The sequence below is a fragment of the Rutidosis leptorrhynchoides genome, chromosome 11, assembly GCF_046630445.1.
Source record: "Rutidosis leptorrhynchoides isolate AG116_Rl617_1_P2 chromosome 11, CSIRO_AGI_Rlap_v1, whole genome shotgun sequence".
Classification (NCBI taxonomy): Eukaryota; Viridiplantae; Streptophyta; class Magnoliopsida; order Asterales; family Asteraceae; genus Rutidosis; species Rutidosis leptorrhynchoides.
In genome coordinates, this window is record NC_092343.1 from 68,325,504 (window position 1) to 68,397,592 (window position 72,089).

At 34.6% G+C, this 72,089-nt stretch overlaps 2 protein-coding genes and 1 long non-coding RNA gene across 3 annotated transcripts; 1 reads left to right on the forward strand and 2 right to left on the reverse strand.

The window, feature by feature from the left end:
* The first annotated feature begins 45,626 nt into the window (after positions 1 to 45,626).
* On the forward strand, positions 45,627 to 46,907 carry LOC139877575 (uncharacterized). Its single transcript, XM_071865012.1, has 2 exons — positions 45,627 to 46,248; positions 46,556 to 46,907. The coding sequence occupies exons 1-2, from the start codon at positions 45,792 to 45,794 to the stop codon at positions 46,606 to 46,608; spliced, it is 510 nt and encodes a 169-aa protein (XP_071721113.1). The 5' UTR covers positions 45,627 to 45,791; the 3' UTR covers positions 46,609 to 46,907.
* A 2,711-nt stretch (positions 46,908 to 49,618) lies between these two features.
* LOC139874657 (uncharacterized) lies at positions 49,619 to 54,562 on the reverse strand. Its single transcript, XM_071862062.1, has 5 exons — positions 54,532 to 54,562; positions 53,188 to 53,202; positions 53,043 to 53,095; positions 49,935 to 51,067; positions 49,619 to 49,796 (listed from the first exon to the last, which is right to left on the reverse strand). The coding sequence occupies exons 1-5, from the start codon at positions 54,560 to 54,562 to the stop codon at positions 49,619 to 49,621; spliced, it is 1,410 nt and encodes a 469-aa protein (XP_071718163.1).
* An 11,150-nt stretch (positions 54,563 to 65,712) lies between these two features.
* On the reverse strand, positions 65,713 to 68,452 carry LOC139877347 (uncharacterized). The gene is made up of 3 exons (XR_011768546.1): positions 68,332 to 68,452; positions 67,406 to 67,500; positions 65,713 to 66,087 (listed from the first exon to the last, which is right to left on the reverse strand). It is a non-coding gene; the product is annotated as an uncharacterized lncRNA (long non-coding RNA).
* Between the last annotated feature and the right edge of the window lie 3,637 nt (positions 68,453 to 72,089).

The following is a 72,089-nucleotide window of genomic DNA, read 5'->3' on the forward strand; positions in this document are numbered from 1 at the left end:
ACTAAAAATTTTTTTTTTTTTTTATATTAGCGTTGCGCTTCCGGCTTTTAAGATAGTTCCCCGGCAGCGGCGCCAAAAATACTTGATGTGAAGCGAGGTGTATATAAAATAGTTATTAATTTTAGCAGAAAACACTATTAAATACGATACAATTTTACACAAGATATTTATTTATTTATAGAATGGATATACTTAAACCTTGCTACAACACTTATAGGCAGTGTACCTAATCGTACAGTAGTGTAGTTTTTAGTAAGTCCGGTTCGTTCCACAGGGAAATCTTTAAACAAAGCTCAACGCTATATTAGTTTATTTTTATAAAAATACAAACATATATATAAGTAATATTATTATTATAAAGGGGGGTTTTTACCGTTTAATGACCGGTTTGTCGATTTTAAGATTTTAGTCGCAGTTAAAACCTAATGTAAAATATAAAATAAATACAAAACTTAAATTAAAGCGTAAAGTAAATAACGATAATGAAATTGCGAATAATAAAAATGCGAGAAAATAAAATTGCGATAATTAAAAAGTACGATAATTAAAAGTGCGATTAAATAACAATAAATAAAAATGCGATAATTAGAAGTGCAATTAAATATAAAATAAAGGAAATTAAATATGAAATAAAAGAATTATGCTTATTTAAACTTCCGTAATCATGATGTTTGACGTGTTGATTTTAGTTTTATGCCCATGGGTTAATTGTTCTTTGTCCTGGATTATTCAATATGTCCGTCTGGTTTTTGTCCATAACAGTCCATCAGTCATAAATATAAATTGCAAGTGTCCTTGTCAAATTATTATTATACCCGAAGTTAAATATTCCAACTAATTGGGGATTCGAATTGTAACAAGGTTTTAATACTTTGTTTAATGAATACACCAGGTTATCGACTGCATGTAAACCAAGGTTTTACTACTTTGTTAACAATTACACCAATTACCCTTGAATGTAATTTCACCCCTGTTTTAATTATTCTAGTGGCTATTAATCCATTCCCGTGTCCGGTTAAATGAACGATTATTCGTACATATAAATACCCCGCCCATCGTGTCCGATCGAGTGTATATGGTAATTTATAGGGACGCCCAATTGTAAATCTTTATATTAACATTAACAAACTTTCATTTAGTTAAACAAATATAAAACCCATTAATAGCCCATAGTCTAGTTTCCACAAGTGTCGTTCTTTTATCCAAACCCCAATTATGGTACAAAGCCCAATTACCCAATTTTAGTAATTAGCCCAACATCATGATTACTTCGTTTTAAATAAGCATAATAATAACTTAGCTACGAGACATTAATATAAAAAGGTTGAACATAACTTACAATGATTAAAAATAGCGTAGCGTTACACGGACAGAATTTCGACTTACACCCTTACAACATTTGCTAACATACCCTTATTATTAGAATTATAATTAAAATTAAAAATATAAATTATATATATATATATATATCGTATATATTGAGAGAGATTAAAATTATGTGTGTAAAACTCGGCAGAAAACTGGCTTTATATAGGACCTGACCAACATTTTCACTCCATGCGACTCGCATGGATTTTGTGCTTCTGGCCATGCGAGTCGCATGGCCACCCTGGATCCAGCCAAATTGCTTTGTTTTCTTCTTGCCGACGTAATATAATATATATAATAATAATATCTAATATAATATATAATTATATATAATTATATATATATATTATATTATATTCTTGTGCATAGTAGACTAGATATTTTTGGTCCGTTGCGTCGGGCGTTTCTTCTTGGCTCAGGTCCCGGTTCCGGATTTTCGGACGTCTTCGCGTATTATTTTATATCGTGTACTTTGCGTCTTGTAACTTGTACTCTTGTCATTTTGAGACGTTCCTCATCAATATTTTGAACCTTTTTAGTTGTATCTTGTACTTTTTAGCTCTTTGGACCTTTTTGTCTTCAATTTGTCGAATCTGCCTTTTGTCTTCACTTTTTAATATTTAAACGAATATTGCTTGTAAATCGAACAATACCAACTAAAATCTTGTCTTTCTTGGGGAATAATGCTATGAAATATATGTTCGTTTTTAGCATTATCAATTATGTAATCTTGAGATACCATAGACACGTATACAATGTTTCGACCTATCATGTCGACACATCTATATATATTTCGGAACAACCATAGACACTCTATATGTGAATGTTGGAGTTAGCTATACAGGGTTGAGGTTGATTCCAAAATATATATAGTTTGAGTTGTGATCAATATTGAGATACGTATACACTGGGTCGTGGATTGATTCAAGATAATATTTATCGATTTATTTCTGTACATCTAACTGTGGACAACTAGTTGTAGGTTACTAACGAGGACAGCTGACTTAATAAACTTAAAACATCAAAATATATTAAAAGTGTTGTAAATATATTTTGAACATACTTTGATATATATATGTATATATTGTTATAGGTTCATGAATCAACCAGTGGCCAAGTCTTACTTCCCGACGAAGTAAAAATCTGTGAAAGTGAGTTTTCATTTGCTCCCTTTTTAAATGCTTTTGCAATATATATTTTTGGGACTGAGAATACATGCGCTGTTTTTATAACTGTTTTACGAAATAGACACAAGTAATTGAAACTACATTCTATGGTTGAATTATTAAACCGAATATGCCCCTTTTTAGTCTGGTAATCTAAGAATTAGGGAACAGACACCCTAATTGACGCGAATCCTAAAGATAGATCTATTGGGCCTAACAAACCCCATCCAAAGTACCGGATGCTTTAGTACTTCGAAATTTATATCATATCCGAAGGGTGTCCCGGAATGATGGGGATATTCTTATATATGCATCTTGTTAATGTCGGTTACCAGGTGTTCACCATATGAATGACTTTTATCTCTATGTATGGGATGTGTATTGAAATATGAAATCTTGTGGTCTATTGTTACGATTTGATATATATAGGTTAAACCTATAACTCACCAACATTTTTGTTGACGTTTAAAGCATGTTTATTCTCAGGTGAATATTAAGAGCTTCCGCTGTTGCATACTAAAATAAGGACAAGATTTGGAGTCCATGTTTGTATCATATTGTGTAAAAACTGCATTCAAGAAACTGATTTCGATGTAACATATTTGTATTGTAAACCATTATGTAATGGTCGTGTGTAAACAGGATATTTTAGATTATCATTATTTGATAATCTACGTAAAGCTTTTTAAACCTTTATTTATGAAATAAAGGTTATGGTTTGTTTTAAAAATGAATGCAGTCTTTGAAAAACGTCTCATATAGAGGTCAAAACCTCGCAACGAAATCAATTAATATGGAACGTTTTTAATCAATAAGAACGGGACATTTCAGTTGGTATCCGAGCGTTGGTCTTAGAGAACCAGAATTTTGCATTTGTGTGTCTTATCGAGTTTTTTAGGATGCATTAGTGAGTCTGGACTTCGACCGTGTTTACTTGAAAAATGATTGCTTAACAAATTTTGTTGGAAACTATATATTTTTAACATGTGAATATTATGTTCTTAACGCGTTTGATATTATGTGATAGATGTCTACCTCTAGAACAAGTCCCATTGACTCACCTAATAATAATGAAGAGGCAAATGTAAATTGGAATGATTCGTGGACTGATTCACAAGTTCCCGAAGAGGAACCGGAAGAAGAGTCGGAACCAGAAGAAGAATCGGAACCGGAAGAAGAATCGGAACCGGATGAAGAAATAGAACCGGTGGGGGAAATAATAAAACGGTTAAGTAAAAGAAAATCCTCAACCAACCGACCAAGGTTAATTATGGTCAATGGTGTTTCCGCCAAGGAAGCAAAATATTGGGAGGATTACCAATTCTCCGATGAATCGGATTCCGACGAGAATTCCGATGATGTTATAGAAATTACCCCAACTGAATTTAAAAAGGCAAAAGAAAATAATAAGGGAAAGGGCATAAAAATAGAGAAATCTAATTCCAACCCCGATGAACTTTATATGTATCGTCAACCCCCGAAGTCTTTAAGTTGTAACAATGACCCGGGAACCTCTAAACCACCAGGTTTTTCTAAACCAATGTGGAAAATTACGGCTCGTATTAGGGGAACATCATATATCCCTAGAAACTTGGCAAAACGAACCAAAATCGAAGAAGAAGAAACAAGCGAGTCTGAATAAGATAGTTGTATTCGTGTGGTGTAATATATGTAATATAGTGTGCTTATGCTTTATGATATATATAAAAATTGCTTGTATTAATAAGTATTTTTTTATGAATCTAACTCTTGTCTATTTTACAGTATAAAAACACAAAATGGATAGACAACCCAATATTTTAAGAGACCTACCCGGAGACATGATTGATGAAATCTTATCTAGAGTCGGTCAGAATTCTTCGGCACAACTATTTAAGGCGAGATCAGTTTGTAAGACATTCGAAGAACGTTCCAAGAATGCCTTGGTTTATAAAAGGCTTTCGTTCGAAAGATGGGGGATATCACATTGGGAAATCCATAAGTTACGATGTGTTTACTTTGACGCATATATTGCGGGGAACCCAAATGCTATTTTACGCAATGGGTTAAGAAATTATTTTGACTCAATATATCCGAATATTGGACTTCGTGATTTAGAAAAAGCGGTTAACATGCAACATAAAGAAGCATGTTATGCTTACGGATTAGTAATGTTCGCTTCTCACCAAAGTGAGAACAAGAACATCGGCCTACAACTATTAAACAAAACGTTCCCACAAGTGACGGAGTCGGTAATTGGGGTAAGAAATGAGGTTTTTAGATTGTTACGGGACTGTTGGACATTACGTAACCCTCTTCCCTTTGACGATGTTACAACACGCTGTCTTATCAACGGCCATAACGGTTATGTTCCACAAGACCAAGGATGGGAAGTAGTCCTAGTAAAACCAGAATGCATGACTTGTTTCTGGACGTATGAATTACGTGTCTTTATTGCCTTTGCTGAACGACTTGTGTATTAGCTAGAATTATCTTCACAACTATCTTGTATCAAAGTTATTGTGTGCTATATTTCATGCTTTATGTAAAATAAGCGGTATTGTAAGTTTGTAAAATTTTGTATAAAAGTTTGAACGCGAAATATTATTATAATCAGTTTTTCATATAGAATTGTAGTAGTTGAATTGTATATTAGCTACTAAGTATGAACTTAACGGGTAGGTGCTACCCGAATTTAAATTTATAAAACGCTAATATGAAGAAAAAGCTTTTATAAATTAGTTCATATTATGCTACGAAATACTATTAACTACTCTTAATATTCTGTATGATTAACTTGTTCCATTTGACTATTTTAAAGGAAATGGCACCGACTACTCGACACACTGTAAATATGAATGAAGAGGAATTCCGTACTTTTCTAGCTTCAAACATAGCCGCAGTACAGGCTGCGCTACATACCAACAATAACCTTGGATCTAGCAGTACAGGAAATCGTGTAGGATGCACCTACAAAGAATTCACTGCCTGCAAACCTTTAGAATTTGATGGAACTGAAGGACTGATCGGATTGAAACGGTGGACCGAGAAGGTCGAATCGGTGTTTGCCATAAGTAAGTGTACTGAAGAGGACAAAGTAAAGTACGCTACGCATACCTTCACAGGTTCTGCGTTAACATGGTGGAATACCTATCTAGAGCAAGTGGGACAAGACGATGCGTACGCACTACCGTGGTCAGCATTCAAGCACTTGATGAACGAGAAGTACCGTCCCAGAACCGAGGTCAATAAGCTCAAGACAGAACTTAGAGGGTTACGAACCCAAGGATTTGATATTACCACGTACGAAAGACGATTCACAGAATTGTGCCTATTGTGTCCGGGAGCATTCGAAGATGAGGAAGAGAAGATCGACGCGTTTGTGAAAGGATTACCGGAAAGAATCCAAGAAGATATAAGTTCACACGAGCCCGCCTCCATACAACAGGCATGTAGAATGGCTCACAAACTAGTGAACCAGATTGAAGAAAGAATTAAAGAACAGACTGCTGAAGAGGCCAATGTGAAGCAAGTCAAAAGAAAGTGGGAGGAAAACGGTGATAAGAATCACCAATACAACAACAACAGCAATTACAACAATAATCGCAACAATTATCCCAACAATCGCAACATCAATCGCAACTACAACAAACGGCCCAACAACAACAACAACAACAATAGCAACTACAACAATCATCCCAATAACAATAATAACCGCAACAACAACAACAACAATCAGAAGCAGCTATGCCAAAGGTGTGAAAAGTATCACTCGGGGTTCTGCACCAAATTTTGCAACAAGTGTAAAAGAAATGGTCATAGCGCGGCGAAGTGTGAGGTCTACGGACCAGGGGTTAACAGAACGAAAGGAACAAATTGTAGTGACCCGAACTTTTCCATGTTTATATATATTAATTGAGATTGATATTTACATGATTAAATGTTTCCAACATGTTAAGCAATCAAACTTGTTAAGACTTGATTAATTGAAATATGTTTCATATAGACAATTGACCACCCAAGTTGATCGGTGATTCACGAACGTTAAAACTTGTAAAAACTATATGATGACATATATATGGATATATATATAGTTAACATGATACTATGATAAGAAAACATATCATAAAGTATATTAACAATGAACTACATATGTAAAAACAAGACTACTAACTTAATGATTTTTAAACGAGACATATATGAAACGATTATCGTTGTAAAGACATTTAATGTATATATATCATATTAAGAGATATTCATACATGATAATATCATGAGAATATAATAATTTAAAATCTCATTTGATATTATAAATATTGGGTTAACAACATTTAACAAGATCGTTAACCTAAAGGTTTCAAAACAACACTTACATGTAACGACTAACGATGACTTAACGACTCAGTTAAAATGTATATACATGTAGTGTTTTAATATGTATTTATACACTTTTGAAAGACTTCAATACACTTATCAAAATACTTCTACTTAAAAAAAATGCTTACAATTACATCCTCGTTCAGTTTCATCAACAATTCTACTCGTATGCACCCGTATTCGTACTCGTACAATACACAGCTTTTAGATGTATGTACTATTGGTATATACACTCCAATGATCAGCTCTTAGAAGCCCATGTGAGTCACCTAACACATGTGGGAACCATCATTTGGAAACTAGCATGAAATATCTCATAAAATTACAAAAATATGAGTAATCATTCATGACTTATTTACATGAAAACAAAATTACATATCCTTTATATCTAATCCATACACCAACGACCAAAAACACCTACAAACACTTTCATTCTTCAATTTTCTTCATCTAATTGATCTCTCTCAAGTTCTATCTTCAAGTTCTAAGTGTTCTTCATAAATTCCAAAAGTTCTAGTTTCATAAAATCAAGAATACTTTCAAGTTTGCTAGCTCACTTCCAATCTTGTAAGGTGATCATCCAACCTCAAGAAATCTTTGTTTCTTACAGTAGGTTATCATTCTAATACAAGGTAATAATCATATTCAAACTTTGGTTCAATTTCTATAACTATAACAATCTTATTTCAAGTGATGATCTTACTTGAACTTGTTTTCGTGTCATGATTCTGCTTCAAGAACTTCGAGCCATCCAAGGATCCATTGAAGCTAGATCCATTTTTCTCTTTTCCAGTAGGTTTATCCAAGGAACTTAAGGTAGTAATGATGTTCATAACATCATTCGATTCATACATATAAAGCTATCTTATTCGAAGGTTTAAACTTGTAATCACTAGAACATAGTTTAGTTAATTCTAAACTTGTTCGCAAATAAAAGTTAATCCTTCTAACTTGACTTTTAAAATCAACTAAACACATGTTCTATATCTATATGATATGCTAACTTAATGATTTAAAACCTGGAAACACGAAAAACACCGTAAAACCGGATTTACGCCGTCGTAGTAACACCGCGGGCTGTTTTGGGTTAGTTAATTAAAAACTATGATAAACTTTGATTTAAAAGTTGTTATTCTGGGAAAATGATTTTTATTATGAACATGAAACTATATCCAAAAATTATGGTTAAACTCAAAGTGGAAGTATGTTTTCTAAAATGGTCATCTAGACGTCGTTCTTTCGACTGAAATGACTAACTTTACAAAAACGACTTGTAACTTATTTTTCCGACTATAAACCTATACTTTTCTGTTTAGATTCATAAAATAGAGTTCAATATGAAACCATAGCAATTTGATTCACTCAAAACGGATTTAAAATGAAGAAGTTATGGGTAAAACAAGATTGGATAATTTTTCTCATTTTAGCTACGTGAAAATTGGTAACAAATCTATTCCAACCATAACTTAATCAACTTGTATTGTATATTATGTAATCTTGAGATACCATAGACACGTATACAATGTTTCGACCTATCATGTCGACACATCTATATATATTTCGGAACAACCATAGACACTCTATATGTGAATGTTGGAGTTAGCTATACAGGGTTGAGGTTGATTCCAAAATATATATAGTTTGAGTTGTGATCAATACTGAGATACGTATACACTGGGTCGTGGATTGATTCAAGATAATATTTATCGATTTATTTCTGTACATCTAACTGTGGACAACTAGTTGTAGGTTACTAACGAGGACAGCTGACTTAATAAACTTAAAACATCAAAATATATTAAAAGTGTTGTAAATATATTTTGAACATACTTTGATATATATGTATATATTGTTATAGGTTCGTGAATCAACCAGTGGCCAAGTCTTACTTCCCGACGAAGTAAAAATCTGTGAAAGTGAGTTATAGTCCCACTTTTAAAATCTAATATTTTTGGGATGAGAATACATGCAGGTTTTATAAATGATTTACAAAATAGACACAAGTACGTGAAACTACATTCTATGGTTAAATTATCGAAATCGAATATGCCCCTTTTTATTAAGTCTGGTAATCTAAGAATTAGGGAACAGACACCCTAATTGACGCGAATCCTAAAGATAGATCTATTGGGCTTAACAAACCCCATCCAAAGTACCGGATGCTTTAGTACTTCGAAATTTATATCATATCCGAAGGGTGTCCCGGAATGATGGGGATATTCTTATATATGCATCTTGTTAATGTCGGTTACCAGGTGTTCACCATATGAATGATTTTTATCTCTATGTATGGGATGTGTATTGAAATATGAAATCTTGTGGTCTATTATTATGATTTGATATATATAGGTTAAACCTATAACTCACCAACATTTTTGTTGACGTTTTAAGCATGCTTATTCTCAGGTGATTATTAAGAGCTTCCGCTGTCGCATACTTAAATAAGGACGAGATTTGGAGTCCATGCTTGTATGATATTGTGTAAAAACTGCATTCAAGAAACTTATTTTGTTGTAACATATTTGTATTGTAAACCATTATGTAATGGTCGTGTGTAAACAGGATATTTTAGATTATCATTATTTGATAATCTACGTAAAGCTTTTTAAAACCTTTATCTATGAAATAAAGGTTATGGTTTGTTTTAAAAATGAATGCAGTCTTTGAAAAACGTCTCATATAGAGGTCAAAACCTCGCAACGAAATCAATTAATATGGAACGTTTTTAGTCAATAAGAACGGGACATTTCAGTTGGTATCCGAGCGTTGGTCTTAGAGAACCAGAAAATTTGCATTAGTGTGTCTTATCGAGTTTGTTAGGATGCATTAGTGAGTCTGGACTTCGACCGTGTTTTCTTTAAAAATGATTGCTTAACATTTTTGTTGGAAACTATATATTTTTAACATATGAATATTATGTGATATATTAATCTCTTAACGTGTTTGATATTATGTGATAGATGTCTACCTCTAGAACAAGTCCCATTGACTCACCTAATAATAATGAAGAGTCAAATGTAAATTGGAATGATTTGTGGACTGATTCACAAGTTCCCGAAGAGGAACCGGAAGAAGAGTCGGAACCGGAAGAAGAATCGGAACCGGAAGAAGAATCGGAACCGGATGAAGAAATAGAACCGGTGGGGGAAATAATAAAACGGTTAAGTAAAAGAAAATCCTCAACCAACCGACCAAGGTTAATTATGGTCAATGGTGTTTCCGCCAAGGAAGCAAAATATTGGGAGGATTACCAATTCTCCGATGAATCGGATTCCGACGAGAATTCCGATGATGTTATAGAAATTACCCCAACTGAATTTAAAAAGGCAAAAGAAAATAATAAGGGAAAGGGCATAAAAATAGAGAAATCTAATTCCAACCCCGATGAACTTTATATGTATCGTCAACCCCCGAAGTCCTTAAGTTGTAACAATGACCCGGGAACCTCTAAACCACCAGGTTTTTCTAAACCAATGTGGATCACGACGGCTCGTATTAGGGGAACATCATATATCCCTAGAAACTTGGCAAAACGAACCAAAACCGAAGAAGAAGAAATGAGCGAGTCGGAATAAGATAGTTGTATTCGTGTGGTGTAATATATGTAATATAGTGTTCTTATGCTTTATGATATATGTAAAAATTGCTTGTATTAATAAGTATTTTTTTATGAATCTAACTCTTGTCTATTTTACAGTTTAAAAACACAAAATGGATAGACAACCCAATATTTTAAGAGACCTACCCGGAGACATGATTGATGAAATCTTGTCTAGAGTCGGCCAGAATTCTTCGGCACAACTATTTAAGGCGAGATCAGTTTGTAAGACATTCGAAGAACGTTCCAAGAATGTCTTGGTTTATAAGAGACTTTCATTTGAAAGATGGGGGATATCACATTGGGAAACCCATAAGTTACGATGTGTTTACTTTGACGCATATATTGCGGGGAACCCAAATGCTATTTTACGCAACGGGTTAAGAAATTATTTTGACTCAATATATCCGAATATTGGACTTCGTGATTTAGAAAAAGCGGCTAACATGCAACATAAAGAAGCATGTTATGCTTACGGATTAGTAATGTTCGCTTCTCACCAAAGTGAGAACAAGAACATCGGGCTACAACTATTAAACAAAACGTTTCCACAAGTGACGGAGTTGGTAATTGGGGTAAGAAATGAGGTTTTTAGATTATTACGGGACTGTTGGACATTACGTAACCCTCGTCCCTTTGATGACGTTACAACACGCTGTCTTATCAAAGGCCATAACGGTTATGTTGCACAAGACCAAGGATGGGAAGTAGTCCTAGTAAAACCAGAATGCATGACTTGTTTCTGGACGTATGAATTACGTGTCTTTATTGCCTTTGCTGAACGACTTGTGTACTAGCTAGAATTGTCTTCACAACTATCTTGTATCAAAGTTATTGTGTGCTATATTTCATGCTTTATGTAAAATAAGCGGTATTGTAAGTTTGTAAAATATTGTATAAAAGTTTGAACGCGAAATATTATTATAATCAGTTTTTCATATAGAATTGTAGTAGTTGAATTGTATATTAGCTACTAAGTATGAACTTAACGGGTAGGTACTACCCGAATTTAAACTTATAAAACGCTAATATGAAGAAAAAGCTTTTATAAATGAGTTCATATTATGCTACGAAATACTATTAACTACTCTTAATATTCTGTATGATTAACTTGTTCCATTTAACTATTTTGAAGGAAATGGCACCGACTACTCGACACACCGTGAATATGAATGAAGAGGAATTTCGTACTTTTCTAGCTTCAAACATAGCCGCAGTACAGGCTGCGCTACATACCAACAATAACCTCGGATCTAGCAGTACAGGAAATCGTGTAGGATGCACCTACAAAGAATTCACTGCCTGCAAACCTTTGGAATTTGATGGAACCGAAGGACCGATCGGATTGAAACGGTGGACCGAGAAGGTTGAATCGGTGTTTGCCATAAGTAAGTGTACTGAAGAGGACAAAGTGAAGTACGCTACGCATACCTTCACAGGTTCTGCGTTAACATGGTGGAATACCTATCTAGAGCAAGTGGGACAAGATGATGCGTACGCACTACCGTGGTCAGCATTCAAGCACTTGATGAACGAGAAGTACCGTCCCAGAACCGAGGTCAATAAGCTCAAGACAGAACTTAGAGGGTTACGAACCCAAGGATTTGATATTACCACGTACGAAAGACGATTCACAGAATTATGCCTATTGTGTCCGGGAGCATTCGAAGATGAGGAAGAGAAGATCGACGCGTTTGTGAAAGGATTACCGGAAAGAATCCAAGAAGATATAAGTTCACACGAGCCCGCCTCCATACAACAGGCATGTAGAATGGCTCACAAACTAGTGAACCAGATTGAAGAAAGAATTAAAGAACAGACTGCTGAAGAGGCCAATGTGAAGCAAGTCAAAAGAAAGTGGGAGGAAAACGGTGATAAGAATCACCAATACAACAACAACAGCAATTACAACAATAATCGCAACAATTATCCCAACAATCGCAACATCAATCGCAACTACAACAAACGGCCCAACAACAACAACAACAACAACAACAGCAACTACAACAATCATCCCAACAACAATAATAACCGCAACAACAACAACAATCAGAAGCAGCTATGCCAAAGGTGTGAAAAGAATCACTCGGGGTTCTGCACCAAATTTTGCAACAAGTGTAAAAGAAATGGTCATAGCGCGGCGAAGTGTGAGGTCTACGGACCAGGGGTTAATAGAACGAAAGGAACAAATGGTGTCGGAACGAGTAATGGCGGAGCAAGTAGTGTCGGAGCAAGTTATGCCAATGTAGTTTGTTATAAATGTGGAAAACCGGGCCACATTATTAGAAATTGCCCGAACCAGGAGAACACGAATGGACAAGGCCGTGGAAGAGTTTTCAATATTAATGCGGCAGAGGCACAGGAAGACCCGGAGCTTGTTACGGGTACGTTTCTTATTGACAATAAATCTGCTTACGTTTTATTTGATTCGGGTGCGGATAGAAGCTATATGAGTAGAGATTTTTGTGCTAAATTAAGTTGTCCATTGACGCCTTTGGATAGTAAATTTTTACTCGAATTAGCAAATGGTAAATTAATTTCAGCAGATAATATATGTCGGAATCGAGAAATTAAACTGGTTAGCGAAACATTTAAGATTGATTTGATACCAGTAGAGTTAGGGAGTTTTGATGTGATAATCGGTATGGACTGGTTGAAAGAAGTGAAAGCGGAGATCGTTTGTTACAAAAATGCAATTCGCATTATACGAGAAAAAGGAAAACCCTTAATGGTGTACGGAGAAAAGGGCAACACGAAGCTACATCTTATTAGTAATTTGAAAGCACAAAAACTAATAAGAAAAGGTTGCTATGCTGTTCTAGCACACGTCGAGAAAGTACAAACTGAAGAAAAGAGCATCAATGATGTTCCCGTCGCAAAAGAATTTCCTGATGTATTTCCGAAAGAATTACCGGGATTACCCCCACATCGATCCGTTGAATTTCAAATAGATCTTGTACCAGGAGCTGCACCAATAGCTCGTGCTCCTTACAGACTCGCACCCAGCGAGATGAAAGAACTACAAAGCCAATTACAAGAACTTTTAGAGCGTGGTTTCATTCGACCAAGCACATCACCGTGGGGAGCTCCTGTTTTGTTTGTCAAGAAGAAAGATGGTACATTCAGGTTGTGTATCGACTACCGAGAGTTGAACAAACTTACCATCAAGAACCGCTACCCACTACCGAGAATCGATGACTTATTTGATCAACTACAAGGCTCGTCTGTTTATTCAAAGATTGACTTACGTTCCGGGTATCATCAAATGCGGGTGAAAGAAGATGATATTCCAAAGACTGCTTTCAGAACACGTTACGGTCATTACGAGTTTATGGTCATGCCGTTTGGTTTAACTAATGCACCAGCTGTGTTCATGGACCTTATGAACCGAGTGTGTGGACCATACCTTGACAAGTTTGTCATTGTTTTCATTGATGACATACTTATTTACTCAAAGAATGACCAAGAACACGGTGAACATTTGAGAAAGGTGTTAGAAGTATTGAGGAAGGAAGAATTGTACGCTAAGTTTTCAAAGTGTGCATTTTGGTTGGAAGAAGTTCAATTCCTCGGTCACATAGTGAACAAAGAAGGTATTAAGGTGGATCCGGCAAAGATAGAAACTGTTGAAAAGTGGGAAACCCCGAAAACTCCGAAACACATACGCCAGTTTTTAGGACTAGCTGGTTACTACAGAAGGTTCATCCAAGACTTTTCCAGAATAGCAAAACCCTTGACTGCATTAACGCATAAAGGGAAGAAATTTGAATGGAATGATGAACAAGAGAAAGCGTTTCAGTTATTGAAGAAAAAGCTAACTACGGCACCTATATTGTCATTGCCTGAAGGGAATGATGATTTTGTGATTTATTGTGATGCATCAAAGCAAGGTCTCGGTTGTGTATTAATGCAACGAACGAAGGTGATTGCTTATGCGTCTAGACAATTGAAGATTCACGAACAAAATTATACGACGCATGATTTGGAATTAGGCGCGGTTGTTTTTGCATTAAAGACTTGGAGGCACTACTTATATGGGGTCAAAAGTATTATATATACCGACCACAAAAGTCTTCAACACATATTTAATCAGAAACAACTGAATATGAGGCAGCGTAGGTGGATTGAATTATTGAATGATTACGACTTTGAGATTCGTTACCACCCGGGGAAGGCAAATGTGGTAGCCGATGCCTTGAGCAGGAAGGACAGAGAACCCATTCGAGTAAAATCTATGAATATAATGATTCATAATAACCTTACTACTCAAATAAAGGAGGCGCAACAAGGAGTTTTAAAAGAGGGAAATTTAAAGGATGAAATACCCAAAGGATCGGAGAAGCATCTTAATATTCGGGAAGACGGAACCCGGTATAGGGCTGAAAGGATTTGGGTACCAAAATTTGGAGATATGAGAGAAATGGTACTTAGAGAAGCTCATAAAACCAGATACTCAATACATCCTGGAACGGGGAAGATGTACAAGGATCTCAAGAAACATTTTTGGTGGCCGGGTATGAAAGCCGATGTTGCTAAATACGTAGGAGAATGTTTGACGTGTTCTAAGGTCAAAGCTGAGCATCAGAAACCATCAGGTCTACTTCAACAACCCGAAATCCCGGAATGGAAATGGGAAAACATTACCATGGATTTCATCACTAAATTGCCAAGGACTGCAAGTGGTTTTGATACTATTTGGGTAATAGTTGATCGTCTCACCAAATCAGCACACTTCCTGCCAATAAGAGAAGATGACAAGATGGAGAAGTTAGCACGACTGTATTTGAAGGAAGTCGTCTCCAGACATGGAATACCAATCTCTATTATCTCTGATAGGGATGGCAGATTTATTTCAAGATTCTGGCAGACATTACAGCAACCATTAGGAACTCGTCTAGACATGAGTACTGCCTATCATCCACAAACTGATGGGCAGAGCGAAAGGACGATACAAACGCTTGAAGACATGCTACGAGCATGTGTTATTGATTTCGGAAACAGTTGGGATCGACATCTACCGTTAGCAGAATTTTCCTACAACAACAGCTACCATTCAAGCATTGAGATGGCGCCATTTGAAGCACTTTATGGTAGAAAGTGCAGGTCTCCGATTTGTTGGAGTGAAGTGGGGGATAGACAGATTTCGGGTCCGGAGATTATACAAGAAACTACCGAGAAGATCATCCAAATTCAACAACGGTTGAAAACCGCCCAAAGTCGACAAAAGAGCTACGCTGACATTAAAAGAAAAGATATAGAATTTGAAATTGGAGAGATGGTCATGCTTAAAGTTGCACCTTGGAAAGGCGTTGTTCGATTTGGTAAACGAGGGAAATTAAATCCAAGGTATATTGGACCATTCAAGATTATTGATCGTGTCGGACCAGTAGCTTACAGACTTGAGTTACCTCAACAACTCGCGGCTGTACATAACACTTTCCACGTCTCAAATTTGAAGAAATGTTTTGCTAAAGAAGATCTCACTATTCCGTTAGATGAAATCCAAATCAACGAAAAACTTCAATTCATCGAAGAACCCGTCGAAATAATGGATCGTGAGGTTAAAAGACTTAAGCAAAACAAGATACCAATTGTTAAGGTTCGATGGAATGCTCGTAGAGGACCCGAGTTCACCTGGGAGCGTGAAGATCAGATGAAGAAGAAATACCCGCATCTATTTCCAGAAGATTCGTCAACACCTTCAACAGCTTAAAAATTTCGGGACGAAATTTATTTAACGGGTAGGTACTGTAGTGACCCGAACTTTTCCATGTTTATATATATTAATTGAGATTGATATTTACATGATTAAATGTTTCCAACATGTTAAGCAATCAAACTTGTTAAGACTTGATTAATTGAAATATGTTTCATATAGACAATTGACCACCCAAGTTGATCGGTGATTCACGAACGTTAAAACTTGTAAAAACTATATGATGACATATATATGGATATATATATAGTTAACATGATACTATGATAAGAAAACATATCATAAAGTATATTAACAATGAACTACATATGTAAAAACAAGACTACTAACTTAATGATTTTTAAACGAGACATATATGAAACGATTATCGTTGTAAAGACATTTAATGTATATATATCATATTAAGAGATATTCATACATGATAATATCATGATAATATAATAATTTAAAATCTCATTTGATATTATATATATTGGGTTAACAACATTTAACAAGATCGTTAACCTAAAGGTTTCAAAACAACACTTACATGTAACGACTAACGATGACTTAACGACTCAGTTAAAATGTATATACATGTAGTGTTTTAATATGTATTTATACACTTTTGAAAGACTTCAATACACTTATCAAAATACTTCTACTTAAAAAAAATGCTTACAATTACATCCTCGTTCAGTTTCATCAACAATTCTACTCGTATGCACCCGTATTCGTACTCGTACAATACACAGCTTTTAGATGTATGTACTATTGGTATATACACTCCAATGATCAGCTCTTAGAAGCCCATGTGAGTCACCTAACACATGTGGGAACCATCATTTGGAAACTAGCATGAAATATCTCATAAAATTACAAAAATATGAGTAATCATTCATGACTTATTTACATGAAAACAAAATTACATATCCTTTATATCTAATCCATACACCAACGACCAAAAACACCTACAAACACTTTCATTCTTCAATTTTCTTCATCTAATTGATCTCTCTCAAGTTCTATCTTCAAGTTCTAAGTGTTCTTCATAAATTCCAAAAGTTCTAGTTTCATAAAATCAAGAATACTTTCAAGTTTGCTAGCTCACTTCCAATCTTGTAAGGTGATCATCCAACCTCAAGAAATCTTTGTTTCTTACAGTAGGTTATCATTCTAATACAAGGTAATAATCATATTCAAACTTTGGTTCAATTTCTATAACTATAACAATCTTATTTCAAGTGATGATCTTACTTGAACTTGTTTTCGTGTCATGATTCTGCTTCAAGAACTTCGAGCCATCCAAGGATCCATTGAAGCTAGATCCATTTTTCTCTTTTCCAGTAGGTTTATCCAAGGAACTTAAGGTAGTAATGATGTTCATAACATCATTCGATTCATACATATAAAGCTATCTTATTCGAAGGTTTAAACTTGTAATCACTAGAACATAGTTTAGTTAATTCTAAACTTGTTCGCAAATAAAAGTTAATCCTTCTAACTTGACTTTTAAAATCAACTAAACACATGTTCTATATCTATATGATATGCTAACTTAATGATTTAAAACCTGGAAACACGAAAAACACCGTAAAACCGGATTTACGCCGTCGTAGTAACACCGCGGGCTGTTTTGGGTTAGTTAATTAAAAACTATGATAAACTTTGATTTAAAAGTTGTTATTCTGGGAAAATGATTTTTATTATGAACATGAAACTATATCCAAAAATTATGGTTAAACTCAAAGTGGAAGTATGTTTTCTAAAATGGTCATCTAGACGTCGTTCTTTCGACTGAAATGACTAACTTTACAAAAACGACTTGTAACTTATTTTTCCGACTATAAACCTATACTTTTCTGTTTAGATTCATAAAATAGAGTTCAATATGAAACCATAGCAATTTGATTCACTCAAAACGGATTTAAAATGAAGAAGTTATGGGTAAAACAAGATTGGATAATTTTTCTCATTTTAGCTACGTGAAAATTGGTAACAAATCTATTCCAACCATAACTTAATCAACTTGTATTGTATATTATGTAATCTTGAGATACCATAGACACGTATACAATGTTTCGACCTATCATGTCGACACATCTATATATATTTCGGAACAACCATAGACACTCTATATGTGAATGTTGGAGTTAGCTATACAGGGTTGAGGTTGATTCCAAAATATATATAGTTTGAGTTGTGATCAATACTGAGATACGTATACACTGGGTCGTGGATTGATTCAAGATAATATTTATCGATTTATTTCTGTACATCTAACTGTGGACAACTAGTTGTAGGTTACTAACGAGGACAGCTGACTTAATAAACTTAAAACATCAAAATATATTAAAAGTGTTGTAAATATATTTTGAACATACTTTGATATATATGTATATATTGTTATAGGTTCGTGAATCAACCAGTGGCCAAGTCTTACTTCCCGACGAAGTAAAAATCTGTGAAAGTGAGTTATAGTCCCACTTTTAAAATCTAATATTTTTGGGATGAGAATACATGCAGGTTTTATAAATGATTTACAAAATAGACACAAGTACGTGAAACTACATTCTGTGGTTGAATTATCGAAATCGAATATGCCCCTTTTTATTAAGTCTGGTAATCTAAGAATTAGGGAACAGACACCCTAATTGACGCGAATCCTAAAGATAGATCTATTGGGCTTAACAAACCCCATCCAAAGTACCGGATGCTTTAGTACTTCGAAATTTATATCATATCCGAAGGGTGTCCCGGAATGATGGGGATATTCTTATATATGCATCTTGTTAATGTCGGTTACCAGGTGTTCACCATATGAATGATTTTTATCTCTATGTATGGGATGTGTATTGAAATATGAAATCTTGTGGTCTATTATTATGATTTGATATATATAGGTTAAACCTATAACTCACCAACATTTTTGTTGACGTTTTAAGCATGCTTATTCTCAGGTGATTATTAAGAGCTTCCGCTGTCGCATACTTAAATAAGGACGAGATTTGGAGTCCATGCTTGTATGATATTGTGTAAAAACTGCATTCAAGAAACTTATTTTGTTGTAACATATTTGTATTGTAAACCATTATGTAATGGTCGTGTGTAAACAGGATATTTTAGATTATCATTATTTGATAATCTACGTAAAGCTTTTTAAAACCTTTATCTATGAAATAAAGGTTATGGTTTGTTTTAAAAATGAATGCAGTCTTTGAAAAACGTCTCATATAGAGGTCAAAACCTCGCAACGAAATCAATTAATATGGAACGTTTTTAGTCAATAAGAACGGGACATTTCACAAATGGTGTCGGAACGAGTAATGGTGGAGCAAGTAGTGTCGGAGCAAGTTATGCCAATGTAGTTTGTTATAAATGTGGAAAACCGGGCCACATTATTAGAAATTGCCCGAACCAGGAGAACACGAATGGACAAGGCCGCGGAAGAGTTTTCAATATTAATGCGGCAGAGGCACAGGAAGACCCGGAGCTTGTTACGGGTACGTTTCTTATTGACAATAAATCTGCTTACGTTTTATTTGATTCGGGTGCGGATAGAAGCTATATGAGTAGAGATTTTTGTGCTAAATTAAGTTGTCCATTGACGCCTTTGGATAGTAAATTTTTACTCGAATTAGCAAATGGTAAATTAATTTCAGCAGATAATATATGTCGGAATCGAGAAATTAAACTGGTTAGCGAAACATTTAAGATTGATTTGATACCAGTAGAGTTAGGGAGTTTTGATGTGATAATCGGTATGGACTGGTTGAAAGAAGTGAAAGCAGAGATCGTTTGTTACAAAAATGCAATTCGCATTATACGAGAAAAAGGAAAACCCTTAATGGTGTACGGAGAAAAGGGCAACACGAAGCTACATCTTATTAGTAATTTGAAGGCACAAAAACTAATAAGAAAAGGTTGCTATGCTGTTCTAGCACACGTCGAGAAAGTACAAACTGAAGAAAAGAGCATCAATGATGTTCCCATTGCAAAAGAATTTCCCGATGTATTTCCGAAATAATTACCGGGATTACCCCTACATCGATCCGTTGAATTTCAAATAGATCTTGTACCAGGAGCTGCACCAATAGCTCGTGCTCCTTACAGACTCGCACCCAGCGAGATGAAAGAACTGCAAAGCCAATTACAAGAACTTTTAGAGCGTGGTTTCATTCGACCAAGCACATCACCGTGGGGAGCTCCTGTTTTGTTTGTCAAGAAGAAAGATGGTTTCAGGTTGTGTATCGACTACCGAGAGTTGAACAAACTTACCATCAAGAACCGCTACCCACTACCGAGAATCGATGACTTATTTGATCAACTACAAGGCTCGTCTGTTTATTCAAAGATTGACTTACGTTCCGGGTATCATCAAATGCGGGTGAAAGAAGATGATATTCCAAAGACTGCTTTCAGAACACGTTACGGTCATTACGAGTTTATGGTCATGCCGTTTGGTTTAACTAATGCACCAGCTGTGTTCATGGACCTTATGAACCGAGTGTGTGGACCATACCTTGACAAGTTTGTCATTGTTTTCATTGATGACATACTTATTTACTCAAAGAATGACCAAGAACACGGTGAACATTTGAGAAAAGTGTTAGAAGTATTGAGGAAGGAAGAATTGTACGCTAAGTTTTCAAAGTGTGCATTTTGGTTGGAAGAAGTTCAATTCCTCGGTCACATAGTGAACAAAGAAGGTATTAAGGTGGATCCGGCAAAGATAGAAACTGTTGAAAAGTGGGAAACCCCGAAAACTCCGAAACACATACGCCAGTTTTTAGGACTAGCTGGTTACTACAGAAGGTTCATCCAAGACTTTTCTAGAATAGCAAAACCCTTGACTGCATTAACGCATAAAGGGAAGAAATTTGAATGGAATGATGAACAAGAGAAAGCGTTTCAGTTATTGAAGAAAAAGCTAACTACGGCACCTATATTGTCATTGCCTGAAGGGAATGATGATTTTGTGATTTATTGTGACGCATCCAAGCAAGGTCTCAGTTGTGTATTAATGCAACGAACGAAGGTGATTGCTTATGCGTCTAGACAATTGAAGATTCACGAGCAAAATTATACGACGCATGATTTGGAATTAGGCGCGGTTGTTTTTGCATTAAAGACTTGGAGTCACTATTTATATGGGGTCAAAAGTATTATATATACCGACCACAAAAGTCTTCAACACATATTTAATCAGAAACAACTGAATATGAGGCAGCGTAGGTGGATTGAATTATTGAATGATTACGACTTTGAGATTCGTTACCACCCGGGGAAGGCAAATGTGGTAGCCGATGCCTTGAGCAGGAAGGACAGAGAACCCATTCGAGTAAAATCTATGAATATAATGATTCATAATAACCTTACTACTCAAATAAAGGAGGCGCAACAAGGAGTTTTAAAATAGGGAAATTTAAAGGATGAAATACCCAAAGGATCGGATAAGCATCTTAATATTCGGGAAGACGGAACTCGGTATAGGGCTGAAAGGATTTGGGTACCAAAATTTGGAGATATGAGAGAAATGGTACTTAGAGAAGCTCATAAAACCAGATACTTAATACATCCTGGAACGGGGAAGATGTACAAGGATCTCAAGAAACATTTTTGGTGGCCGGGTATGAAAGCCGATGTTGCTAAATACGTAGGAGAATGTTTGACGTGTTCTAAGGTCAAAGCTGAGCATCAGAAACCATCAGGTCTACTTCAACAACCCGAAATCCCGGAATGGAAATGGGAAAACATTACCATGGATTTCATCACTAAATTGCCAAGGACTGCAAGTGGTTTTGATACTATTTGGGTAATAGTTGATCGTCTCACCAAATCAGCACATTTCCTGCCAATAAGAGAAGATGACAAGATGGAGAAGTTAGCACGACTGTATTTGAAGGAAGTCGTCTCAAGACATGGAATACCAATCTCTATTATCTCTGATAGGGATGGCAGATTTATTTCAAGATTCTGGCAGACATTACAGCAAGCATTAGGAACTCGTATAGACATGAGTACTGCCTATCATCCACAAACTGATGGGCAGAGTGAAAGGACAATACAAACGCTTGAAGACATGCTACGAGTATGTGTTATTGATTTCGAAAACAGTTGGGATCGACATCTACCATTAGCAGAATTTTCCTACAACAACAGCTACCATTCAAGCATTGAGATGGCGCCGTTTGAAGCACTTTATGGTAGAAAGTGCAGGTCTCCGATTTGTTGGAGTGAAGTGGGGGATAGACAGATTACGGGTCCGGAGATTATACAAGAAACTACCGAGAAGATCATCCAAATTCAACAACGGTTGAAAACCGCCCAAAGTCGACAAAAGAGCTACGCTGACATTAAAAGAAAAGATATAGAATTTGAAATTGGAGAGATGGTCATGCTTAAAGTTGCACCTTGGAAAGGCGTTGTTCGATTTGGTAAACGAGGGAAATTAAATCCAAGGTATATTGGACCATTCAAGATTATTGATCGTGTCGGACCAGTAGCTTACCGACTTGAGTTACCTCAACAACTCGCGGCTGTACATAACACTTTCCACGTCTCGAATTTGAAGAAATGTTTTGCTAAAGAAGATCTCACTATTCCGTTAGATGAAATCCAAATCAACGAAAAACTTCAATTCATCGAAGAACCCGTCGAAATAATGGATCGTGAGGTTAAAAGACTTAAGCAAAACAAGATACCAATTGTTAAGGTTCGACGGAATGCTCGTAGAGGACCCGAGTTCACCTGGGAGCGTGAAGATCAGATGAAGAAGAAATACCCGCATCTATTTCCAGAAGATTCGTCAACACCTTCAACAGCTTAAAATTTCGGGACGAAATTTATTTAACGGGTAGGTACTGTAGTGACCCGAACTTTTCCATGTTTATATATATTAATTGAGATTGATATTTACATGATTAAATGTTTCCAACATGTTAAGCAATCAAACTTGTTAAGACTTGATTAATTGAAATATGTTTCATATAGACAATTGACCACCCAAGTTGACCGGTGATTCACGAACGTTAAAACTTGTAAAAACTATATGATGACATATATATGGATATATATATATATATAGTTAACATGATACTATGATAAGTAAACATATCATTAAGTATATTAACAATGAACTACATATGTAAAAACAAGACTACTAACTTAATGATTTTTAAACGAGACATATATGTAACGATTATCGTTGTAAAGACATTTAATGTATATATATCATATTAAGAGATATTCATACATGATAATATCATGATAATATAATAATTTAAAATCTCATTTGATATTATAAACATTGGGTTAACAACATTTAACAAGATCGTTAACCTAAAGGTTTCAAAACAACACTTACATGTAACGACTAACGATGACTTAACGACTCAGTTAAAATGTATATACATGTAGTGTTTTAATATGTATTTATACACTTTTGAAAGACTTCAATACACTTATCAAAATACTTCTACTTAACAAAAATGCTTACAATTACATCCTCGTTCAGTTTCATCAACAATTCTACTCGTATGCACCCGTATTCGTACTCGTACAATACACAGCTTTTAGATGTATGTACTATTGGTATATATACTCTAATGATCAGCTCTTAGCAGCCCATGTGAGTCACCTAACACATGTGGGAACCATCATTTGGCAACTAGCATGAAATATCTCATAAAATTACAAAAATATGAGTAATCATTCATGACTTATTTACATGAAAACAAAATAACATATCCTTTATATCTAATCCATACACCAACGACCAAAAACACCTACAAACACTTTCATTCTTCAATTTTCTTCATCTAATTTATCTCTCTCAAGTTCTATCTTCAAGTTCTAAGTGTTCTTCATAAATTCCAAAAGTTCTAGTTTCATAAAATCAAGAATACTTTCAAGTTTGCTAGCTCACTTCCAATCTTGTAAGGTGATCATCCAACCTCAAGAAATCTTTGTTTCTTACAGTAGGTTATCATTCTAATACAAGGTAATAATCATATTCAAACTTTGGTTCAATTTCTATAACTATAACAATCTTATTTCAAGTGATGATCTTACTTGAACTTGTTTTCGTGTCATGATTCTGCTTCAAGAACTTCGAGCCATCCAAGGATCCATTGAAGCTAGATCCATTTTTCTCTTTTCCAGTAGGTTTATCCAAGGAACTTAAGGTAGTAATGATGTTCATAACATCATTCGATTCATACATATAAAGCTATCTTATTCGAAGGTTTAAACTTGTAATCACTAGAACATAGTTTAGTTAATTCTAAACTTGTTCGCAAACAAAAGTTAATCCTTCTAACTTGACTTTTAAAATCAACTAAACACATGTTCTATATCTATATGATATGCTAACTTAATGATTTAAAACCTGGAAACACGAAAAACACCGTAAAACCGGATTTACGCCGTCGTAGTAACATCGCGGGCTGTTTTGGGTTAGTTAATTAAAAACTATGATAAACTTTGATTTAAAAGTTGTTATTCTGAGAAAATGATTTTTATTATGAACATGAAACTATATCCAAAAATTATGGTTAAACTCAAAGTGCAAGTATGTTTTCTAAAATGGTCATCTAGACGTCGTTCTTTCGACTGAAATGACTACCTTTACAAAAACGACTTGTAACTTATTTTTCCGACTATAAACCTATACTTTTTCTGTTTAGATTCATAAAATAGAGTTCAATATGAAACCATAGCAATTTGATTCACTCAAAACGGATTTAAAATGAAAAAGTTATGGGTAAAACAAGATTGGATAATTTTTCTCATTTTAGCTACGTGAAAATTGGTAACAAATCTATTCCAACCATAACTTAATCAACTTGTATTGTATATTATGTAATCTTGAGATACCATAGACACGTATACAATGTTTCGACCTATCATGTCGACACATCTATATATATTTCGGAACAACCATAGACACTCTATATGTGAATGTTGGAGTTAGCTATACAGGGTTGAGGTTGATTCCAAAATATATATAGTTTGAGTTGTGATCAATACTGAGATACGTATACACTGGGTCGTGGATTGATTCAAGATAATATTTATCGATTTATTTCTGTACATCTAACTGTGGACAACTAGTTGTAGGTTACTAACGAGGACAGCTGACTTAATAAACTTAAAACATCAAAATATATTAAAAGTGTTGTAAATATATTTTGAACATACTTTGATATATATATGTATATATTGTTATAGGTTCGTGAATCAACCAGTGGCCAAGTCTTACTTCCCGACGAAGTAAAAATCTGTGAAAGTGAGTTTTCATTTGCTCCCTTTTTAAATGCTTTTGCAATATATATTTTTGGGACTGAGAATACATGCGCTGTTTTTATAACTGTTTTACGAAATAGACACAAGTAATTGAAACTACATTCTATGGTTGAATTATTAAACCGAATATGCCCCTTTTTAGTCTGGTAATCTAAGAATTAGGGAACAGACACCCTAATTGACGCGAATCCTAAAGATAGATCTATTGGGCCTAACAAACCCCATCCAAAGTACCGGATGCTTTAGTACTTCGAAATTTATATCATATCCGAAGGGTGTCCCGGAATGATGGGGATATTCTTATATATGCATCTTGTTAATGTCGGTTACCAGGTGTTCACCATATGAATGATTTTTATCTCTATGTATGGGATGTGTATTGAAATATGAAATCTTGTGGTCTATTGTTACGATTTGATATATATAGGTTAAACCTATAACTCACCAACATTTTTGTTGACGTTTAAAGCATGTTTATTCTCAGGTGAATATTAAGAGCTTCCGCTGTTGCATACTAAAATAAGGACAAGATTTGGAGTCCATGTTTGTATCATATTGTGTAAAAACTGCATTCAAGAAACTGATTTCGATGTAACATATTTGTATTGTAAACCATTATGTAATGGTCGTGTGTAAACAGGATATTTTAGATTATCATTATTTGATAATCTACGTAAAGCTTTTTAAACCTTTATTTATGAAATAAAGGTTATGGTTTGTTTTAAAAATGAATGCAGTCTTTGAAAAACGTCTCATATAGAGGTCAAAACCTCGCAACGAAATCAATTAATATGGAACATTTTTAATCAATAAGAACGGGACATTTCAACATGGGCTGCTAAGAGCTGATCATTGGAGTGTATATACCAATAGTACATACATCTAAAAGCTGTGTATTGTACGAGTACGAATACGGGTGCATACGAGTAGAATTGTTGATGAAACTGAACGAGGATGTAATTGTAAGCATTTTTATTAAGTAGAAGTATTTTTTTAAGTGTCTTGAAGTCTTTCACAAGTGTAAGAATACATATTAAAACACTAAATGTATATACATTTTAACTGAGTCGTTAAGTCATCGTTAGTCGTTACATGTAAATGTTGTTTTGAAACCTTTAGGTTAACGATCTTGTTAAATGTTGTTAACTCATTGTTTATTATATCTAAAGAGATGTTAAATTATTACATTATCATGATATTATCATATATAATATATCTTAGTATGATATATATACAGTTAAATGTCGTTACAACGATAATCGTTACATATATGTCTCGTTTCGAAATCATTAAGTTAGTAGTCTTATTTTTACATATGTAGTTCATTGTTAATACACTTAATAACATGTTTACTTTTCATTTATCATGAATAAACATAGTGTATCAATATCTTAATATGATTCATATGTATTTAGTAAGACGTTGTTATAACGATAATCGTTATATATATCATTTCGAGTTTCTTAATTCAATAAACTCAATTTTATGTATATAACCCATTGTTAAAATACCTAATGAGATACTTACTTATCATAATATCATGTTAACTATATATATAATCATATATATGTCATCATATAGTTTTTACAAGTTTTAACGTTCGTGAATCACCGGTCAACTTGGGTGGTCAATTGTCTATATGAAACTTATTTAAATTAATCAAGTCTTAACAAGTTTGATTGCTTAACATGTTAGAAATACTTAATCATGTAAATAACAATTTCATTTAATATATATAAACATGGAAAAGTTCGGGTCACTACGGTACCTACCCGTTAAATAAATTTCGTCCCGAAATTTTAAGCAGTTGGAGGTGTTGACGTATCTTCTGGAAATAAGTGCGGGTATTTCTTCTTCATCTGATCTTCTCGTTCCCAGGTGAACTCGGGTCCTCTACGAGCATTCCGTCGAACCTTAACAATTGGTATTTTGTTTTGGTTAAGTCTTTTAACCTCACAATCCATTATTTCGACGGGTTCTTCGATGAATTGAATTTTTTGTTGATTTGGATTTCGTCTAATGGGATTATGAGATCTTCTTTAGCAAAACATTTCTTCAAATTCGAGACATAGAAAGTGCTATGTACAGCCGCGAGTTGTTGAGGTAACTCAAGTCGATAAGCTACTGGTCCGACACGATCAATAATCTTGAATGGTCCAATATACCTTGGATTTAATTTCCCTCGTTTACCAAATCGAACAGCGCCTTTCCAAGGTGCAACTTTAAGCATGACCATCTCTCCAATTTCAAATTCTATATCTTTTTTTTTAATGTCAGCGTAGCTCTTTTGTCTACTTTGGGCGGTTTTCAACCGCTGTTGAATTTGGATGATCTTCTCGGTAGTTTCTTGTATTATCTCCGGACCCATAATCTGTCTATCCCCCACTTCATTCCAGCAAATCAGAGACCTGTACTTTCTACCATAAAGTGCTTCAAACGGCGCCATCTCAATGCTTGAATGGTAGCTATTGTTGTAGGAAAATTCTGCTAACGAAAGGTGTCGATCCCAACTGTTTCCGAAATCAATAACACATGCTCGTAGCATGTCTTCAAGCGTTTGTATTGTCCTTTCGCTCTGCCCATCAGTTTGTGGATGATAAGCAGTACTCATGTCTAGACGAGTTCCTAATGCCTGCTGTAATGTCTGCCAGAATCTTAAGATAATCTGCCATCCCTATCCGAGATAATAGATATTGGTATTTCATGTCTCGAGATGACTTCCTTCAAATACAGTCGTGCTAACTTCTCCATCTTGTCATCTTCTCTTATTGGCGGGAAGTGTGCTGATTTGGTGAAACGATCAACTATTACTCAAATAGTATCAAAACCACTTGCAGTCCTTGGCAATTTAGTGATGAAATCCATGGTAATGTTTTCCCATTTCTATTCTGAGATTTTAGGTTGTTAAAGTAGACCTGATGGTTTCTGATGCTCAGCTTTGACCTTAGAACACGTCAAACATTCCCCTGCGTATTTAGCAACATCGGCTTTCATACCCGGCCACCAAAAATGTTTCTTGAGATCCTTGTACATCTTCCCCGTTCCAGGGTGTATTGAGTATCTAGTTTTATGAGCTTCTCTAAGTACCATTTCTCTCATATCTCCAAATTTTGGTACCCAAATTCTTTCAGCTCTATACCGGGTTCCGTCTTCCTGAATATTAAGATGCTTCTCCGATCTTTTGGGTATTTCATCCTTTAAATTTCTCTCTTTTAAAACTCCTTGTTGCGCCTCCTTTATTTGAGTAGTAAGGTTATTGTGAATCATTATATTCATAGCTTTTACTCGAATGGGTTCTCTGTCTTTTCTGCTCAAAGCGTAGGCTACCACATTCGCCTTCCCCGGGTGGTAACGAATCTCAAAGTCATAATCATTCAATAATTCAATCCACCTACGCTGCCTCATGTTCAGTTGTTTCTGATTAAATATGTGTTGAAGACTTTTGTGGTCGGTATATATAATACTTTTGACCCCATATAAGTAGTGCCTCCAAGTCTTTAATGCAAAAACAACCGCACCTAATTCCAAATTATGTATCGTATAATTCTGCTCGTAAATCTTCAATTGTCTAGACGCATAAACAATTACCTTCGTTCGTTGCATTAATACACAACCGAGACCATGCTTTAAAGCGTCACAATATATCACAAAATCATCATTCCCTTCAGGTAATGACAATATAGGTGCCGTAGTTAACTTTTTCTTTAACAATTGAAATGCTTTCTCTTGTTCATCCTTCCATTCAAATTTTCTCCCTTTATACGTTAATGCAGTCAAGGGTTTTGCTATTCTGGAAAAATATTGGATGAACCTTCTGTAGTAACCAGCTAGTCCTAAAAATTGGCGTATATGCTTCGGAGTTTTTGGGGTTTCCCATTTTTCAACGGTTTCAATCTTTACTGGATCCACCTGAATACCTTCTTTGTTCACTATGTGACCGAGGAATTGAACTTCTTCCAACCAAAATGCACACTTTGAAAACTTAGCGTACAGTTTTTCTTTCCTTAACAACTCTAGAACTTTTATCAAATGTTCTTCGTGCTCTGGGTCATTCTTTGAGTAAATAAGTATGTCATCGATGAAAACAATGACAAACTTGTCAAGGTATAGTATACACACTCGGTTCATGAGGTCCATGAACACAGCTGGTGCGTTAGTCAACCCAAACGGCATAACCATAAACTCGTAATGACCGTAACACGTCCTAAAAGCAGTCTTTGGAATATCATCCTCCTTCACCCGCATTTGATGATACCCAGAATGTAAATCAATCTTAGAATAAACCGATGAGCCTTGTAGTTGATCAAATAAGTCGTCGATTCTCGGTAGTGGGTAGCGGTTCTTGATGGTAAGTTTGTTCAACTCTCGGTAGTCGATACATAATCTAAATGTACCATCCTTCTTCTTGACAAACAAAACAGGAGCTCCCCATGGTGATGTGCTTGGTCGAATGAAACCACGCTCTAAAAGTTCTTGTAATTGGCTCTGAAGTTCCTTTATTTCACTGGGTGCGAGTCTGTATGGAGAACGATCTATTGGTGCAGCTCCTGGTACAAGGTCTATTTGAAATTCAACGGATCGGTGTGGAGGTAGTCCCGGTAATTCTTTCAGAAATACATCGGGAAATTCTTTTGCAACGGGAACATCATTGATGTTCTTTTCTTCGGAATTGACTTTCTTGACATGTGCTAGCACAGCATAGCAACCTTTTCTTATTAGTTTTTGTGCCTTCAGGTTATTAATAAGATTTAACTTTGCGTTGCTCTTTTCTTCGTACACCATTAAGGGTTTTCCTTTTTCTCGTATAATGCGAATTGCATTTTTGTAACAAACGATTCCTGCTTTCACTTCTTTCAACCAGTCCATACCGATTATCACATCAAAACTCCCTAACTCTACTTGTATCAAGTCAATCTTAAATATTTCGCTAACCAGTTTAATTTCTCGATTCCGACATATATTATCTGCTGTAATTAATTTACCGTTTGCTAATTCGAGTAAAAAATTATTATCCAAGGGCGTCGGTGAACAACTTAGTTTAGCACAAAAATCTCTACTCATATAGCTTCTATCCGCACTCGAATCAAATAAAACATAAGCAGATTTATTGTCAATGAGAAACGTACCCGTAACAAGCTCCGAGTCTTCCTGCGCTTCTGCCGTATTAATATTGAAAACTCTTCCGTGGCCCTGCCCATTAGTATTCCTATGATTCGGGCAATTTCTACTAAAGTGGCCCAATTTTCCACATCCAAAATTAACTATGGCTGTGTTATTGGTTCTGACATTATTTGTTCCTTTAGTTCTGTTATGCATTGGTCCGTAGATTTCGCACTTCTTCGCGCTATGACCATTTCTTTTACACCTGTTTCAAAATGTCGTGCAGAACCCCAGGTGATGCTCTTCACATCATTGGCATGGCTGTTTTTGGTTTTTGTTCCCATTGTTGTTATTGATATTGTTGTTGGGATTGTTATTGTTGCTGTTGTTATTGTTGTTGTTATTGTTGTTGGGCCGGTTATTGTAGTTGTTGTTGGGACGTTTGTTGAAGTTGTTGTTGCGATTGATGTTGCGGTTATTGGGATAGTTGTTGCGGTATTGGTTGTGATTGTTGTTGTTGTATTGGTGACTCTTGTCATTGGTTTCTTCCCACTTTCTCTTGACTTGTTTCATGTTAGCCTCTTTGGTCGCCTGCTCTTTAATCCTTCCTTCGATCTGGTTCACTAATTTGTGAGCCATTCTACTTGCCTTTTGTATGGAGGCGGGCTCGTGTGAACTCACATCTTCTTGAATTCTTTCCGGTAACCCTTTTACAAATGCGTCGATCTTCTCTTCTTCGTCTTCGAATGTTCTGGGACACAATAGGCATAATTCTGTGAATCGTCGTTCGTACGTGGTGATATCGAAACCTTGTATTCGTAATCCTCTAAGCTCTACCTTGAGCTTATTGACCTCGTTCCTGGGACGATACTGCTCGTTCATCAATTGCTTGAATGCTGACCATGGTAGTGCGTAAGCAGCATCTTGTCCTACCTGCTCGAGATAGGTATTCCACCACGTTAACACCGTACCTGTGAAGGTATGCGTAGCGTACTTAACTTTGTCCTCTTCAATACACTTACTTATGGCAAACACCGATTCGACCTTCTCGGTCCACCGTTTCAATCCAATTGGTCCTTCGGTTCCATCAAATTCCAAAGGTTTGCAGGCAGTGAATTCTTTGTAGGAGCATCCTACATGATTTCTTGTGGAATTAGTTCCACTGCTAGATCCAGAGTTATTGTTATTTTGCATTGCAGCCTACACTGTGGCTATGTTCGCAGCAAGGAAAATAAGGAAGTCTTCCTCACTCATGTTCAAGTTCTGACGAGTCGACGGTGCCATTTCCTTCAAAAATAGCCAAAAGAATTGAGTTAATCGTATAGAATTTAAGAGTAGTCAATAGTATTTGTTTAGCATAATATGAACTTATTTATAAAAGCTTTTTCTTCATATTAGCATTTTATAGTTTTAATTCGGGTAGTACCTACCCGTTAAGTTCATACTTAGCAGCTATTATACAATTCAACTACTACGATTCTATATGAAAAACTTATTACAATAATATTTCGCGTTCAAACTTTGTACAATATTTTACAAACTTACAATACCGCTATAAAACATATAGGATGAAATATAGCACATAATAACTTTGCTACTCGGCAGCTATGAAGGCAATTCTAGTTAATACGCAAGTTGTTCAGCAAAAGAAATAAAGACGCGTAATTCATAAGTCCAGAAACAAGTCATGCATTCAGGTTTTACTAAGACGACTTCCCATCCTTGATCTTGTGGAAAATAACCGTTATGACCATTGGCTAGGCAGCATGTTGTAATGTCGTCAAAAGGACGAGGGTTTCGTAATGTCCAACAGCCCCGTAATAATCTAAAAACCTTGTTTCTCACCCCAACTACTGAATCCATCACTTGTGGAAAGGTTTTATTTAAAAGCTGCAATCCGATGTTCTTTTTCTCACTTTGGTAAGAAGCGAACATCACTAACCCGTAAGCATTACATGCTTCTTTATGTTGCATGTTAGAAGCTCTTTCTAATTCACGAAATCCTATGTTGGGATATGTTGAGTCAAAATAGGTTCTTAACCCGTATCGTAAAATTGCATTTGGGTTCCCCGCATTTAACGCTTTAAAGAAAACACGGCGTAACTTACAGTCTCCCCAATGTGATATACCCCACCTATCAAAGGAAAGCCTTTTATAAACTAAGGCATTTCTGGAAAGTCTTTCAAGTGTTTGACAAGTTAATTTCGCCATAACTAAATGTGCTGATGAATTCTGACCGACTCTAGACAAGATTTCCTCAATCATATCCTCTGGTAGGTCTTCTAAAATATTCGGTTGTCTACCCTTAACGTCCATTTAGTTTTTATACTGTAAAATAGACAAGCATTAGATTCATAAAAGATAATTAACAAACAATACAAGCAATTTTTACATAGAACATAAAAGGACAAGCACACTACAATACATATAATACACAACATGATTACAACCCTCTAATCTGAATCACTGGTTTCTTCTTCTTCGGACTTGGTTCGTTTTCCTAAATTTCTAGGGATATATGGTGTTCCTCTGATACGAGCCGTCGTTTTCCACAATGATTTAGAAAAACCTGGTGGTTTAGAGGTTCCCGGGTTATTGTTACAATTTATGAAATACGGACGTTGCCGATACATATAAAGTTCATCGGGGTTGGAATCAGGTTTCTCTATTTTTATAACTTTTCCCTTATTATTTTCTTTTGCTTTATTAATTTGGGTCGAGGTAATTTCTATAACATCATCGGAATCCTCATCGGGATCCGATTCATCAGAAAGTTGGTAATCTTCCCAATATTTTGCTTCCTTGGCGGAAACACCATTGACCATTATTGACTTTGGTCCGTTGGTTGAGGATTTTCTTTTATTTAATCGATTTACAGTAGGTATCAATATTTCTTCCTCCGGAACCTCTTCTTCTTCCGGTTCCTCCTCTTCCGGTTCCTCCTCTTTCGGTTCCTCTTCTTCCGGTTCCTCTTCTTCCGGTTCCTCCTCTTCCGGTTCCTCTTCGGGAATTTGTGAATCTTCCCAAAGTATATTCGACTCTTCATTATTATTAGGTGAGTCGATGGGATTTGTACTAGTGGTAGACATCTATCATACAATATCAAACACATTAAGAGATTAATATATCACATAATATTTACATGTTAGTAATATATTGTTTCCAACAAAAGTGTTAAGCAATCGTTTTTAAAGAAAACACGGTCGAAGTCCAGACTCACTAATGTATCCTAACAAACTCGATAAGACACACTAATGCAAATTTCTGGTTCTCTAAGACCAACGCTCGGATACCAACTGAAATGTCCCGTTCATATTGATTATAAACGTTCCATATTAATTGATTTCGTCGCGAGGTTTTGACCTCTATATGAGACGTTTTTCAAAGACTGCATTCATTTTTAAAACAACCATAAACTTTATTTTTTCGATAAAGGTTTAAAAAGCATTACGTAGATTATCAAATAATGATAGTCTAAAATATACCGTTTACACACGACCATTACATAATGGTTTACAATATGAATATATTACATCAAAAATAAGTTTCTTGAATGCAGTTTTACATAATATCATACAAGCATGGACTCCAAATCTTGTCCTTATTTTAGTATGCAACAGCGGAAGCTCTTAATAATCACCTGAGAATAAACATGCTTAAAACGTCAACAAAAATGTTGGTGAGTTATAGGTTTAACCTATATATTATCAAATCATAATAATAGACCACAAGATTTCATATTTCAATACATCACATACATAGAGATAAAAATCATTCATACGGTGAACACCTGGTAACCGACATTAACAAGATGCATATAAGAATATCCCCATCATTCCAGGACATCCATCGGACATGATATAAAAACTCGAAGTACTAAAGCATCCGCTACAACGGATGGGGTTTGTTGGGCCCAATAGATCTATCTTTAGGATTCGCGTCAATTAGTAGACTGGTTTACTAATTCTTAGGTTACCAAGTAAAAGGGCATATTCGGCTTCGATCGTTCAACCATAGAAAGTAGTTTCATGTACTTGTGTCTATTTTGTAAAACATTTATAAAGCTGCATGAATTCTCATCCCAAAAATATTAGATTTTAAAAGTGGGACTATAACTTACTTTCACAGATTTTTACTTCGTCCGGAAGTAAGACTTGGCCACAGGTCGATTCACGAACCTATAACAAATATGTACATATATATCAAAGTATGTTCAAAATATATTTACAACATTTCTAATATGTTTTAATGTTTTAAGTTTATTAAGTCAGCTGTCCTCGTTAGTAACCTACAACTAGTTGTCCATAGTTAGATGTACAGAAATAAATTGATATATATTATCTTGACCCAATCCACGACCCAGTGTATACACGTCTTAGGCTAGATCACAACTCAAAGTATATATATTTTTGGAATCAACCTCAACCCTGTATAGCTAACTCCAACATTACTGCATATAGAGTGTCTATGGTTGTTCCAAATAATATATATACATGGGTCGATATGATATGTCAAAACATTTGCATACGTGTCTATGGTATCCCAAGATTACATAATATATTAGTATACATGTATAATACAATATAAGTTAGCTAGGATATGATTTGTATAGAATTGTTACAATATTTCCCGTAGCTACAACAATCAAAAAATATCCAATCTTGTTTTATACATAACTTCTTCGTTTTAAATCCGTTTTGAGTGAATCAAATTGCTATGGTTTCATATTGAACTTAAGTTTATGAATCTATACATAAAAAGTACAAGTTTATAGTCGGAAATACAGGTTACAAGTCATTGTTGTAAAGGTAGTCATTTCAGTCGAAAGAACGACTTCTAGATGACCATTTTGGAAAACATACTTCCACTTTGAGTTTAACCATGATTTTTGGATATAGTTTCATGTTCATAAGAAAATTATTTCCCCAGAAGAACAACTTTTAAATCAAAGTTTATCATAGTTTTTAATTAACTAACCCAAAACAGCCCGCGGTGTTACTACGACGGCGTATATCCAGTTTTACGGTGTTTTTTGTGTTTTCAGGTTTTAAATCATTAAGTTAGCATATCATATAGATATAGAACATGTGTCTAGTTGATTTTAAAAGTCAAGTTAGAAGGATTAACTTTTGTTTGCGAACAAGTTTAGAATTAACTAAACTATGTTCTAGTGATTTCAAGTTTAAACCTTCGAATAAGGTAGTTTTATATATATGAATCGAATGATGTTATGAACATCATTACTACCTCAAGTTTTGTGGATAAACCTACTAGAAATGAGAAAAATAGATCTAGCTTCAAAGGATCCTTGGATGGCTTGAAAGTTCTTGAAGCAGAATCATGACACGAAAACAAGTTCAAGTAAGATTTCCACTCGAAATAAGATTGTTATAGTTATAGAAATTGAATCAAAGTTTGAATATGAGTATTACCTTGTATTAGAAAGATATCTTACTGTAAATAATAAAGATTTCTTGAGGTTGGATGATCACTTTACAAGATTGGAAGTAAGCTATCAAACTTGGAAGTATTCTTGATTTTATGAAACTAGAACTTATAGAATTTATGAAGAACACTTAGAACTTGAAGATAGAACTTGAGAGAGATCAATTTGATGAAGAAAATTGAAGAATGAAAGTGTTTGTAGGTGTTTTTGGTCGTTGGTATATGGATTAGATATAAAGGATGTGTAATTTTGTTTACATGTAAATAAGTCATGAATGATTACTAATATTTTTGTAATTTTATGAGATATTTCATGCTAGTTGCCAAATGATGGTTCCCACATGTGTTAGGTGACTCGTATGGGTTACTAATAGCTAATCATTGGAGTGTATATATGTAACGACCCGGAAATTTCTGACCAAATTTAAACCTTAATCTTTATATGTTTCCGACACGATAAGCAAAATCTGTAATGTTAAGTCTGGAAAGTTTGAAATCTATATTCAATAGACCTTCGACTGTTCTCGACGATTCACGAACAATTACTTGTAAATAAATATGTATATATATATAAGTGCATAAATAATAATTAGAGGTATTAAATAAAGTATTATATGATTTAATGCTTTGAATTAATAATTAAATTGTTAGTTAATACACTTTTATGTAAATATAATGCAATTCGAAAATTAATTGTTTTAAATTATTTAGGAAACAATTATAGCTTTGTTAAAAATATAATTAGAACCTATTTGTTTAGTTTTAATATTTAGTATTTTTACTTGGGATTGGGAGCTATTAATTGATTTAATTTTTATTTAAAGATTCTAAATATTTAGTGAACGATTATTGCATAACAATAATGACAAACATAAATAAATATAGGATGTTTCAGTATACTTTTAATCCGCCACTGAATTATAACGGACCAAGATATTTTTCCCATCAAGACTGTAGGCAGAGTAGATTTAAAATTTGAGGCTACTATTTTTTCACACGTTATAATTTGTTTATTTTGTGTTACTGTTTTACTTGTGAATCATTTGGTCCACTATTATTAATCTGTCTATTATCTATATATACAATCACTTATACAAGCATAGGATTCACATACTTTCTTTTCTTCATTCCTCTTATTTTATCATCACCCTCGTCATCTTCCTCTCTCTCCCTGTCTCTCTTTTCTCCAATTCTGTTCGAAGATATTATTCAACTCAGGAATCAAGAATCCACCTACTGCTGTAAAACAAACCCAAAAACAATCACCTAAGCTTCCTACAACCACTTAACCACTACCACCCTTTCACCACCTTCGTGAACCGTCATCAACAATCATAAACAACCGCTCCTCAATCGTGAAATCCACTCGATTAAAACTACTATAGTACTTCTGTGATATTAAGAAGATTCAACCCAAAACAAAACCCACTTAAAACACCTTGCAAACCATTTCTAATTCCTTCCTCTTTTGCTTGTTCAATCACTATAACCATTCCACAATCTCCTGTTGGTGCTAAACTATCATATTACGGTTTCTATTTAAAACCCACATTTTTCCCTTGTTACTTAAGTTTAATGTTTTTCGGTTCCTACTTCGTTACAGCCGTCATCCAGTTTCCCTTTCAAACCGCCATGAAACTACCATAAAACCATAACCACCCTTCTGTTCTTTCTGCTTTTGTGTTTCGAATTCGAACAAGTCACCACCGGAGTCATCATCAAGCACCTCTTTCCTTTTCTGTCAAGTTCCACGCTACAAACCTCACCACCATCGAACCACAGTAACAATCAACTAAAAGACCATACAATCATCGCCGTTACTACAATTAGTTGTTTCTGTTTACTGTTTCTATAAACCGACGCAATTCATCATTAGTTATATTTGTGGATGTTCGTTTAAACCATCCCCACAAACGTAACCTGCTGTAACCCGTGTTCCGTTTTCCCATTCGCTATTGCCGATACTTCCGTTTCTTTTGCTTCTATAACATTAACAAGATGGATGAGGAAGAACACGATGAACAGTGAAAGACAGATGATGATAATGATGAATGATAATGATGAATGATCATGATGAGTGATGCAAGATGAAGATATCACGGAGATGATAAAGAAAAGATTGATGATAATGAAAATTGATAATAATTGAAATCGTATAAAAAAAAATTTTTTTAAAAAAGCAAACCTTCCTTGATGAACCGTAAATTGAAACCAGCTGTTTAATCATTTTTTTTTTCTGTCGGCTACAGTTCCAGATAAATACCGAATTTTTTTATGAAACGTGGGTTTTTGGTTTATGGTGATAAAAATCACAGATTCCATTTAATCTTGCTGGTTGGGCCACAATCCTCCTTTTGCTGGGCTGTAACTACAATTTCGGTTGGGCTGAGATGTTATTCTCGGTTGTGGGCCGAAAGTTGTGAAGTTGGGCTTGACCGATTAAATGGGGAAATAAGCACGAAACTGAAAGGGCACGGGTTTTATAGGTTTGAAATGATATTAATTCAGAAAAACACGAATAGTCTGATTGTTATGGGGTGGTGTTGGTTAGCGGGAGGTCGCAGGTTCAAGCCTCGTTAGGAACAATTCTTTTTAGAAAAGTTTTCAAAGGGTATACACACTTATATTCTCATTTTGGTTATTATTATTATTATTATTATTATTATTATTATTATTATTATTATTATTATTATTATTATTATTATTATTATTATCACTACTATCATTTTTATGAATGTTATAATTATTATTACTATCATTATTATTTTTAACATTAAAATTATTATTTTTATTACTATCAAAACTATTATTTTCATTAGTAAAAATAATAATTATTATTAGCATTATTTTTATTATTATTAAAAAAAATATGAGTATTATAAAATAATACAACTCGTTATTCATTATTAATATTACCTTATCAAATAAATAATTATATAAAACATATATATATATATATATATATATATATATATATATATATATATATATATATATATATATATATATATATATAAATATAACAACGGAAATGATATATGTTACTAAACTTAATATGTAACTTGTTCAAGTACAATTATATGTGTTAATATATATATAAATGATATAGGTTCGTGAATCCAAGGCCAACCTTATACTTGATCAATGATGTTATATGTATTTTTACTACAAAATACATTAGGTGAGTATATAGTCCCTTTTTAAACTCTAAATATTTTGGGCTGAGAATACATACGCTGTTTTTAATAAATGATTTACGTTATGGACACAAGTGATCAAAAATAAATTCTACGTTGAGTTGTACCATGGCATATTTCTTTATACTTGGTAGCTAATATTTACGTGAGGAGCGTAAACGCGAATCCTGTTGATAGATCTATCGGGCCTGACAACCCCAACCGGGCTGGACGACCAGTTTTAAACGGTTGCACAGTACTTCGTTTCGTTACTACACTTGGTACGGTATAGGGTTTATTTAAGAATATGCTGCTGTGATTTAAATGTTAAGTATGGTTACCAAGTGCTCAACGTCTTTTCTATACACGAGGAGTGTATCATGTATAAACTTAAAATCTTGTGGTCCATAGTTATAACGCTGCTAGCATCAAACCTATATATCTCACCAACTTTATGTTGACATTTTAAAGCATGTTATTCTCAGGTACAAATTAAGTCTTCCGCTTTGCATTTGCTCATATTAAAGACATTACTTGGAGTCGATCATCGCAATGGGACCAACTGTTGATGACTTCGTCCGGGAGGATTAGGACGGGTTGTTAAAATATACCAATAGTACATACATCTAAAAGCTGTGTATTGTACGAGTACGAATACGGGTGCATACGAGTAGAATTGTTGATGAAACTGAACGAGGATGTAATTGTAAGCATTTTTGTTAAGTAGAAGTATTTTGATAAGTGTATTGAAGTCTTTCAAAAGTTTAAGAATACATATTAAAACACTACATGTATATACATTTTAACTGAGTCGTTAAGTCATCGTTAGTCGTTACATGTAAATGTTGTTTTGAAACCTTTAGGTTAACGATCTTGTTAAATGTTGTTAACCCATTGTTTATTATATCTAAAGAGATGTTAAATTGTTACATTATCATGATATTATCATATATGATATATCTTAGTATGATATATATACAGTTAAATATCGTTACAACGATAATCGTTACATATATGTCTCGTTTCGAATTCATTAAGTTAGTAGTCTTATTTTTACATATGTAGTTCATTGTTAATACACTTAATAACATGTTTACTTATCACTTATCCTGATTAAACATAGTGTATCAATATCTTAATATGATTCATATGTATTTAGTAAGACGTTGTTATAACGATAATCGTTATATATATCGTTTCGAGTTTCTTTATTCAATAAACTCAATTTTATGTATATAACCCATTGTTAAAATAACTAATAAGATACTTACTTATCATAATATCATGTTAACTATATATATAATCATATATATGTCATCATATAGTTTGTACAAGTTTTAACGTTCGTGAATCACCGGTGAACTTGGGTGATCAATTGTCTATATGAAACCTATTTAAATTAATCAAGTCTTAACAAGTTTGATTGCTTAACATGTTGGAAACACATAATCATGTAAATAACAATTTCATTTAATATATATAAACATGGAAAAGTTCGGGTCACTACACATTCGCAAATAAAAAAAAGAAAGAAAGAAACACAGATAAACCGTCGGTCCCTGTTGTAAACTCATTTTATCATCACGGCGAATTCGATTTCCATTTCAAAATGTAATAATGCCATTTTGTTAGGATTATTTACTTCAAACTATCTGGAAAGTTTCACTTTCCAATTTCGAATAACAAACTAGAATTTCTGAGTCAAAGTTTATTTCTTAAAAAGTCAAAGAAGTTGTTCATAGCAAAATTCGAATCGATTTCAATGTTTTCTGTTAAATTGAGGATTTAGAAAGTTTAAAATAATGTTTGTGAACCTTTTTCATGTAGAAGCTTGGGTCTAAAACGAGCTCAAAATCAAAGTTAAATTTTTTTTCTTTAACGACGACAGCAGGAACTGTTTTAAATTTTTTTTTAAAATTTTTTTCTTCGTTCACTAACTGGTTCTAAAACAACATAAATATTTCTGTCTTGATTTTCAACCCTAAATGTAACTAGTAACTAAATTGTTTTGGTTGTGGAATGGATTTGTATCGTATGGGTTGATGAAGAAGGGGAAAATATTCAGAAAGATAAACGACATATATATATATATATATATATATATATATATATATATATATATATATATATATATATATATATATATATATGGGTTACAAATATATACAGAAAATGGGCAATTGCCCAACGGTGTTGAGTGTTAGAGGGTGTACGAGAGGTCGGGGGATCGAGTCTGGTTCGCGACATTTTTTTTTTCTAAAAGCTTCTTCTAAGGTAGTCTCTTTTTCTTTTATTATTATTATTATTATTATAAGTATAATTTTCATTTTTATTATTATTATGGTTATTATTGTTATGTTTATTATTAGTAACTGTTATTATTACAAGTATCATTATTATTGTTATTAGTGTTATTACTATTACTATGGTTATTGATATTTTTTTTATTATTATTATTATTATTATTATTATTATTATTATTATTATTATTATTATTATTATTGTAATTATAAATATTATAATAATTATTATTAGTATCATCATAAGTGTTATAACAATTTTCATTATTATTACTATAAGTATTATTAATGTTATTATCATTATTAATTTATCATTTTAGTACTACTATTATTATTATGATTACAATTGTGATTAGGATTACTATTATTGTTATTATAAAAACAATACAAGTTATTATTATATTAGTATTAATATCATTTTTGTAATTATTAGTTTTACTATTATTATTATTATTAACATAAGTATCAATTTTAACAATATCGTTATTATTATTAGTATTATCAATATTAAGAAAGTTATTATTATTAGTAAATCATTATTATCGAAACTATCATTTTGTTACAAATAAATATTTTGTACCTAAAATATACTTAATACATATATTGTAATTATACTAATAGTTTATATACCTACATAATAACATTATTTATATAAATACTTATATATAACAAACTAATGATATCTTTTATATAATACTAACCATATATATACAGATATATTAATATAACTAAATATATAGATATTAAACATTTTGAATATATACACAAACTAAATAAGTGTAATATATAGTTTAAGATATAATATATAATCTTGCTCGATTACGATTATACATTTTAATTTATATACAAACGATATAGGTTCGTGAATTCGAGGCCAACCCTGCATTGTTCAGTTGTTCAATATCGTCATATGTATTTTTACTACAAAATACGTTACAGTGAGTTTCATTACTCCCTTTTTAAATGCTTTTGCAATATATATTTTTGGGACTGAGAATACATGCACTTTTATAACTGTTTTACAAAATAGACACAAGTAATCGAAACTACATTATATGGTTGAATGATCGTAGCTGAATATGCCCCTTTTGCTTGGTAACCTAAGAATTAGTAAACTGATCTACTAATTGACGCGAATCCTAAAGATAGATCTATTGGGCCTAACGAACCCCATCCAAAGTACCGGATGCTTTAGTACTTCGAATTCATTTTTATCATGTCCGAAGGATTTCTCGGAATGATAGGGGATATTCTTATATGCATCTTGTTAATGTCGGTTACCAGGTGTTCAATCCATATGAATGATATTTTTGTCTCTATGCATGGGACGTTTATTTATGAGAACTGAAAATGAAAATCTTGTGGTCTATTAAAATGATGAAAATGAGTGATTATGATAAACTAATGAACTCACCAACCTTTTGGTTGACACTTTAAAGCATGTTTATTCTCAGGTATTAAAGAAATCTTCCGCTGTGCATTTGCTCATTTTAAAGATATTACTTGGAGTCTTTCATGGCATATTTCGAAGAACGTTGCATTCGAGTCATTGAGTTCATCAAAGATTATTATTAAGTCAATTTATAGTTGGATAGTGGATATTATGAAATGGTATGCATGCCAGTCAATTTTCGATGTAAAGAAAGTTTGTCTTTTAAAAACGAATGCAATGTTTGTAAAATGTATCATATAGAGGTCAAATACCTCGCGATGAAATCAACTATTGTGAATCGTTTATAATGTATATGAACGGGTCCTTTCAATGCTGTTCACTATTTGGTGTATAATGGAGGGACCAAAGACACAAAAAAGTCTTTTTTTATTTTTGAACATCAAGATTTTATTATAGAACTACCACCACCATAACAAGACGATAGAACGGGGAGCAACAAAAACATTAAAATGAGGGCATCACTCCGACATATACTAATAAATTGTCCACTTGTACATAATGGAGTCTTGTATTCAAATGGTGGAACTCTCAAGCTCAAAATATCTCAAACATTGATGAAGCTTTCAAAGATGATCAAGGGCATGCTACAACGCCATATGTAAAATCATATGACAAGCAACTAAATGAGCTTGTAGCTATATTTTATGGAAATTGAGACATGTAAAAGTGTTTCGTAACAAAGAATGGTACCCCAACATAATCTTATCCGAAATCAAACTTCAAAGCTTTAATTGGATATCGAGAAGATTAAAGAAAGCATCGTTAGTTTGGCATCAATGGATCGTTAACCCCGATTACTTCATTTCATCAACTAATCAACGTACAGGGGTCGATTAACTTGATAATTCTGTCAGCAACTCGGTTTGACTAGCTGCTGCAGTTACATTATAATCGATGCTTACTGAAATTGTCTCACTATTATTACCATTGTTATATAGCTATAGTAGGTACATATGGGTCTCGTTAAGGGATATCCTAAACTCGCTATTATCTCTTGTTTAATTACACAGTTCATAATTAATAAATAGTTTCTTGTTTTTCAAGAAATAAATAAATAAATCCGCCCAATCAATATTGATTTTGTCTCTACAACTTACCAAATTAAACGAAAACATATGAATATTATCGAATAGGTCTTGTTTCAACCTATCTTGAGTCTTCAATCTTTCACTCATCAATAGCCAAACCAAGAACGAATGTTTCGAAATACACTTTGCAAAACAAACTATGGAAAACCATTGAACTTGATTTGCTTTATTGCGAAAAACATGTCAAGCCTTATTGACACTAAACTCATGAAGGTCACCCATAAGTACCATATAATTTTATATTTATATAACAAAAAGGTCTTATAGAATGACAAAAAGTATTTGGAATTCAATGGCCCGAATGATGGGATGCAGGACATTCGTGGTAGATGAGCTTATCACATAAATGCTTCATAGCCATCACATATTGACCGTGGTGCAATCCGTCTGCCTGTTAAGAGATGTTTGAAAAGCTATGCATTATTATTTGTAAGCCTTTAAAGAATGAGCATTCAGTATACAATTTAGTGTGCCATGAAGTCCCTTATTATTTGTTAATGTACATACATGTCGAGCATGTTTGCCACATAAGACTTTTTATTCAAAAACTTAGTTACACACGAGTTGTGCGTGCGCCACATCAGCACAATTCAAGTTAAGAATTCACCTTTTAAATAAGCGCCAAGAGCCTCCAATTTGAACATTTTTTTCTTTAACTATAAATTAATTTACCCTACCAAAATCATTCCATCTATCTGGAATTAGTAGAGCTCCGTTCAAATATCAATCAATCCTTATCGGAATTTGTCATTACACCAAGGAGCAGATGCATGTAGGGGCAATCAGGGTCGGTCGCCCCCGAGTACCGAATTCTTTTGGTGTGTCTATATGTTAAATTTTGACGTGTTGCCCTCGCTTCTTGAACTGTTTCTAAAATTTTTAATGTTCCACACTCATCAAATAATTTATTTGACCCGCTACTGATCACAACACCCATTTCTCATCATTTGTGAACTTTTTTAACGGCGGTTAGGAGTCACTGACAGGAGTCCGAACGAGATGTCGGAACCCACCCGCCCGATCACTTCCTAACACGAACATCACAGTCATACCACCCTTTCAGGAGGAAACCCTCACGATGGATCCATACAGGCATCGCGTGTGGTAAAACTCTCTCGTAAGGCTCGAACGCAAGCAAGACGTTAGACCACAGAGAGCTATGAAATTGGCGGATAAACTTAACCGGGTTCAAACTATTGTTTACCATCGAGACCAATGAAATTGACTATCAATTGTTTACCACTCTCGTATATTTCAGATCTCACCGGTCTCACCGGGTTTAAATGTTATTGAAAAGCAACTAACTGATCTTTTCTACTAACCTATCACTTCAAGTTTGCACTCAAGCTATTCATCCCTTAAATTACGTTTGTTCATTTCTCTAAGCATGATGATTCTAGCTCAAGTTTAGGGTGATCATTATTCTCTTGTGAAAAAAATATAGTTGGACGTGTAAATTGCATTGCAATTGCAATTTTTTTTTTTTTTTTTTTTTTTTTTTTTTTTTTTTTGCAATTTAACGATTTAAATCTAAAATTAAGAATAAATTTTTTTTTTTTACCTCCAGTATCAATTTTCATTTGTAAAATTCGCTACGTCTACGTATACGTCACTCAACTCAAATCACTTAACCACCAGTCACTCAATTTCAAGATCCCTAACTGAAAACACCTAGGGTTTACATTTCCCCCAATTTCAATTTCAATTTCAATTTCAACTTCAATTTCAGTTTCAGATAACATGAAGGTCCATCCAGCTCCAATTAGACGAAACATCACCGTCCGTTACGATTTCCGTACCAATTCCACTTCCACCGCCACAAACTGCCGCCAAAAAAAGCTCCGGCGACTGCCTCACATCTTCGCAAAGGTTCTCGAACTTCCGTTCTACTCCGACGCCGATGTTTCAATTCACGAAACGTCAGATTCGTTAAAATTCGTTGTTGATACTGATGATGAGATCGGTACGGATATTGCTGCTCATACGATTGAGATATGTCCTGGTGTAACGAAAGTTGTTGTGAGTGTTACACGTGGCGGTGGTGGAGGCGATCGTGATGTGATGGAGGTTGATTTGTGGCGGTTTAGGTTACCTGAATCTACGCAGCCGGAGTTAGCTACGGCTGTGTATGGTGATGGAGAGCTTGTGGTTACTGTACCTAAGGATGTTGTGATGAATCAGGAGGTTTGGAGTGAAGGTAATGGAACTGGACAGTTTGTTTTGGTACAGTAGTATTTGAATTAGTTGATATGTTTATGTTGTTTGAATTTTGTTAACTGTTTCTGTTAAGTTCAATTAATCAAATGTTGTTATTAGGCTGATTATAATTAAATCGATTAATCGTCTTCAATGAGTATGTTTGGCATGTTTTTGCTGTCTTGATGATGATAAGATATACTATAGTTTAGACCACTCACTGTTGTAATATCAAAAATTAACTTATTAACTGCCACATCAGAATGAACTACTGAGCCAATAATGAACCATGTCAATTGTGACTGCAGGACTGACCAACTCAAACAAACACATACACACACAAACACTAGTCTTGGTATAGTCTTTGTGTGGGACAGTTAGCTCAAAACGAACCGAAAGATGGGACAGTGCCAACTGCCATTGGCACCGTCTTGGAGACGAAAGAGATGGAAGGCTAAGATGGAACCATAAGGGGAGATCTCATTAGTTTAGAGTGTAATGTTTAACTTGTGAGCTCCGAATCACGTAACGTGCCAATTATAAGAATGTCCTTTTCTAGAATAAGAAAGTTATAGGCTTCAGCATAAAAGGTTCTCCCATATAACACACACGTGCTATTAGGTAGCAGTGTGTGGCCAAAAGACGATTATGCTATAGAAACAGTACCAAGTTTTCCCAGTAATTTAAGAAAAGAAAAGAAAAGAGAATAACTAGTTTGATATACTTCACTATCTACATTCTCTTCACATAATCACATAAAGTAAATGCGACTGTAAGTCCATAACCATCTGTTCATGTCTACTTGCATCAAACATCACTAGCTAGAGAGTAAAAGATATAAATGAATATCATACACCCACCTATTGATTCAGACCTACTAGTATTTTGTCTATTTTGCTGTTTATAGCCTTGGCCCGTTTCTATTTCGACTGTCCCAACTCGTATGAGATTTTTCAAGTATGACCAGCGCTTTTTTAGTCTGTTGGATGTTACTACAACTAATACTTCTTTTGCCTTGAGTATACAACAACAACATTACCCAATTCCACTAAAGTGGAGTATGGGGAGGTTAGATGTAGACCATCCTTTCCTCTACCCTAAAGTAAAAGGAAAGTCATTCTTCTACCCAGGATACCTATCGGTCCCCAGGTAGAGGAAGTCGTCCCTCCCTATTCTGTAGAGCAGAGAGGCTGCTTCTTAGGGACCTCCGACCAGAAAGAACCATGAAATCCGATATGTGAAGTAAAAATATACAAATAAAGTTGATAAAATAGAAACTTTACCATGAATAATGTATACTCCAATACGATATATATAGGTAAATAAAGCATATAACAATATAATGTAATATAACATATATGAAAATATGTGAGTGTCAAATATGCAAGTATAACAAGTCATGTAAGTACAATAAGCATACGTAAACATGTTGGTAAGAAGCATGTAGGTATAATATGTAGTATAAAATAGATGGTATACTATGTAGGCATAAACAAATAAGTATACTATGTTAGCATAAAAACATGTGATATGTAAGTTCGTATAAATTAATTGCTATATAATGTAATACAAACATGTAACCATATAGTGCAATAAAGCATGTGAATATGCTACAATAAGTATAGATATATTATATATCAATAAAACATGTCCAGCCAAAACGTAAAGTCCCACGAAAGAAAAAAAAATTAAAAAATAATTAAAAAATAATAATAATAATAATAATAATAATAATAATAATAAAATAGTAAAGACATATATGAAGTGCACACAAGCAAGTAGGCAAGAAATATAATATAAATATATAAAATAGGTAAACACCATGTAGAACCTATTCATCTATTCTAATTCTACTCCTCCACAAGTTCCTATCAGAAGTCATGTCCTCGGTCAATAAGAGTTCCTTCATGTCAAGCTTCAATCTATCCTCCAACCTACGTTTGAGTCTATCCCTTCTCCTTACGCCCCCAACAACAAGGGTCTCGACTCTCCTAACCGGGGCTAAAAGTGGGCGCCTCATAACATGCCCGAACCATCTAAGTCGTCCTTCCCTCAACTTGTTGGTTATGTTCCCAACTTCCAAGTTCTCCCTAAAAACTCCATTTGGTATCATATCTAGCATGGTCTTGCCACACGTCCACCTAAGCATCCTCATTTCTGCCACCTCCATCCTCCTCTCTTGAGCTTTCGTCATTGGCCAACACTCTGAGCCGTACAACATGGCCGGTCTGATTGCGACCTTGAAAAATTTCCCTTTCAATTTAAGGGGTACCTTCTTGTCGCACAACACCCCTTTCGCTGCCCTCCACTTCAACCATCCTACTCGTATACGATGCGTCACGTCCTCATCTATCCTTCCCGATTTGTGAAGCATCGAGCCTAAATATCTAAAGGACTCTTGTGGGGGTAAAATCTGATCCCCAATTCTGACATCCACTAAATCCTCTTGTTCTTCTTCGCTCGTCTTGAAATCGCATCTAAGGTACTCCGATTTAAGTCTGCTAATCCGTAGGCCATTTGATTCTAGTGCAGTCCTCCATTGCTCTAGCCTTTTGTTAAGCTCCTCCTGGGAATCCGAAACTAAAACAATATCGTCGGCGAATATTAGGCACCATGGGATGTTATCTTGTATCCTTTTAGTTAGTTCGTCTAGGATCAAAGCGAAAAGATATGGGCTAAGGGCCGATCCCTGATGTAAACCTACCTCAACAGGGAAAAACTCAGTGTTTCCTACTGCCGTGCGTACGCGAGTCTTCGCCCCATCGTACATATCTCTAATGGTTCTTATATATCTACTTGGGACACCCCTAGCGTTAAGAGTCTTCCAAATCAGCTCGCGCGGGACACGGTCATAAGCCTTTTCCAGGTCTAAGAACGCCATGTGTAGGTTCTTTTGTTTTTCCTTATACTTCTCCATAAGGCTTCTAACGATGTGAATTGCCTCAGTCGACGAGCGTCCTGGCATGAAACCGAATTGGTTCTCTGAAACCTTTGTCTCGCGTCGGAGCCTCGTCTCAATCACTCTCTCCCAAAGCTTCATAGTATGACTAAGTAACTTTATGCCTCTGTAATTACTACATATTTGTGCATCTCCCTTGTTCTTGTAAATGGGGATGACCTCACTGAGTCTCCATTCCATAGGCATCTTTGCGCTTCTAAACGTCGTGTTGAAAAGGTTTGTCAACCATCTAACCCCATCGCCTCCTAGGCACCTCCACGCCTCAATCGGGATTTGGTCTGGTCCTACTGCTTTGTTTCTCCCCATCTTTCGTAGGGCTGATCTAACTTCCTCCTGGTTAATCCTCGTGCAGAAACAGTTGTTTTGATATTCACGAACCTCGTGGAGTTCCTCGTTCCGCTCTGTTCTTTCCCTACCAAAAAAGGGATGCAAAATACTCTTCCCATCTTTTCTTAATAAGGTCTTCTCTCACTATACTTTGACCCGCTTCATCCTTGATATATTTGACGTTAACTAAGTCCCTGCCTCTTCGCTCCCTAGCTTTAGCTATTCTATATATGTCATTGGCTCCCTCTTTAGAGTCTAATTTCCTATATAAATCTTCATAAGCTTTGTCTTTTGCAATTGCTACGGCCTTCTTTGCTTCTCTTTTAGCTTCTTTATATCTTTCTTCTACCCTAGTTCTCTCTGCAGGTGTCCCTTCTCCAAAAGTAATGAGCTCCCTAAACCTCGCCTGCTTTAACGCGACTTTCGTTTGGACATCGTCACTAAGCCACCACGATTCTCTACTACTCTTATGGGCTCTCGATGTCCCTAATGCCATCCCTAAAGCTTCTTTTGCCACCTCTCTGATAGTGGACGCCATGCGGTTCCATAACTGGTCAACGTCAGCAGGGGCTACGTTATCCCCTTCTACACTCAATCTATCGGCCACAGTTCTAAAAGTCTCTGCCTTCGCTCCATGTAGGTTCTTCCAAAGGATTCTATGTTGCACAACCTTAGCCCTCCTACGAACTCTTCCCCGGGTAACTAGGTCCATGATCAGCAATCTGTGCTGGGAGGAGCACGTATATGCTGGAAGGACCTTACAGTCCCTACATGTCCTAAGTTCCCCTTTACGAAGGAGCAAAAAGTCAATCTGGGTGCAACAGCCCCCGCTATAAAAAGTGGCTAACTGAGCATCCCTCTTCTTGAAAAAAGAGTTAGCTACAACCAACTCGTGGGCAATGGCAAACTCAAGGGTTGAGCGCCCTTCTTCATTTCTAGGACCAAACCCAAAACCCCCATGGGCTCCCTCGTAACCTTCTGCCTCCACTCCTATGTGTCCATTCAGATCACCCCCTATAATTAGTCGATGATCCGCTGGGCACCCCCTCACTACCTCATCTAACAATTCCCAAAAACTCTTCTTTTCCGCATCACTTAAACCCGCATGAGGTGCGTACGCGCTAATGACCGTGAAAGTTTCCTCCTTAATAATTAGACTAACCGACATAATCCTATCGCTAAACCTACCCACGTCAACAACGTTATCCTTATGTAGATTTCCCAAAAAGATACCTACCCCGTTCCGTGCTATCCTAGAACTCGAGTACCACAACCTATAGTCCTTAATATCTACCGCCCCTTCACCCTTCCATCTAGTCTCTTGAACACACCCTATGTCCACATTACTCTTGATAAAGGTATCAACGAGTTCAATCCTCTTGCCCGTCAAGGTTCCTATATTCCAACTACCCACTCTAATCTTACCAAGGGTGGCTACCCTACTACCGCCTCTATCCCCTCTAGGCCTACCCACCCCTAAACTAGGAGGACATGACCTCAAGTGACCATAGGTATGCGTAAGATCTATATTAACCTATACACCAAAAGATGACCTAAGTAAAAGCTAAAATATGACTATGTTAAATAAGTATTTATAGTTACCTACACTATTAAAAACAGAAGATAAATAGAAATAGATGTAAGTTATAGCTAATATAGATTTCAAAATGGAAAGCAAAAATAACAGTAATATCTATATCTATATCTATATAAATATGATATAAATATATGAATATATATAACAATGATATATATATATATATAGATAAGGGTTTACTCCTAATATATATAAGTATAGGCAGGAATCAGCAAGCAATTAACACAAAGATAGATCGAGAGAGAGAAACGTAACCGGCCGGAAAGATAAATTTCCGGTTACAAGCAGCGGCGGCGGCCGGCGGGAGAATTGTGTGAAGCACAGGGTGGTAATTTCCTATGCGAAGAAACGATCTTGGGCCAGGTATGAGGTCTGTGATTGTTCGGTCGCCGGAAATTGGCCGGAAAAGCTTGTAAATTGACCGGAAAAAGTCACATACGACGGTCGTTCTTGGCGGCGCGTGGGGTCTCCGTCACCGGCGAGAGTGGTCTCGTTCTGATCGTTAGCTATAAACAGGTTAAATGAAAGTGGTGGTGTCTTTTTAAAATCAACAGGTTTGAAGAATTTTGACAAGCAAGATAAATGCACTCTTGGTAATTTTTGTGTACGTTGGGAGAAAAAATGGGAACAGTTTTGCCTTGAGTATCTAGCATGTAATGATGTTCAAAAAGTGGCTGAGGTATTCATTAATTCTATGTATGTTTCAGACTCATTTTAAAGAATCCCTATCTAAAGTAGGTTGCGTTGCACCATTGATGTTGATTGTTACTAACACATTCAGAATGCATGCTCTATAACATTTTAAACAACCACTTAAACTATCTTATCTAAAAGTCAGCCTGGGGCCTAATTACTTGGCGTCATGCATGGGTCGGAGATATCGTTATTTGTTGATCATTACTTCTAGTGTGTATATGTTACTTGGTAGTTTTTATCTTTTCTTATATGTGTCAAAGTGGGTAGGTTGGGTAAGTTGTTTATATTTCAGTTTTAATCTTAGATGTGTCTATTTGGGTAGGTTGGGTAAGCTGTTTATATTTTAGTTTTGTCTTAGAGGTGTCAAAATGGGTAGGTTGGGTAACTAAGGTGAGTTTTATATTATGTATGTTAAAAGATTATTAAAATGACTAATGTGTCAAAATATCTGTTCTTAATGTCGTCGTAATGATATAACAACAAGAACAACAACAACAACAAAACCCAAAATGGTGTATGGGGGAGGTGAGATGTAGACAATCCTTCCCTATCCGAGAATAAAAACAAGTCATTTCTCCACCTAAAGTGAAACACTCTCAAAAGTAGAGAAAGTCATCCATCTCTCTATTCGATGGATAAAGAGATTGCTTCCGAGTGGACCTCCAGCCAATAAGTAGGATTTTTTTTTTTAAAAAAAAAATAGTAAAATAAAATTGAGACGCCATGAAAATGGTCGAATCAAATTTCCATGGGTTTAAATCCTTAATGAAATTCAATTTAAGCTCTAAACGGCAGTTAAGGCGCCAATAAATCGACGCTTGCTGGTTGACTCAAAATAAATAAACGGCAGTCGGCGTAATGATAGTCTTTTACTATTATCAGATTAATCTTGAACAGTCAGTAACTACTTGTTAATTACATCTCTTGTATATGATCAAAACATACGGCATAAACTTTGTGTTACTTTAAATTTCTAAAAGACAAAATTGCTGAAATAATCCCTGTGGTTTGTACCAAAACGCTGGTTTAGTCCCTGTGCTTTTTTTTTGATGGATTTGGTCCCGGTGGTTTGTAAAAGTTGCTGATTTAGTCCCTCTGACCGACGGCCGCCAAAAAATGCCGTTAACTCCAGTCATGTGCCAGACATGTGAGGGTATTTTCGTCAGTTTCTTTCATTTATTAGCAAAATTGCTGAAATGGTCCCTGTGGTTTGTACAAAAATTGCTGAATTGGTCCCTGTGATTTGTACTAAAGTTGCTGAATTGGTCCCTGTGATTTGTACCAAATCACAAACTCCATAATTAACACAAATTCATGATCTGTACATTTCAGCTATATTCATAAATATATATAAATAATACTCTGTAATATTGTTCCTGTAAACACAAATATAAATTAAACGCCACCAAATTCATCAAAATCAATAATAAAAAGACTGTTAGTATTTGACATTTTATTCTTCATTGGAACTCCTTTACAATCGACACATTCACACACAAATACATAGAGAACCTGTTAAACTTTTTTGCTTCTAAAATGAAATCAAATTAATAATAAACCCATTTAATTTCAAACCCATTTTCAATTAAGATCTGCAATCAGACATCAGATCTGAAATCAAAGATCGATTGTTGCTACAAATCTGAAAAGCGATAAGATCTACAAATTTGAAACTCGATTGTTGCAGCTCTCGTCAGAGAAAACGAACGTTCGCCGGAGATGGTGACGGTGGTGGAAGTGAATTTAATTAATTTCAGATTAATGAGCTAAGGATGAAGATGAGAGGAAAAGGAGGGCGGTGGTGGAAGTGAATTTAATTAATTTATGTTTGGTGTTGATTAGGATTTGATTATTTGATTTTAATAAGTTCTTGTAATGTTTAATGGAAATGAATTTGGTGTTCTTGAGAGTTTTAATTTTCCAGATCTGTTGGTTATTTTCCAGATCTGTTGGTGCCGGCGGTTTTCGATTGAAGGTATCAACTTAGTAATTTGCAATTGAATGTGAAAATGGTGGATTTGAGTATAATTTAGAGTTTATAGTTTGTATATTTATCTGAGTACGAAACCCAGATTCATATTCGATTTTTTTTATAAATTTTTTTTGCATATATGAAATTATATTTATTAATTGGTTTGAATAATATGAATAGATTTTGAAGAATCTGATGTGAATTTGAGTATAATTTAGAGTTTATAGTTTGTAGGTTTATTAAAATGAATTTAGGGTTTGTTCATGTTTTTTTGGCGATAAAGATGAAGGTGAGGAAGAAAACATTTTTAGAGTAAAGATTTCAGCAATTTTTTTACAAAGCACGGGGACCATTTTAGCAATTTTGGTACAAACCACAAGGACGATTTCAGCAATTTTTTAAATAAAGGAAAGAAACTGACGAAAATACCCTCACATGTCTGGCACATGACTGGAGTTAACGGCATTTTTTGACGGCCGTCGGTCAGAGGGACTAAATCAGCAACTTTTACAAACCACCGGGACCAAATCCATCAAAAAAAAAGCACAGGGACTAAACCAGCGTTTTGGTACAAATCACAGGGACTATTTCAGCAATTTTGTCTTTCTAAAATATAACTTCTTTCTGTTAGAAGTATTCTGTATGATTGTATGTAGGACCGTCTCTATCCTCACTGATCGCTTTCCAAGATGCTCTTGATCAATCATTTATGGTACTGTTCACGACAACTTACCGGCTTTTATGCTCTTCTCAAGCATGCACATGGAGGTATGGATTCCTTTTCATTGGTTTCTTAGTTCTTTTACATTGTTAAAAAGTTTCAACCTTTAACTTCTTACGGTACATAAAAAGGATTCTTGATTGTACCCGATTGATTGCAACCAACCACCATTAGAAATTAACTTAAATCTGTACTGATGTTATGAACGACGCACAACAAGAAACATATAAACCCTAATAAGAAATCAAGAATGCCAAACTCAAAAGATATGTTGTAGGTGTGGTTTGAACCTAGGGATGACATCCGGCCGGGTTTAGGTACTACCAAACCCGAACCTGTTAAAAAACTCCGTCCGAAACCCGGACCCAGACCCGAAGGATCTCCATTTACCTACGAACTATCGGGTCTCCATTTAGTTACTAACTAGCTGGTAAACGGGTTTCTCCACGGGTATCCAGGTCCCCATTTACTTATAAACTATCGGGTAAACGTGTTTCCCCACGGGTATTTGAGTCTTTTTTCAGGTATACGTGCTGGGTAATCGGGCCGGGTTATCGCGTTTACGTGCCGCGTATATGGACTCGGGTCTTTTTTTGTGGTATACGGACCGAGTAATCGGGTTTGTGTCTAAAACCATTCCCGAACCCGAAAAAAAAAATAACCATCCCATACCCGGCACTAGACCTCTAGTGATATATCATTATATCTCATTAATCCTATAGTGACTTTTATATTCTTAACGAAGGTTACTTTGTTGATCCATCATTCATTTACCTACCTTTAGGTAAAAAGTGAAACCATGTAACAAACGGGCAGTCCGTATTTTACGTTTATTCTTTAAGTTATACTACGTAGTAAGTTGCTGTCAAAATGTGCAACCGAGCGACAACGTACGTAGTAGAATGGTGGGTACCAAGGATTCTTATTGTCGATGACAATTGTCTCTTGGTTTGTATTATAGTGTCATCACTGGTGGGTGTGTATCTACTTTTTGTAGGATTTAGATGGATCATATAGTTTTATCTTCTATGGCTTTTTCTTTGCATCTTCATGTTCGATAAAGTAAAATCAAATTTTTTTTCAAAATTACCGTTTTTAATCTACATATGTTAACTTTACGCGAAGAATCTCACCTGTTTTGAAACTCGTTTTGGTCACATTTATCTTTATTTCACATCAGTTAAGTTCAACCATTACTTTTTCCTACAAACAGAAGCATATTATTAATGCATACTCTTTTTTTTTTTTTTTTCTTTTTTTTTTTACATTAATTTTTTTTTTTTTGGGGATCACTTAGGGGACTTAACCACCCACGCATTTATCTCCCGTAGTTGCATAACCCGCCGCCATTTACTGCCCTGGAGGAAACCCGGACCAATCGGGGAAGGCATGACCGGTAAAACCCCCCCTCCCCGTTGCCCCCGCACTAAGCGAAAGGCGATATGAGTGAATATTTCAGGTCAAGGATAACATTGAGTGCAATGTTGCAGCTCAGCGGAGTTGAACTCCTGACCTCTCTCTAAGAGAGGCAGACCACTACCGGTTGAGCTACAACTCAATGAATCTTACGATTCATTAGTCGATCGTTTTTGAACGACTTTCCTGCATCTTGGTCACATGGGACCAATGGTTTGATTGTTGATATTTTCACGAAAGTAACTTGTTTTTTTTTTTTTTTTTTTAAATAAAATAAAATAAAACTTGCAAGATTATTTGAGTAGGGTTTTGTTGTTATTGGTAAGGTGGTCCATTATGTGTGGTGTAGTTAAAATGTCGTTTGGGATATGTCCGTGAGCCATGGTACTATTTGTGTCTAGTTATCGTCATAGATAAGGTTAAGAGCATGCACGAAATTATTGTGTTTGGACGTATTTCAAATTTATATCTGTACTGCTAAATATAGAATTTGGAGAAACTTGTAATGATGTAAGCAAATAACAATAACTTTTTATTTTTTCATTTTTTTTATAAGCAACTGTTAAACTTTTTGCTAACTATAATTGATTGATTATAGAATTTGGAGAAACTTGTAATGTATCAAAAATCGAACTGGAAGTTATGATGAATTCCCAAATCATAAATAATTGAACTCTTTGTTATAATAATAATAATAATATAGATATGGATAGTCAATTTTGGTGTATACATATAGTCAATTTTGGTACACAAAGTATGTATTTTTATATTGAGATTTTAGGCTATAAATACTCATGAATGCAAGCATTAAACTTGCACCATTTCTCACACTTACAAAGTGTTTCTTTCTTTCTCTCCATTATCATCTTTGTTCTTACACTTCATTATTAGTATTCTAAATCAAGAATCAAATCACTAAAGGTAGTTATAAGCCTACTGAATTATAACATCAAGAATCAAACCACTAAAGGTAGTTATAAGCCTACTGAATTATAACATCAAGAATCAAACCACTAAAGGTAGTTATAAGCCTACTGAATTATAACACGTTATCAGCACGATAATCTTAATACTAAATATGGTTGGCTCTGCCACCAAAATGATATATGGTCGGTTATACCACCAAAATGATATATGGTCGGTTATACCACCAAAATGATATATGGTCGGTTATACCACCAGAATGATATAGGTCGGTTATACCACCTGAAAAAATATATGGTCGACACTGTCGCCAAATTTTCATTTATGTTTACTAATATTTATATTTTTGTTATATAACATTTATTTATGATTGCTTACACATGGTCGACACTGTCACCTACTTATCATTTATGTTATATTAAATTTATGTTTAATGTTTATATACTTATGAATATAAATTGACTCTAATTTATCATGATGTTTGTTTTAATTTTTGATAAAAGAAAATGTCGAATCTGGAAAAGCTTAAATTTACTCCTTTAGAATCAACTGGAAACAACTACATGCCATGGGTTATAAAAGTAAAAATGCATCTTAAATCAATGGGCATTCTTGAAACCATAAATGAAAACAACACTTGTTCTGAAAAAGAACAAGCTACGGCATGTTGCTTTATTCATCAACATATTGATGAATGCTTACAAAATAATTATGTGACTGTAGAAGATCCTCATGTTTTATGGGAAGGTCTCAAAAGCAGATTCAATAATCAAAGAGAAATTTTACTTCCAGCTGCAATGGAACAATGGAGAACATTAAGGTTCCAAGACTTTAAGAAAGTAAATGAATACAGCTCAGCTCTGTATAATACATGTTCACAACTTAAATTCTGTGGACATGAAATTAGTGATGCAGACATGATGGAGAAAACTTTCTCCACAATGAATGCTGCAAACATCACAGTGCAAAGAAATTTGAGAATGCTAAAGTTCAAAACATATCCTGAACTTAATTCATATCTCTTAGTTGCAGAGCAAAATGATGAGCTATTAATGAAAAATCAGCAATCCCGTCCTACTGGTACACTTGCAATCCCTGAAGCAAATACTGCAAATAATTATAAACAGGGACAAGGACGCGGGCAAGGTCGTGGTTATAATAACCATCACCATCATCATGCCAAAAGCCATAACTATGGTAGAAACCATCCTTATGGTAATGGTAATGGGCGTGGACGTGGTCGTGGTCGTGGCCGTGGTGGTCAAAGAAATAGTAATCCACGAAAATATAAATATCAACCACAAAACAAGCCCATTAAACAAGATGTTGAAGAAAATTCTTCTAAAAATTCTGAAGAATCTTGCTACAGATGTGGTAGAATGGGCCACTGGGCTAATACTTGCCGAACATCTAAACATCTTGTTAAGATGTATCAGGATTCGCTGAAAGGTAAAGAAAAGGAAGTAAATTTTGTGGATAATATTGATCCAACAGTCACTGAGAAACCATCTGATTTATATGAAGATTTCTTGAATGTTTAAGTTGTGTGTCTTTTGAAAAATAAACGATTTAATATCGTCTGTCTTTGTCATTATGTTTGCTAAATGTTTCAGTACTATCTATTTGGGTTTAAAATATTGTGTAATATTAATGTACTCACTATTTATTTCTTATATATGAAGTTCAATATGAATTTTGCTGGAATACAACATCAATCAAGTGGTGGAGATCTCTGTATAGCAGACAGTGGAACTACACACACTATACTTAAATCCGAGAAATATTTTATTGATCTAAAACCAACGGAAGGAACTATACATACAATATCAGGACCTGCTAACTTGATAAAAGGGATAGGAAAGGCAAATTTCATACTACCAAATGGTACAAAATTTTTAATAAATGATGCCTTATTTTCTCCCAAGTCAAGCAGAAATTTATTGAGTTTCTCCGACATATACCTTAACGGGTATGATTATCAGTCAGTGACAACAGAAAATGAGAAATTTTAAGTATCACTGACAAGAGTCATGTGGTTGAAAAACTGCCAAGACTTAGTTCTGGATTACATTATACACATATAAATGTACCAGAAATACATATGGTAGTTAACGAAAAATATATTGATCCTGGTGTATTCAGTTTATGGCATAACAGATTAGGCCATCCAGGATCAACAATGATGAAAAGGATTATTGAATGTACTCATGGACATCCACTAAAGGATAGAAAAATCCATCATGATACAATGGTTCCATGTACATCTTGCTCTCTTGGAAAATTGATAACTAGACCCTCACCACTTAAGGTTGAGAAAGAATCACCAATGTTTCTTGAAAGAATTCAAGGTGATATATGTGGACCAATTCATCCACCATGTGGACCATTTAGATATTTCATGGTTCTAATAGACGCATCTAGCAGATGGTCTCATGTTTGTCTGTTATCAAGCCGTAATGTGGCATTTGCAAAATTTCTTGCCCAAATTATTAAATTGAGAGCTCATTTTCCTGATTACACCATTAAAAGGGTGAGACTTGATAATGCTGGTGAATTTACATCTCAAGCATTTAATGACTATTGCATGTCTATAGGAATTGTTGTTGAACATTCTGTTGCTCATGTGCATACACAAAATGGTTTAGCCGAGTCATTGATTAAACGTTTACAGTTAATCGCTAGACCATTGATAATGAGAACAAAACTCCCTGTATCTATATGGGGTCATGCAATTTTACATGCTGCTGCATTGATTCGCATCAGACCAAGTGCAAGTCATAAATATTCCCCCCTACAACTTGCTTTTGGTCAAGAGCCAAATATTTCCCATCTTAGAACATTTGGTTGTGCAGTGTATGTTCCAATTGCGACACCACAGCGTACAAAAATGGGTCCTCAAAGGAGGTTGGGAATATATGTTGGATATGAAACATCTTCAATATTAAGGTATATTGAACCTATGACAGGTGACGTTTTTACAGCACGTTTTGCTGATTGTCATTTTAATGAAACATTGTTCCCTAGATTAGGGGGAGAAATGAAAAATAAAGAAAATGATGTTTCATGGTGTGAACCTCAATTAAAGTATCTTGATCCTCGCACAAAAGAATGCGAGACAGAAGTTCAAAAGATAATGCATATACAAGAACTTGCAAATCAATTGCCTGATGCATTTACAGATACAAAAACGGTGACAAAATCATATATACCAGCAGTAAATACTCCAGCTCGAATTGAAATTCCAAAAGCTGGCAATAACGTCACTCATGAATCTTTGCCACGTCAGAAACGTGGAAGACCAATCGGTTCAAAGGATAAAAATCCTCGAAAAAGAAAATCAGCTGATAATGAAGTAAAAGAAAGTGTTCAAGAAGAACCACAAATCAGTACTCCTACTGCAGAGGAGATTGATGATGTCAATACAGAAATTGCAATCAATTATGCATATTCAAAAATATTATGGAACCGAAATGAAATGAAAAATCTTGATGAGAAATTTTCATTTAATGTTGCATATGACATCATGAATAATGATGATGATCCAGAACCAACATCTATGGTTGAATGTCAAAATAGACATGATTGGGCTCAATGGAAAGAAGCAATACGAGCTGAATTAGAATCACTCAATAAAAGAAAAGTTTTCGGATCCATCATTCTCACTCCTAAAGATGTGAAACCTGTAGGATACAGATGGATTTTTGTCCGAAAAAGAAATGAGAAAAATGAAGTTACAAGGTATAAAGCTAGACTTGTAGCTCAAGGTTTTTCTCAAAGACCGGGAATTGATTATGAAGAAACTTATTCTCCTGTTATGGATGCAATTACTTTTAGGTACTTAGTCTGGCAGTTTCTAAAAATTTAGAAATGCATCTCATGGATGTTGTGACTGCTTATCTATATGGATCACTTGATAGTGATATATATATGAAGATACCTGAAGGATTTAAGGTACCAGAAGCATCAAATGCAAAACCCAAAGAAATGTATTCGATTAAATTACAAAGATCTTTATATGGGTTAAAACAATCGGGACGTATGTGGTATAACCGATTAAGTGATTACTTGATAAGCAAAGGGTATACAAATAATCTTACTTGCCCTTGTGTTTTCATTAAGAAAACAACATCCGGATATGTGATCATAGCTGTTTATGTTGATGATCTTAACATCATAGGTACAAATAAAGAGATCCATGAAGCCATTCAACTTCTAAAGAAAGAATTTGAAATGAAAGATCTCGGAAAAACCAAGTATTGCCTTGGTTTACAAATTGAGCATATGCCTAATGGTTTACTTGTACATCAAACAACATATACTGAAAAGATTTTGAAACGTTTCAATATGGACAAGGCAAAACCATTAAGTACTCCTATGGTTGTTAGATCACTCAATGTTGAAGCTGATCCATTTCGTCCATGTGAAGATCAAGAAGACATTCTTGGACCAGAAGTACCATATCTTAGTGCAATTGGAGCTCTTATGTATCTTACAAATTGTACAAGACCTGACATTTCTTTTGCAGTTAATTTGTTGGCAAGGTTCAGCTCTGCTCCTACCAAAAGACACTGGAATGGGATCAAACACATATTTCGATACCTTCGAGGAACTACTGATTTAGGATTATTTTATTCTAACGAATCAAAACAAGATTTGGTTGGTTATGCAGATGCAGGTTATTTATCTGATCCACATAAAGCTAAATCTCAAACTGGATATGTATTCCTAAATGGAGGTACTGCAATATCATGGCGTTCTCAAAAACAAACACTTGTTGCTACATCGTCAAATCATGCCGAAGTGATTGCATTACATGAAGCTACTCGAGAATGTTTTTGGTTGAGATCAATGACACAACTCATTACTGATTCTTGTGGACTAGAACGCGATAAAAGTCCAACAACTATCTATGAAAATAATGCAGCTTGCATAGCACAGATGAAAGAAGGGTATATCAAAAGTGACCGAACAAAACACATACCACCTAGATTCTTCTCATACACTCAAAATCTCATTAAGGACAACCAGATTGAAATGAGATATGTGCAATCTAGCAAAAACTCTGCTGATCTTTTCACGAAAGCACTTCCAACTGCTATTTTCAGAACACACGTTCATAACATTGGCATGAGACATGTTCAAAAGATGTAACAGCTGAAGCGATGTCTACTTGAGGGGGAGTCAACTCCATGCTGCACTCTTTTTCCCTTAGCTAAAGTTTTTTCCCACTGGGTTTTCTTTAGCAAGGTTTTTAACGAGGCAGTAATTTATAGTTGATCTTCAACAAAATAAAATTGCTATCCAAGGGGGAGTGTTATAATAATAATAATAATATAGATATGGATAGTCAATTTTGGTGTATACATATAGTCAATTTTGGTACACAAAGTATGTATTTTTATATTGAGATTTTAGGCTATAAATACTCATGAATGCAAGCATTAAACTTGCACCATTTCTCACACTTACAAAGTGTTTCTTTCTTTCTCTCCATTATCATCTTTGTTCTTACACTTCATTATTAGTATTCTAAATCAAGAATCAAATCACTAAAGGTAGTTATAAGCCTACTGAATTATAACATCAAGAATCAAACCACTAAAGGTAGTTATAAGCCTACTGAATTATAACATCAAGAATCAAACCACTAAAGGTAGTTATAAGCCTACTGAATTATAACACTCTTCATCTTTTTAAAATCATTTTCTCGATTACTAAATTTTTGATAGTTATATTTTAACAAAGGTCAAATTGCCCAGAAAGATAACATAAAAGCCACTTTTTCTATTAAAGGGTATATTGATTTTTTCATTGCTCAAAAAGAAGTTTGATTTCAATTTAGTGCGTAAAAAACTGTATGATTGAAAAATACTTCCAATTAGGGTAATATCTGACACGTGGATTTTTTTATAATTTTTTTATTGATGATATGTATTTTCATATTATTTTTTCTTTTAGTGACTAGAGTTTTAACAATTTTTTCATTAAAAAAAATGGTGACTGGATTTCTTCTTTAACGAGAAGTATAAACATTATCATCAAAATTGTACAACTTCCAAATAGTGAGAACAATCAGATGCTCCACTAAGGGGATATTATTAATTATATGTATATGTATCTATCTAATAAGGATATATTATGAATTATTTACTTATAAAATATACATCAGTGGGTTTATGGATTCAGAGGTTTTCATGTCGTATGAACATCGTCAATGGAGATTACTTCTAATTTCTCCGGCAACGACGATTACCTCTTTGTTTCTGTTTTATTAGCCATTATCATGACTCTAATTTGTTGTTTCTTCTCACAATTACCTTTCGGACTCTTTAAATTTAAACCTAGGGTTTGGAATTGTGCGTGTTTTAAGTGTAAGGGATTAGTCAGAGGTTGTAAATCTATGGTAGTTACAGCGGCGGCGAGGATGATGAATGGTGGTGGTGCTGGCGGAGGACAGGCAGTTGTGGTGAAGAGGGAGTGGGAACAAGAGCAAGTGATTGGTGCGTCGATGATGGAACAATTGGTTCCGGAGATTACGAAGCATGTTACGAATTTGAGTTTTTAAAGTTTTAAGTTTATATAATAATTCTGCTGTTATGGACATGATTGATGCTTATTATTTTTGTTGAAGATGAAGGTCCAATGAAGAATCCTAGTCCATAAATTGTAAAAAAAAAAAAAAAAAATGTAATCCTGGTCACTAAATAAAATATGACATGTAAATACACATCATCAATAAAAAATTTTAAAAAAATCCAGAGTGTCAAATGTTACTCCAATTGCTACTATTTTCCAATCAGACACCTTTTTACGCATTAAATTGAAATCAGATTCTTTGTGAGAGAAAAAAAAAATGGATATACCCTTTATTGAAAAAAGACAAAATTGCACGGGGTCCCTGTGGTATGTTCAAAATAACAACCGGAGTCCAAAAGAAATTTTTCGACTTGAGGGGTCATTGTGGTATGCAATTATTTCACGGGGAGTCCATTTGGTAATGTCTGTCAATTTATTCTGTTAACATCTATCATGTGCAGTGCACATGAGGGTAAAATAGTCATTGCAGCTTTTTATCTCTTTCACCCACCTAATTATCTTTTCCTTGACTGCTTTTCCCCTCACATTCGATGAACCCAACAATCTTCAAACACAAATTGCATAAATCTTTACAATTTCACATAATTCTCAAATAAAACTCAATATCCTTAATAAGTACTCCGTAGATCAAATTAATTAACATACTACCATCAAACAAAGGCTGATGAATTTTTTCATGTCTTTATCCATTCTTCTTTCTCATTGACATACCATCAAATATCCATCCATCCCTATTAGCCCCCTCAAATTCAAACTCAAAATCTATCAAATATTATTAACCCAGATTCAAAAATTGAGAACCTACATCCTTACTTAGCAACCGTGGATAGCCAGAGAGTATCAAATACGTTTGGGATTTGACTGTAGTTACAATGATGGATGTGGTGGAAGAAGCAAGTGAAAGGAAAAAATAAATAGTTGGTGTGTAGGTGTTCTTCTCACCATCAACAATGTTCTGTTGCTTCACGTTATTTGCTAAAACTTCAATTCAACGGAATTGATGCATCATATATGTTGTAATATGTTCATGATGTAGTGACTAAGTTCGTTTGTGAAGAATCAATATTCAAATCTCTTGAAATTGCAGAACTCACAATTGAATACCAAACGCAATTTTCATATGAACTTTAAAAGTGAAATCGATTTCTGTTGAGTTTCATATGTTGATATCTTAACAAAAGATGCTTAAAAATACCTTATGAATGCTCGACAACTACTTCTAACATCTGAACATCACTAATTTGATCCAAATAATTCATTGACCAAAAACTTGTAAGTTTGACCTTCAAATCTCGATCACTGTGCTGAATTTCCATTCGATTTTATGCTTCAAAAAGCTTGAGTGAGTGATTAGGAAGAGAAACCGTACTCAAATCAACTTGTGATTGGCTAAATTGTTCCATAGACTTCCATAGCTTGAATTTCTGATCGACGAGTGAACAAATTCTAGTTATTGATGATTTTATTGTTGTAAATTCGAATTGAATGATGACGAGGATTAGGTTTTGATTATGAATCATGAATTTGTGTTGTAGGATCTTTGGGTTAGAAAATTTGAAAAGGGGATGAAATTAGGTGAGAAGGGAACTAGCAGGTAGGAGGTGAGGTTGGTGGGTAACAAGCACATGACTTGCACATGAGAAGGGGCAAGGTGAATATAAAGCACATGAAAAAGGGAAAAGACAAAATTACCCTCATGTGCAAGTCATGTGCACCACTAAACCGTTAGATTTACACAGACGTTAGGACGTTGGACCTCCAGTGAAACTATTGCATACCACAGTGACCCCCCAAGTCAAAAAAATTCTTTTGGACTCCGGTTGTTATTTTGAACATACCACAGGGACCCCCGTGCAATTTTGTCTTGAAAAAAAGTGTCTTATATTACCTTTTTGAGCAATTTACCCTTTAATAAATGAGTTTTGCTTAAAACGTCACATTTTGAATAATTAATTTGTAGAGTATATGCTAGATAGATTTTTGGCTAGCTCCTTATTAGGCCTTAATAATATCTCATTTCAAAAAAAGAGTATTCTAGATAGACATTTATGTATATCTTCCTCTCATTATGAAAGTCAAACTTTAATATTTTAGAAAAACATAATCGTACTCATTGTTACACACTGTATTATGTACAACTACATTTGTCAAACTAGAAAGTGGTCCGGGGTGCGCGATGCTGAGCGTTGCCCAGTTTTTTTTATTCGACTGTGATAACATTATATGTACATACATATATACTTTCAGAGTGGTTGCTTCTACTACTACTGTTGGTGTTACAAAAGAGTGTTCGTGTTTTAATTCCAACAATATCACATAGCAAAATATAGTATCGGGTTGTTATCATGGTACACAACGTAAAGATCAAACAAAAGGGTGTAGGGGCTTGTTTCACCGGTTGTTACTCCTTTTCTTTCTTGCGCTTTATGACATCTCTTCTGCAAACATAACTTCATTTAACATTAAAAAAATCTGAACAGCATGTGAACTGCAAAATCTAAAACCGATAGAAATAAACAAATGATTATTACAGTGTTGATACGGCTTACAATAGCACGACTTTTACTGATATTCGGTGACTCAGTAGCAGTCTCGAGAGCGGTCGTTTAGCAAAATGGTTTTTGTTTTAACCTGAACAACATTCGGTATATTTTGTTAGTATGTGATGTACTTTCTCACAAAGTAATACGGAGTACATATATTGATAGGTGGAACCTGATGTTTTAGAGTTCCAAACTCACGATGTTCGTTCAATTAACATATATCATCAAACATTCTTCTCTTAGAGTAAAAAAACACTAAATTACACTAATTACACTATAGCGATAACACAACATAGTGCCTACCGACGGGACCCAAGATGGACTAATAAGGTTACTTACATTGTGCTTGCAGTTGCAACCAAGAAAACAAACAATATCATCATCATCAGGGACTATCATCACACTGGAATTCGAAAATAAGAAATGTATATCCAAATAATGCGTGACTTCTATCCTTATAAAAAGTATCGATTATGACCCATTACCTAGGACATCCATCTACCCGTTTTGCCACATTTAAAGAGTATAACAACTGATTGCCTTTGTTTTTAAGTACTCTAACAATAATGTCTTAATTGTCCAATTCGGTAATAAAATTCTACATCTTTTTGAAAATTGGCTTGGGGTTCAGAACCAAAAATATGTGGCCAAATAATACCTTTTCCATATAAGCATATTTTTATGTGCTATTGACAAAACATATATTTATTAATGATGCATCAGGCATCATCATATGCTCCAAAAATTCTCCACAAAAAAAAAAAAAAAAAAAAAAAAAAAAAAAAAAAAAAAAAATTTAATAAATTGCTGATACCTAATGAAGATATAGGAGTTATCTTTGCAAAAATAATGTTATTAAATACAACAGTATTATCTACTAAATTTCATTATAAAAGATGTTATTTACTTTAGAACTCTATACTAACATTTATTAGGAGACAATAAACATAGTATTTGGTAATAGTGTCATCAATTATTATGCATTCTCAGGTTACATGATCAACCTCCTACTCTTATTGTACTATTATTACTCTTCAAATATTTATCATTTTTATGAAACAGAAGTTGGTCCATAACCTTTTTCAATCAACAGTTCATGATCAGTTTGTAAAGTTCTTTAGGCATATGTTTAGATTGCAGCTTATAGATACATTTACAAATACATATATTTATATATTATATATACATATAAATATATAAAACCGAAAAAATAACATATGTTTGCAATCATTCAGTTATATCAAATGTGAGTAAATCAATTCAGTTTATATGTGAAGAGCACTATATATATTTGTATATGTACATATGTGGTCCAATTATGGCATCTGAAATAATAATTTAAATAAGAAGGTACAAGATAAAGCATTATAAAAACAAATGAAAGTAACAAAATTGAAAGTACGTACCCTTGGAATGTTATTCATTCGACTGGTTCTCTGATGCTCTACATTCCAGTTTTTATGATACAGTTTGTGTATTATGGCTCTCAGGTTTGATCTTCCTGTGGAAGAGTTTGACAATGATAATAAGTGTTAATTAAATTGGTAACCAAATAATCGATATGTGCAATAGATTGACGGTACACACATTTATGTGAAAATAGCAGAAATAAAAGACCAGGAAATCCTTGATTTATATTGATGATTCAAACACGCTAAAAATGTATATTATTCAATAATAATCAAAATTTGTAGGTGCACTTTCAAGGTTAACAAATTAATAGTAAAACAAACCTCTAACAACAATTAAGAAAATAAATTATAAAACAGAAATGATAGATTTGAACTTCAGGCAAGACAAATACTAAATAACAGTACTAATACAAAGAAAACAGATATCCACTCTGAAATTACGACTACAAATACCATGAATGCAATACATTTGCAAATGGTTCAACAAAATCTTAAATCACCAAACTTAATACATAAAAACTGTTGTTCAAAAATAGATACTTTGAACACACCTCAAATCCCCAAACTTTAAAACACCTCAAATCAACTTATTTTCCAAAAATCGCAAGTGTTTCACCCAAATATCAAAACACTAAAATAATATTCAAGAACCATCATTTAAAACACACAAAATTAAGCATCATATGAGTTACAAAATAAATCAAACCTGAAGATATAATAGCAGAAGTTCCATAAATCAAAATTGTACGGAGTATGACTGAACTTAACTGTGGTTATAAAAAATCTTAAAACCCCCAGTGTTCCATTACAGAACAACCGTAACATAAATCGAGCAATTTAAGAAGTAAACGGCCATTGAAAACCCTAACGGGAAAACCCCTAAATTGTCGGTGACGAAAGGAAAATAAATAAAAAATTACCATGGATGAAGATGATGGCGATGACAAAGAAGAAGAGACATTGATTTCACTGAACGAATTAAGAAATCAACGGAGGAAGCGATAACGATTGAGGAAGGGGTGTGTTTTTTTTTTTTTTTTTTTTTTTTTTTTTGTGTAGCTTGAAACATATACGGAGAAAGGAGAAAAAGGAAAAAGAGGTAAGGAAGAAACAGTAAATCCAGACCTAAATCCATGCCTACTTAGCCAATCAGAACCCACCAACTCCTCTCAAACGACATCAAAAAGGCAAGAAACGACAAACCCCTTTTGAGCTGATATAGTTATTAGAAATTAATCATCACCAAGGTGGTCTAATGACTTTCTTTTCTTATATTCTTAATTAAATTTAAGTTAATATCACTAATTGTAGATTTTGAGGCTTGTCTAGAAAATAGTTCGTTAAAAAAAGTTACTGTTAATTTACATACATTTAAGTAAAATAAACTTGTTGAAATACCTTTTTCATTTCCTATACGTGCTCAGTTATTATATGAAAATCACGTTAGGAGAGCACCAAACAAGAAATTAAATTTTTTTGTAACAGTTTTGGGTCTTTCTTCCAATAAAAATATCATGTTTTATAGAATTCGTTATACTGGCAAAAAAAAATAGCACCAAACACATTTATTTATGTAGTACTCCGTATATGAATACTTGAATAGGCAAACCATTTCATTTAAGAACTTTAATAGAATAAATAATAGGCCGAATACCCTCATTACATTTTTAGCACCACAACTAACTATAAAACTCTCGCATATAAAAATTAGTAAGCTCTGACGGCCCAACTTAAGATTCTGAATGAGATTAAGGCTAGTGGATTTAAGTATAACGATCTATACAATTTATTGGGCCCATCATACATTTTACTTATATTATACATGGGAAATTCGCCCAAACACACTTTTTTTTGAAGTTTTCAAACAATATACACTTTTTTCAAAAAAATTGGCAAAATACACCATTCGTTAGACCAACAATTTGGTCGACCACAGCTTTAAGGTGGTCGACTACAGCTTTTTGCCTAAAGTCGACCAAGCATCAAGTGTAAGTTGGTCGACCACTTCAATATGATGGTCGACTACATAGTAGACCAAGCATCAAGTGAAGCTTGGTCGACCACTTCAATCAAATGGTCGACCCATTTAAGTTGGTTTCATCTTCAGATGCTACACCAGGAAGCATTTTAGGAGGTGATAAATTGATTAATTTATCATTCATAATTTAATATTAATAACATATATTTTAAAACATATTATATGTAGTGTAACAACCCAAACCAAACCACGACAATTCCCGTTAAATTTCACAACATAAAAAAAAATTTTCTGGTGCAGTTCATCTGCGCGGCGCGCCAGGTGGGTGCGCGGCGCGCCAAACCACCTGGACAGCCCGCTGTCCCCGGAAGTCAATTTAACGAAAATGTTTGACTAGTTCCCGACACATTTAGCCAAAACGCTTTTAACCTTACATTAATATATGTAAAACTAGCACATAACTAAGGTTTGAGCGAGTTTTACAAAGTGGGGCCCACACGTGCCCAAATTACCCTTTAAGTGTCAAAATACAAATTTTAGACCATAAGACTCTTAATACAAAACAAAGCCGAGCATGGCGATTGGGGATACACTACCCAATCCTAATAAATCCAAAAGCAAGCCTTCTACGCAAACTATGCAAGTCCTCTAATCCTCGCGCTTACCCGAGCCACCATCCGCATGCAATCTATAAAAAGAGTCAACAACGAGAGGGTAAGCTAACGCTTAGTGAATGATAATATACTACATACATATATATGCATAAAATGGACACGCCACATAAATAAACAAATACCGCATACCGGAGCGTCCAAGCCTAAGGCAAGCTAATCTAAGTATACCATACGATCACTAAGCAACAAGCTAATAATACCATCAATAAGGTAAGTTCACCAACGTCAATGTGAACAACGCCAATAACTACCCCCGGAGGGTTAACTACATCACGACAACACAACCTTAATCACGAATTAGCAATTCGACAATCATGCAACATATCGTGCATATACCAATAACCGCAAGTCCACAATAGCTAGCAATACCAATAGCATATAGTTCATAATTAAATATGCCAATACATAATTCATACAACCATGGTTAACCAATTCGAACAAGGGAAACGGTACATACAAGACCGTTGGAGTTCATAACATCCGTTAGTGCTACTTAATCAACGCGTAGTCACTAATCCCCCGGGTGATGTCTTAAACAACGCGACTCACTCACCCTTTACAATGTGGCGTCTTAAACAACGCGACGATTCCACATGCCATTCAATACGATGGATGGTGTCTTAAACAACGCGACATCCCCTCCATTACATTGTGGTGTCTTAAACAACGCGACATCCACTTCTTTACCATGTGGTGTCTTAAACAACGCGACATCCACTTCTTTACAATGTGGTGTCTTAAGCAACGCGACAATGCCACATTCATACGACACAAATAAATACATTATATACACATACGCATAATTATTCCACTCACAACCACGTGTGATAACGTACACCCAAAATGTGTACTTTGCTAAAGGTAGTCAACCAAAACGCACAACCGTGCCAATTGGACCTATGCACAAGTCCATCAAATCCACCTATATGTGAAGTGAGCTCTATAGCCGAGAATCACTTCACCCGACCCGCACCCATCCTACACATACATATGCATATAGGATATTAACACTCACCTTGAAGTCTTGATGAAAGCTTCCAAATAATCTGCAACTCGCCAATGGAAAATACCTATTCCATTATCATAATTACAACAATACACTTAGAATGGATTCACAAATCAACCCAAATTGACACTTAGTGCAATTTGACCCAAATGCACTACCAAGTACAAACCGCGCCCAAACTAACCAATAATCACTAACACAAGTGAGAATGGTCTTAATACGCCAATTAAACCTGATCATAGGTGTTAAACACCTATCTTGCCCAAAATGACACTTAAACCCTAATTTTGACCCATAAAGGTCAAAATCTCATTCTTTACAAGTTTTGACACCAAAACACATTTAACTCGGTTTTATACTTCAACTTAATCCATTTTAAGTTTATAAACTTCATTAAATCGCCAATTGGGTCATAATCACCACCAAACCCTAATTTGACCCAAAGTCAAAGTTAGTCAACCAAATAACCCTAAATAGGTTTCAATACTTCCACAATCACTAAACCTAGTGATTAAACCCAATTTCAAGTTCTAAACATAACCAATTTGTTCACCAAACCGAAATCCACCAACAATAACAATAAACCCGATTACTAGCATCACTAAAGTCACTTCATCACCTAAAAGGGTTTTACAACAAATTAACTCAAACCCTAACTTGAATATCAAATCAAATAATTGAAATTCGGAGTTTGAGCTTACCAATACTATCACCGCGTAGCCAAGAACGAAAGGAACAACTTTAGAACCCGAGCTTTGGTGAGAAATCGACTCCTTCTTCCCCAAATCAAGCCCTCTCTCTCTAAACCCTTACTCTCTCTCTAAAAATGGTTGAGAATGTTTTTGGTTGGTGAGAATTTGATCCAAACTGATCAAAGGATCAGTTTTGATGACCCTAAACCGACCCCAAGTGAAAAGACCAAAGTACCCTTCATTTAAAGCCTTTAAAAAGGCTGAAAATTGCTTCTGACCCATTCGGCGCGCCGCGCCACATTGTGGAGCGCCGCTCCACTCTACAGGT

What these genes read in the sequence shown, in the direction of transcription:
- LOC139874657 (XM_071862062.1), bottom strand. Translation starts at nt 54,562, where the DNA reads ATGTGCATGCTTGAGAAGAGCATAAAAGCCG. An exon ending in GGACCAATTCAGCAATTTTT is followed by an intron (nt 51,068 to 53,042) that starts GTACAAACCACA and finishes TTTGGTGTATAG; the next exon opens with GTTAATATAGATCTTACGCA. An exon ending in GTCGCGTTAAAGCAGGCGAG is followed by an intron (nt 49,797 to 49,934) that starts GTTTAGGGAGCT and finishes AGATTTATATAG; the next exon opens with GAAATTAGACTCTAAAGAGG.
- LOC139877575 (XM_071865012.1), top strand. Translation starts at nt 45,792, where the DNA reads ATGAAGGTCCATCCAGCTCCAATTAGACGAAACATCACCGTCCGTTAC. An exon ending in TCAGGAGGTTTGGAGTGAAG is followed by an intron (nt 46,249 to 46,555) that starts GTAATGGAACTG and finishes TTGTGACTGCAG; the next exon opens with GACTGACCAACTCAAACAAA.